The sequence below is a fragment of the Brassica napus genome, chromosome C3 (genome assembly GCF_020379485.1).
Source record: "Brassica napus cultivar Da-Ae chromosome C3, Da-Ae, whole genome shotgun sequence".
Taxonomy (NCBI): domain Eukaryota; kingdom Viridiplantae; phylum Streptophyta; class Magnoliopsida; order Brassicales; family Brassicaceae; genus Brassica; species Brassica napus.
In genome coordinates this window covers 35,753,116-35,825,204 of record NC_063446.1, presented here as the reverse complement: position 1 = coordinate 35,825,204, position 72,089 = coordinate 35,753,116, and the positions used below count along the sequence as shown (strand labels likewise).

The 72,089-nt window shown below is 34.5% G+C and overlaps 4 protein-coding genes and 1 pseudogene across 4 annotated transcripts; 1 reads left to right on the top strand and 4 right to left on the bottom strand.

Moving 5' to 3' along the window:
* Positions 1-16,373: 16,373 nt before the first annotated feature.
* LOC106383480 (glutathione S-transferase T3-like) lies at positions 16,374-17,790 on the bottom strand. Its single transcript, XM_048751170.1, has one exon. It carries the CDS (start codon positions 17,511-17,513, stop codon positions 16,602-16,604), a length of 912 nt encoding a protein of 303 aa, XP_048607127.1. The 5' UTR covers positions 17,514-17,790; the 3' UTR covers positions 16,374-16,601.
* A 2,253-nt stretch (positions 17,791-20,043) lies between these two features.
* On the bottom strand, positions 20,044-25,191 carry LOC106386655. The gene is made up of 9 exons (XM_022699720.2): positions 24,615-25,191; positions 24,490-24,542; positions 24,013-24,095; positions 23,849-23,929; positions 23,542-23,647; positions 23,330-23,389; positions 22,778-23,070; positions 21,933-22,462; positions 20,044-21,401 (listed from the first exon to the last, which is right to left on the bottom strand). Exons 7-9 carry the CDS (start codon positions 22,988-22,990, stop codon positions 21,314-21,316), a joined length of 831 nt encoding a protein of 276 aa, XP_022555441.2. The 5' UTR covers positions 22,991-23,070; positions 23,330-23,389; positions 23,542-23,647; positions 23,849-23,929; positions 24,013-24,095; positions 24,490-24,542; positions 24,615-25,191; the 3' UTR covers positions 20,044-21,313.
* Positions 25,192-29,693: 4,502 nt separating this feature from the next.
* LOC125583042 lies at positions 29,694-31,995 on the top strand (annotated as a pseudogene).
* Positions 31,996-42,566: 10,571 nt separating this feature from the next.
* Positions 42,567-44,324, bottom strand: LOC106386657 (iron-sulfur assembly protein IscA-like 1, mitochondrial). Its single transcript, XM_013826479.3, has 3 exons — positions 43,979-44,324; positions 43,009-43,126; positions 42,567-42,905 (listed from the first exon to the last, which is right to left on the bottom strand). Exons 1-3 carry the CDS (start codon positions 44,169-44,171, stop codon positions 42,806-42,808), a joined length of 411 nt encoding a protein of 136 aa, XP_013681933.1. The 5' UTR covers positions 44,172-44,324; the 3' UTR covers positions 42,567-42,805.
* Positions 44,325-48,194: 3,870 nt separating this feature from the next.
* LOC125583721 (actin-depolymerizing factor 5-like) lies at positions 48,195-50,541 on the bottom strand. Its single transcript, XM_048751169.1, has 3 exons — positions 49,502-50,541; positions 49,157-49,416; positions 48,195-48,597 (listed from the first exon to the last, which is right to left on the bottom strand). The coding sequence occupies exons 1-3, from the start codon at positions 49,520-49,522 to the stop codon at positions 48,447-48,449; spliced, it is 432 nt and encodes a 143-aa protein (XP_048607126.1). The 5' UTR covers positions 49,523-50,541; the 3' UTR covers positions 48,195-48,446.
* Positions 50,542-72,089: the final 21,548 nt, after the last annotated feature.

The following is a 72,089-nucleotide window of genomic DNA, read 5'->3' as shown; positions in this document are numbered from 1 at the left end:
CGAAGACGTTCGTCAAAATAACCGAACGTTTGAAAAACACTATGAAGTAGTGTAACCTCATGTCAAAACCGAAGTTGTTGTGAATGAGAAATGGAAGTCCAAATTTAGTGACTTACAAAACTCGTAAAGCTTTAAAATTTGGCTAAGTATAAAAATTATCAAATGTCACACATTGGATATTTGGGTTTGGATTTGAATTTGTTAGATGGATATTGCGTCCACTACTTATTCATATAAATTTTATTGATGACTATCTTTATGTTTGTAAAACATAAAATGAAAATCCAAATTAAAAAAAAAAAAATTTATGTTCGATTTGATCAAATAAATAATATATTTCTTATTGTTAAGTCATTAAAAAATCTAGTAAAGGGAATCAAATACCATAATGACAACATTGATTTTTGACTTAAAGTACTCCATTGTTCTCAACGTTTGGTTTTAAAAACCATAACGTAATGTCATTTCATTTCCTATAAATAAGGCTTGTTAGCGATAAAGAAAGTGACGAACACATTCATACGATCAACAACAACAAAACCAAGATCCTCTACTTGAATATTTATTTTTTTATTTTTTGAGTCTCAGAGTACATCACAGAAATAGGGTCCATAGATTCTGTTTTTCGCTGATGGTAAACATAAACAATGTTGCAGTTGTATCCTGGAAATCTGAGCGCCGTGAAACCGTCACACTACGGGGCGTTTAAAGATTTAAGGAAAGAGGTTAACTATCTCGACTCTGCAATTCTTCTTTATTTTTATATTTCGGTATTAAAATTTTAATTTATTTTCTTATTATTCTTTACAAATATCAGTTGTCTATGGTAGTAAAATAAAGTTCCTACACTCTTAAATCTTTAAATATTGTTTATGCTTTTTCACTAACAATACTGATATTTTGTCGAAAGTTTTTTCTAAGAACATGTTATATGAAATAAGGAATTAAATCATTCTTGGAACCGGGAAAAGCAAGATGATGGAAATCATTTTTTCATCAGAATTATCGTTTATTTACTATTATAGTTTTCAGTCAATTGTTTCTTTTGTTGAGCAGGTGTTCATCATCCTAACAATCAAACTGGAAAACAAATGCAGGGTTTGTTGAGTTATTTTATTGCAGTTTTTAATAGAATAAAAAAAAAGCTGTTGGTTTTTAATTTTGATTTTGGTTTGACATGTTCAAAGCACTGATTTGGTTTCCATTGTTTTTAACTCTTAAAACGTTTTACTGCCTCATAAAGGTGTTTAAAAGAAAAAGTTACTAGTCACAGTGTGTGTTAATGCTTTGACTTGTCTGATTTAATTATCAAGATTAACGTTTTTTGTTTCATTGTTACAGATTTTCTCCTTAAGCGTAATTTAATTTAGTTATTAAAAACATGTGTGACCAATGAGAAAAGAAAAGGATATTCAAGTTTTATGTATGGTGATACCATAGTTATATATATATATATATATATATATATATATATATAAACATTTTGATCTTTGAGAGATTAAGTTGCGTGGATGGAAATGGATTTTGTGAGTCGACGCCCCAAATTAAGTTTGGGAGAGGTCTGCCACATATAAATCATTTGCCATAGAAAATAAAATGTTTGTTGATAGCAATCAAAAACATTTATATTTCATCAATGCTTAAATGCAAGTTACAAGAAGATTGACCATGCAAAAACAATGAGAATTTTCAGACCAATGTGACTGAAACTGACATGTGTATTGTAGTTTCTAAAGTTAATATGGTTGAGAATAATCATATAAATTGTGTGGGTTTTGATAGCAAAAATAATATCTTGTAATGATATGTATATTTGGTAAAAAAAAATCAAAATATGTGTTTGGAAAAGATCCAAAACATACAAGTTAGATTTAAAAATCAACTTGAGAGAACTATGAAAATAGTTGTATGAAAAATGTCAATTTCTAAAAATGAAATACATTTTTTTAAGAAAATTGTAATAATTTTCAAAAATGCTTTTTATTTAAATCTAAAGGAGTTGTAGATTAATTTTCTAAACTCTTAAGAGATGTTAAATGTAAATGTGCATGTTTTTTGAGTTATCTCAAGAAATGTGGGGGAAACTTTGTTTACCATATAAAGTTGTTGGCAAGAGACCAAATGAACTTAGTGATAGTTATCACAATATAATTTAAAAAAAAGCTAATGTCATACACTGAGTTTGTGTATAATGATTAATTGTATCTTGAAAAAAGATGACAAAATTCATTAGACAATTGATCTCGACTAATCTCAAGAGATTATGTTGAATGTGATGACAACCTAGGATCCTTTTATTAAAGGTGTGTCATGAGATCAAGTTGTTATATCATCTAAAGGAATGGGTAGCCTGTGAATTAAGATGAGGTTTGGCGGTAACTCTACCTAACTGACTGGAGATCCCAAGAAATAGGTTCAAGGAAACAACTAAGTCAAACTAAATCTGCCTAAAGCACTGTAAGACTTCGGTCTATACCCAGTTCCTATGATGACTAAACAGTGCTACATGTAAGGATTATAGGATAAGCATTTGCTTTTAATGATTTGTGTCCATAGCTTTGAGATATGAATGGAGTAGTACATGATACTCCTCTAAACAAAGCTAATGGCAAATCACCTTGTGAGTGTGAAATGAGGCCGTTTCTAGGAGAATGAAGGAAAGACTATATTCTCCAAGTTCACTCATGATTAACCAGGACTGTTCACGGCCAAAATGAACACAATAGAGAACCTAGTTCTGTGAGAGAATGAAACTGTGTTATAGCTATTGTCTAGGTTTACACCAAAGCCCGGGAGGTTCAAGACATCATGGCCACCTCCTGGCCGAGTAAATCCGATAGCTATTAACAATGACTGGTTCAAGCTGAAAAATTGCTACCAACTCATCATGCAGTGGATTTTTTGTTTGTACTCTCAAAAGTCTTTAGGTCGAGTCTTGTCTAGGAAGTCAAGTATGTCGAGTCGTCTAGTGTCTAGAGTCATTTCTATTCATGTGGGGGATTGTTGGAACTCGTTTTTGACAAAAATTGTTTTGGACCATTTTCGGTAAGTTTCTGGGCGAAGACGTTCGTCGGAATAACTGAATGTTTGAAAAACACTATGAAGTAGTGTAACCTCATGTCAAAACCGAAGTTGTTGTGAATGAGAAATGGAAGTCCAAATTTAGTGACTTACAAAGCTTGTAAAACTTTAAAATTTGGCTAAGTATAAAAATTAGCAAATGTCACACATTGGATATTTGAGTTTGGATTTGAATTTGTTAGATGGATATTGTCACCACTACTTATTCATATAAATTTTATTGATGACTATCTTTATGTTTGTAAAACATAAAATGAAAATCCAAATTAAAAAAAAAAATTATTTATGTTTGATTTGATCAAATAAATTATATATTTCTTATTGTTAAGTCATTAAAAAATCAAGTCAAAGGGATCAAATACCATGATGACAACATTGATTTTTGACTTAAAGGACTCCATTGTTCTCAATGTTTGGTTTTAAAAACCATAACGTAATGTCATTTCATTTCCTATAAATAAGGCTTGTTAGCCATAAGGAAAGTGACGAATACATTCATACGATCAACAACAACAAAACCAAGATCCTCTACTTGAATATTTTTATTTTTATTTTTTGAGTCTGAGAGTACATCACAGAAATATGGTCGATAGATTCTGTTTTTCGGTGATGGTAAACAGAAACAATGCTGCAGTTGTATTCTGGTAATCTGAGCGCCCTGAAACCGTCACACTACGGGGCGTTTAAAGATTTAAGGAAAGAGATTAACTATCTCGACTCTGCAATTCTTCTTTATTTTTATATTTCGGTATTAAATTTTAATTTATGTTCTTATTATTCTTTACAAATATCAGTTGTCCTATGGTAGTAAAATAAAGTTCATACAAATCACACTATTCATCATAATTCCAGAAATTTGTCTCATAGTATTTCAGCGGCTTCATTGAATTTCATGTACAACTCGTTGGCAGCCTGGTCCCATACGTATACATTCATAAGAAGTCCCTTGCAAAAGGTCGTCGAGAGTGCGTTAAATTTTGACGTAAATACAGGGGAATCTCGGTAGTATATCCAATTTGAAACAGCATACTCTGTGGCTGTAGATTAACCAATACTCCCCGAGTGGAAGCTATCAACTTGATCAAGTACCGGGCCGTTAACGAGAGATTGTACAACATCTACATCATTCGATGGCGAAATTGTCTACGTAAAGGGGTGTTAAAACCTTAATGAAATTTGAAATAATTACGGAAGTAAGTCATCCAAGGTAGGAGAATATGAAGCTTACCATAGAGGTTTTCGAATAAATGGAACATGAACTTGTCTGTGTCAGTGAACAAACGCTTTTTTTCTCAATCTCTGAGAAGACATCGTTGTGTGTAAAAAAAATTGTTTGATGGTGATCAACAACTCAGTAAATGTCCTTACTTTTGGTTGCGAAGTAATTCAGTAGGTTGTAGGTGGTCCCATGCTTTAGTTTTGTGTGGAATCAATCATCACGGAGATGAGATGAACCCTGGTATAACAGTCCCGTCGTAAACAATATTAGACAGTCATCTGGAATGTTGAATTTAAATATCAGGGACGCAAATAATCTTATTTGAAATTAGATTGCATACCTGCTCACGGATGAGGAGCAATTTGAAATAAGCATGCCCCTTTCGCTTTGTTTCTTGCTTCCCATTGATGGATTAACCGGAAACGCAACTCCGATTCCGAGAAGCCAGGGTAGACATCGTTGAAAAATTGAGCCACCGCAGCCTTGCGGGTGGATTTCGCGGATATGGTCGCCATTTCTTGATGTGGTTTATCGCTTGCGTGATGTTTGTGTGGAACAAAGATACAAATACAGGTCCTTCTTTTGCAGAGTTTCTAGCCTCCCAGAAATGTATCAGACGAAATCGTAACTCGGATTCGTGTGGACCTGGTGAGATATCTTTGAAGAGCATACCTACGTGAGACTTGGCGGAGGATATAGGGGACTTGCTGTGTGGTTTCATCGCCATAGTTTCAACTTCTTGGGAGAAGATTTTCAGGATTCAATGAATGAATGTTTTCACGAAGTGGTTTATCAAGAAGGAGAAAGAGGAGGCGAAACAAATCCATTAAGAGGGTATTGAAGAGCACAATTGATTGATGCATATGAGGTTTAGTAATTGAGATTATATGGAGACTAATCGGAGAAGACGAAGTGGAATCATCGCGCCGTTAAGAGTTTTTTTTTTCTGGGGCGCAGATTAAGAGTAAGAGAAATAATCTGGACCTAGTCATCTAGGCCTTGTCATCTGGGCCATTAAAATCAACATAGAGCCCAAACGTAGCCTTTTGAATTTTTCTCTGGACAAATAGTGGTGACGTGGCAAAACGAATGACTGTTATTGGCCGATTTTCTTTGCAGACGTGGACACCCTAAACACGCATTATATTCTCCGTTTAGTATTGTAATATATATATATATATATATATATATATATAAAGCATCAATAAAATATGGCCTAAAGAATATGACCCACAAGAATTGCTGCGGAGAAACAAGCAAACAAAGCACAACACTTAAATCCATTATTCTTGAGATACTCCTCGAAGAACTATCAAATAATCATAGAAGCAAGAATCCAGCTGAGTACATAACTGCTTATGAGGGGCGAAGCCACCTTATGTACTATGTGTGCATGTGCACCCATGATAATATTTATCACTTAAATGTTGTGGGGCAAAACATTAAGAATTCGGTAGATCAGATGGTAAAACTTAGATTGTGCACCCCCAAATAATTCATATTCAAACCCTCTTTATGTCTTATTTTCTTTTTTAATTAATATTGCACCCACTATATAAACTTCCTAGCTTCTCCCCTGGTTATGATGAGTTAGGTTAAACTTTTGGTGGGTGTGTTCTTGAATCTGGAAAACAAGTCGAGAGTAAGAAGTTTTTGTTTGTTATGATACGAGAAGTATTTGATCTCTCTTCAGGAGCTGCTGATAGAAAAGTAAAATCTTAAGAAACAGCAAGGTCAAGATGATTCTGGTTGAAAGTGTTACCTGAACAATAGTCGTCACAATAAACAGAGTCAAGGGTTGTAAGGTTAACTGAGGATTTCAAAAGAACCGAGTCATAGGAGAAGACAGCATCGGATGGAGAGACAGCAACATGGAGAGAAACTAATCAGGCAGAAATTCCTGATTCCAAATTTCCAATAAAACAGAGAACCAAATTGTTATAAATGTTTCTTTTTTTAAACGGCTGTTTGCAGAGCCGTGCTTACTATGTTCCTAAAGAGGCAATTTCCTCATGCCCCCATCATATCAATCAAATTTAAGGGCCCCTTTTTTCCAAATTTTAGGACTTCATTACTCAAATCAATTGGTTAATTTGCTTAAATATCTGTGAATTATTTTACAATTTGAGCTATATCAAGGAACTTACAATAAAATTACATGAGTTATTATTGGTTATGATTTTCATGACTTGTTTCTTTTGCTGGTTTTCTTTAATGTTTTAGATTATAATTTTAATTTATTTTCATAATCTTATAAGGTATTTAATTTATCACATGATTTTGATTCTCTTATAAGTTTCTAACTTTTAAAAAATTTATTTGGCAAAATAATTCATCAGATATTTACAAAATTTTAATAGCATATTTTTTTAATATTGAATGTTTAATATCTTATTAACTTAGTTAATTCTATAAAGAATAAAACTTATATATAGTTTTTCATAACAATGCTAAATACTATATACGATTAATATCATCTATATAAGTTTTATAATAATAATTTTTACAGTTTTACATAGTAGTTATGATACATAGTTTATTTTAAGTTTTGCCTTAGAGCATCGGTATCGGGGGCCCTTAGGCCCGTCCCATACGTATTAATGGGTTGAATATAAATGAAAAAAAAATTAAAAGAGAGTGGGACGGGCCTTAAGTAAGGGCTGTTCGGGCTCGTCCCGTTGACGACGTGGCAGCACGGGAGTGGCCGATTCCATCTGTGTTGTTCGCGTGTTCTTCTCCTCGAGGAATCCGAAATCCAAAATTAAAAAAAAAATTCGAAAGCTCGAAGGCGATTGCGATGACGACGGCGAAGCCTTGATCTCCAAATCCATCTCTTCAAATCGAAAGGCAACCCTGCGTCTTCTCTCTTTCACTGGAGTTGGAGATCGGTATTATCTTCGCTGGCGAGGTCGCAGCTTCCGGCGTCGTTTGATCCCTCGATCCTTCTCCAAAGCTCAATCCACATCGGTTCGCTTCCGTTCCAAAACGACGAGAAGCAATCCTCCCCAAAACCATTGAGAATTGTCCCAATCTTAACAAGGTATGTTTTTCAAGTCCGATCTGATTTTGGAAATTTTTTTAGGGTTTTCTAGAAATTCGAAGAATAAAATGGTATTTATCCGAGTGTTTGTTAGATTCGATGGGAAAAAGATATAGATTCATTGGTTTGAGAACAATTGTATAGTTGCTAGGGTTCGGCAATTTATGATAGTTCGTATAGATATCCGCAGCTTTCTATGGTTCGATTGTATGATTGTTTCGTTGTAGCTTGTGTGATTGTTTCATGTTGATTGTATGGTTGTTCAAATTTCTAAGTTTGGAGCTTTAGTATAGATTTCTATGAACAAATGTATGATTGTTTCGTATAGATTTCTATGGTTTGAGATCAATTGTTTAAGTGGTTTAGAGTTTGATTTGTCTGCAAATTCGAACCCGTGAAAATAAGCTCATGTCATTTGTATAGATTTGATTCGTATAGACTAATAATTTAGAGTTTGATCCGTAAAGATTTAAATATCTCATGCCATTTGTCTTGATTAGCTTTTTTCATGAGACTTTGCATTTTCATAGTTTATAGAGTAATGTTTATTAAAATCTTGCAATAGTAATGCAGTGAACTGATTGTTTCTCTGTCTTCTGTTAGACATTTAAGCCACTGATGTTTTAAAAGAAAGTTGATAGCTTTTTAGTTGTGTATTAAGTTGGGATTAGACATTTCTTGTTCGGAGTTGGCCATTAAGGCGGTGATGTACTTTGTAGTCTTCACTTCCTCCTATTTAAATCTCTTCTCTTTTCTATCTTCTATCATCTCATTAGTCTTTTTCCAAGAAATCTCTTATATTTTGTTACTGTTATGGATCCAAACAATCTTCCTAGCAAGTCCTCTAGCTACGTAGGACTACTTCACAGTCAACAAGGTAGCGTGTTCCATGAAAACTTTCCTTATGAAAGTTTTCATTCTAGTGTTAACTTCGGAGAATCACAGCCTTTTCCGGCTTTCAGCTCACAACAATCTCAAGATGCACCATTAGAGCCACCAGTACAGACACCAGCTGCACGTGGTGTAAGGCGCAAATGGAATCCAGCAGATGATGAGGTGCTGATCAGTGCGTGGCTTAACACTTCGAAGGATGCGATTCGTCAATTGGCGTATGGTGGTGGGTCTGACACAGTTGACGAGTATGTCAGAATTGGAGAAACAACAGCTCGAAGAAGTTTGCACAATTTCGCCGCGGGAATAATCGACTTGTTTGGCGATGAATACCTAAGACGTCCCACACCGGAGGATCTGCAAAGACTACTATATATTGGAGAACAACGTGGGTTTCCAGGGATGATTGGAAGCATCGACTGTATGCATTGGGAGTGGAAGAATTGCCCCACGGCTTGGAAAGGAATGTATTCACGAGGAACCGATAAACCAACGATTGTCTTGGAGGCGGTAGCTTCATATGACCTCTGGATTTGGCACGCGTTTTTTGGAGCTCCAGGTACTATGAACGATCTTAATATTCTCGATCGATCACCCGTTTTTGATGACATTATTAACGGAATAGCGCCACAAGTTAACTTCCATGTTAATGGTAATCCATACAATTTGGCATATTATCTCACGGACGGTATTTATCCGAAATGGACTACTTTTATTCAATCTATCCGACTACCACAAGGTCAGAAGCATTCATTATTTGCTCAAACCCAAGAAGCTGTGCGAAAAGATGTCGAGCGTGCATTCGGAGTCCTACAAGCTAGGTTTGCCGTTGTTAGAAATCCATCTAATATTTGGGATAAAGAAAAAATAGGAAATATTATGAGAGCATGTATCATACTCCATAATATGATTGTCGAAGATGAACGATCATCAAGAAGGGATGAGAACGTTGATGAATTTGAAGAAGGAGATGTGGAAACATTTTCCGTCAATATGCCTTCAACTGTCGGGAGTACACTTGAACGTCGAACGAGCGTTCGGAATAGACAAGTCCATCAACATTTGAAAAATGATTTGATTGAAAATATATGGACTAAATTTGGACATCCTACAAATAATATATAATTTGTATTTTCTTTCAAAAATGTCATTTTCTTATGTTTTCTATTTTCTTTATTATGATGTTTGTATTTTCTTTCAAAAATGTAATTTTTTTATGTTTTCAATTTTAATATTACATTTTTCTTTTATATGTTTTATTTAAAAATTCTTTTTTATATATGTCATTAATTATTAATTAAAATAATAAATTAAATTAACTAAGGGACAACATAAGTCCCACCAATAATCAACTAATTTAGCCAAATCCCTTACTTTAGTCCTTAAGCCAAAAATAATAATAAAAATTAGTGAAGGGCCCTAAAACAAGTCCCACCTATAATGATGCTCTTAGGCCCCTACAAAGCTAGGCACCTCACTGGTTGTTTGCACTAATATAATTTTATGAGAAAGGCCAAAAAACATCGAAATTGTAGATGAAACGACTAAGGGGATAAAAGAAGGTGAAAAGTCTCTCACACCACCGGCGACCGTGGCAACGAAGCAGAATAAATAAGTGAAAGACGGCTAAGATAAAAAGAAATTTAAGATATAAGGTAGATAGTTCTCTTTCTACCCACTCCATCAATGTGTTTTAATTATAAACTATATCTCTATCTGCGCAACCACGCGGATTTTTGTTTTCATTTATTTTTATATAAATATTTTGTTTTCAATTTTAAATTGATATATATTATAATATGTATGTGTTTATCAATTTTTAAAACATAATAAGTTTACAGTATATTTTTTTCTTTGAATAGATTGTTTCAAACTTTCAAATGTATTTATATCTTCTTCTCCGAGCCGGCTCTTCCATAGGTCCAAATTTTTTTTATGTTATTTTACTAATTAAAAAGGTCTATTTTTGTTTGTTAAATATCAATTAGTTGGTGAAATTATAATAAAAAGTGTATGATTAACTAAATATAATTTAAATACAATAAGAACAAAAAATTAACTTACACCATTCTCAATTTTTCTATTAACAAAATCTAATTTATACACAAAAACTCATTTTTAATTTTTTTTCTTTGAATACCACAATTTTTTATTTAATTCATGGAAATAGAATAAATAAAAGTTGAGAAAAAACTTATAAAAAGGTCTTTATTTTATATTTCACCTTAGCTCATTAAATTTTTTTAAGACGGCACTGCTTCTTCTATATATATATATATTTTTGGATTATTATTTCATTATTAAAATCGTAATTATATATATAAGGATTAGTAAAATATTGTTTTATTGTCATATTCAAAGATATTGTAACATTTTACAAATTTAAAAAGTTTTAAAAAAATTAAACTTTTCGCTTCATAGATTTATATTATCGAGTAAATAATTAAACATTTAGTTTTTGTTTAATTTTTAAAATAAACTATATATTTTAAAATTTGTTTTCATTGATTTAAGGTAGTAAAGATTAATCATTGTTAGATAATATGATTTTTGTTATTTAAAAAACATCTTTATAATTTTAAAAGTTAACATCGACAAATATTTAAATATTTAGCATATAGATGTACAGTACTACAATATTAAATTATATTTATTTAATTTATACTATCTATAAATCCAATCGATCATTTATTGTTTAAATCAAATTATTGATAGCCCAATAAAAATTTCTTGTAGGCCCAAAATTTAAATGATAACATTAGATATTAAATGTAACATGACTTTCTAGGAATAGATCCATTAGGTCCATTTTTTAAAAAATCACACATGAATCAAGTTTGTGACTTCTTTTTTAATATATAAGATGCAATAATTGAGTGCGGTAAAGATATATCTTTTTGAACTTAAGAAGGTTAAACATAAGTCTATTAAAAACCCAGAGTTAGCCATTCGGTGGAGGTGTAGCCCACGACATGCCCTCTCTTGGGTATTTACATGGACGGATCCGCAGTCGTGGTAAACAGAACAATGTGATTTAGCTTCCACAACATAAAAATCGAACCCAGAATATTTTTGCATCCAGAGCCTGTCTGGTACCATTGGACCACAAGGTCCCACGATATATCTTTTCGGGTAATTTTTGAGAAACTTAAGAACCCGTATTACATAATCCAACAATTTATTATAACTTTCTGTTTAAAGAATACAAGAAATCTCAGTAAATCACAACATGAACCCTTCCACAAACAATACATATCTTTTGAAATACGTTCAAAAATCTAATTTACCATTTTTAATTTTATTTTCAGTGCATTTGAACTAATGGTATTTTCCTGACTAATAAACCTAAAATAACATAAGAATATCAGTACAAACATAATATAGTTAGAACTATTAATATAATATTATTTCAACATATTAACCATATTATATGCATACCACTACTATTTTTATTTATAATAAATAAATAATTATATATTATTATTCACAATTCATTAGTTTTAATAAACAATTTTTTTTAGCGATGTTATCATTTTGTTTATAATTTTAGGATGACACTAGATATTATAGTAAGCAGTTTTAATAAACATCATTGAAATTTTTCAGTACTATTATTTGATAAATTATTTTGCTGATTTGTCATATTTTCCATAAATTTAGTTTTAATCATAAGTCTTAACAATGAATATTTTTAAAAATACCCTAATTAAGTTTTTGAATTTCGGAGAATATATCGTCTTTATATAAATTTAAAAACTAATCTTGTTCATATGTGTTATGAAAATTTTAACCCAAATTTTAATAAATAAAATAAAATCCTAAATTATTAATATTCTTATTAATTTATTTTAGATAATGATTATTATTATTAAACATACTTAAATTTATAATTGCATAAGTTTTGCTAATTTTTTATATTTTCTATAAATTTAGTTTTAATCATTAGTTTTTATAAGCTATATATATATATATATTTAACATTAAATTTGGGATGATGCCTTTAATGTCATTGAGATTATTTTTAATCCACAATTAGAATAATTGATTGATTTTAAATCTTGCTTGCCTAATGATGGTTCGGTTATTATTAAAGAAGATTTTGATTCAAATTTATATCTCTTAAAGGACATAATTTAATACATTAATTGTCTATATTATGAAGTTAGATAATTTTAATATTAATTTTTTATCTAATAAAGTTTAGACTGAAACAAAAAGTAACATTTAAAGATATATATTACTTCGCAAAATGTACAGATCCTCACCTAATTAAAAATAAAAAATAAAAATAAACATGTTAATATTGGAAGACATTGATTTTTTGAAAATTTTAGAAAAACAGAATTCATATTTAATTTACAGGACAAATGATAGAAAAGAAATATCAAAAATCCTTGTTAATTTGTAGCAATCTACCAAAAAAAAGGTATGATCCAAATCTATAGACCAGAGTATATATATCTAGAGAATCAACATAATTTTAAGATCTATCAACTTTAAAAATCTTTAAAATCTACCTAAATCAATTTCACAATAACCGGAAAGATAATTTGGAAAAATAAATATATGAAAGACATATATATGCCCCTCAAGCGAGAAAATGTATATTCTTTAATCTATATTTTTATGTTTTATAGAACTTAAATGTAATTTTAGATATAATTTTACTAAATATTATCGAAATATATTGAAATGTAAAAAATATAGAAATTTTTTATTGTGAGTGTAAAACCAACAATATAATGTTAATTTTGTACTAATAAAAAATGTATATATTGTTATATTATTAATTTGTAATTTTAATGGGACCATGTATTTACATAGGATTTTATAAAAAAAATATTATCTTATTATTTTATTGATTTATGTCATATTTTGAACCGGTTCAACTTGAGACCGAGAAAATTTATTACTTTATAGTATTTATTAATTTATAAATATTAATTTATAGAGTTTCTACTGTATTACTTCGCAAAAGGAGCAGATCCTCGCCTAATTAAAAATAAAAATAGACATATTGGAAGACACTGATTTTTGGAAACTTTCAGAAAAACATAACTCATAATTTACAGAATACTGTAAATGATAGAAAAGAAATAGTACAAATCCTTGATAATTTGTAGTAATCGACCAAAAAAAGTATGATACAAATCTATAGACCAGAGTATATATATTTAGAGAATTAACATAATTTTGAAATGTATCAACTTTAACGATCCTCAAAAATAATTTAACACAAATAAATGAAAGACACTTGTCCCTCAAGCCAGCATATAAAGTCTATAAATACATTCTTCCTAAGCGTCTAGGGTTTTTACCGTTCTCAACTCTCTCTTTAACCTAAACTCGTTCGCGTCTCATATTCTCCATGGACAATAAGTCTGCCACCACTGTTGAAGCAGATCCTGCTGTGATCGAGAAGAAAACATCTGATGTGATGCAGATATTGCAAGGATTGGCTGATCGTCTTCAGAAGATTGAAGAAAGGATGGATAGTTGTCTTCAAAAGATGGAAGAAAAGATCGATTTGTTGATCTCATCGATTAGTGTAAAAGCGGAGGCAGATAACATGTCTATCGATCAATTCTATTTTGGGCAGGAATCTGATGAAAGGTATAGTGATGACCGTTTTGGTCGTTTTTCAGATGGTCTTGGTCAGAGGCGTTATGATCGTCTTTTATATGGTCCCGGTCGTGCATGGTCAGGAGACCTTTGACCGTTTTGGTCGTGTTTCCGGTGGTCCTGGTCGCGGTCAGGAGACCGATAACCATTTTGGTCCTTTCTTCAACGGACGTGGTCGTGGTCTTAATGTTGGTGGTCCTTTTGCCGGGGGACGCTGTGGCGGTCAAGGCTTCTGTGGCTATTGTTGAGGTTATGGTGAGCGAGGAGAAGAAACCTATTTTTCTTTCTCAGATACGACGACTATCTTCGACGTTTTAGAGCATGTCCATCCATTAGAACCTCTAATGGGTTCTAATGATTAAATTAGTGGTTAATAAGATCGATTTGATTAGTTAAGAACTTTTGTTAGTGGTAATTAATTTTTCCTCCTCCAATGGGAGAATCTCATAGGGATTCTTAAAATTAATTTTTTTTTAAAAGTAGAATGATTTAAAATAAAATCATAAATTAAAATTTAATTAAAATGACATAAAAGCATATTAAAAATACAAATTAAAAATTGAGAACGAAAATGACGCCGATTAGTTGAAATCTTGATTTGTTCCAAATTTTTGCCATATATTCTCTACCAAATTAGCTTTCAATTGTTGATGTATTGTTCTATCACGAACTCGATTCCGAATGCTCATCATATTGCCGAGATTTGAAGGCATATCTGTAGAATACGTGAAATCCACTTGTGAACTTTGGTTTGATTCCGGTTGTGCGAAAACTGATACATCAAACTGAGTGTACCCATCTCGTTCGTCTTCTACGATCATATTATGTATAATGATACATTCTCTCATTATCTTTCCAATTTTTATTTTATCCCACAAAAGAGCTGGATTTTTGACTATGGCAAATCGAGCTTGCAAAACCCCAAAAGCACGCTCGACATCTTTACGTACAACTTCTTGATGGGTAGCGAATAAGGATGCTTTCAGACCTTGCGGAAGTGGAACAGATTGGACAAAAGTAGCCCATTTTGGATAAATATCATCTGTGAGGTAGTAAGCCAAATGGTACTCATGTCCGTTGACAATGTACTTAACTTTTGGAGCTCGACCTTGTAATATATCATAAAAAACCGGTGATCTATCAAGAATAATGATATCGTTTAATGTACCTGGAGGTCCAAAAAACGCATGCCATATTCAGAGATCTTGTGAAGCGACCGCTTCTAAAACGATGGTTGGCTTTCCTGATCCACGTGTATATTGACCTTTCCATGCGGTCGGACAATTCTTCCACTCCCAATGCATACAGTCAATGCTTCCTATCATCCCGGGAAATCCACGTATCTCTCCAATATCGAGTAGTTGTTGAAGATCTTCTGGCGTGGGTCTTCTTAGATACTCATCTCCAAATAAATTTATGATTCCTTCAACAAAATTTTTCAAGCATAAAAGCGCAGTGCTCTCACGAAGTCGGAGGTATTCGTCGACCGCATCTGTTGGGCAACCATATGCCATCATACGAATTGCTGCCGTCGCCTTTTGTAACGGAGAGTGACCGAACCTTCCAGTAGCATCTCTTCTTTGTTGAAAGTATGGGATTTCAGCGGAGAGTCGATCAACAATATGCATGAACAAGGGCTTGTTCATTCGATACCTGCGTCGAAACATGTGAGAATGATCTGTTGCATCTTCACTAAAATAATTCTTCCATAACTGCATGTGTCCTTGTTCCCGTTGTCTTTCAATGTAGGCTTGTTTTTTTTTTGACCTTGATGCTTCTTGGCGATTTTCATTATGAATGAGGAGATTTTCGAAATGTTGATCGGAAATTTTCATCCATCATTTCTTCAATATTATTATTAGAAGAAGAAGCCATTTAGAAGAGATATGGCAAAAGAAATGGTATTTGAGCTTGGGAAGAGAAATGATAAGAGAAATTAAATTTGCTTTAAGAGAAATGGTAATGGTATTTGACCTTGGGAGAAATGGTATTTGAGCTTGGGAGAAATGGTAATGGAGCTTGAGATAAATGGTATTGGAGCTTGGGAGAAAGGGTAAAGCAGTTTGGGAGAAATGATATTGGCGTTTCGGAGACAATTGAATTTGCTTTAGAAATGTGTAGAGACAAAGTCACAAAAAGAAACGTAACTTGAGAAATGTTTAGAGACAAAGTCACAAAAAGAAAGCCAACTTCTTCTATTACAAAAGGAAACACAACATTTCATATTACACTCGGCAAGGTTTATAAAGAGTACACAACTTCTTCTATTACATGCTCTTGTCTTTTTTGTTGTCACATGTTGGCTCCACCTGCGAAAGCAAGTCACGAGTGTGAGTTAAGCTGTGTTTTCTCATAAGCCGAACACTATACCAATATCATGACAGAACATACCAGCGAAGTCACATGTGTGCATAAAGTTGGCGCTTCTTCTGTCACATGTATTCACATGTCTTGGCTTCTTCTGTCACATATATTCACATGTCTTGGCTTTTTCTTCTGTGACAACCTGCTGTATACACAACCAAGAGAAAAACAAGGCATTAACACAGAGAGAGTCGAGAGTCATATTAAACATACTAACAGAACCAATATTATACATTAAGATTCAACATTAAGAGTCTAGAGTCATATTTCACACATTACAAAGAGTCGATACAAGTTCAGAGAAACAAGAAGCATAAAGACAGATAAGCAAATGCATAAAGACATAGAAGAAAATGCTTAAAGACACACAACTTAACACTCAAACTAACTTGTCAACATATCCTTAATAAGCTTATTTTGTAAGGCACTTTCGAGTTCACTTAAAGGCTCAGTCTTGGTAATTAGGCTGTCAAGCAATTTTTGCTTGTTTAGAGCATCCTTGAGAGCAAAGTCCTTCTGCCTAAGCTCCCACATGCTCTGAATCTCTTTTCCTTCCTCTTCCAAGTTCGTTTGCTTGCTCACTGACCTTTTTCCTTTCACCTTGGCTGCCTTCACACCAATAGGCCGTTGCTCATCCTCTCCTGGCACACACGTTGATGAATGTGCGCTTTGATCATCTAACTTCCTTCTTTTAGAATGAACTTTATCCTTAGTTGAAGAAGCTCCACACCATTTCTGATCATGGCGGAGTTCCAACCACGCATGTTCCAATGTGAATTTTACCTTGTAGTCATTGTAGAAAATCTCGTGGGCCATCTTCAAAACGTCATTCTCATTTTGTCCACTCGATCTCTGTTTTGTTGCAGCTTCATAACATCCAACAAACTTACATATGCCTTCATTAATCTTCCCCCACCTTTGTTTACAGTGCGTTGCCTCCCTCTTTTGAGAACCATCCACCTTTGGACTCGCAGCAAAATAAGAAACAATTCGTTTCCAAAACGCAATTGCTTTCTGCTCATTCCCAACCACTGCGTCTTTGGAGGTGTTCAACCAAACGCTTATTAGCACACCATCTTCTGTTGGTGACCATTTACGTCTCTCTTTACGGTCAGACACAGTCTCTGCATCTTCATGGCCATCTTCAGTCCATTGTGAACCGAACACAGAGGCATCAGACGCAGAGAGGTCAACACTAGGCTCAAGAGGGACAGACTGATAAGGGTGTTGAGTGATGTTCGGGTTTTGACTGTTTAAGAGGTTTTGAAAGCTAGAATGTTGGCTATATGGATCCATTAGCTTTGGCGAAGGCAATAGCTTAGGAGTCCAGTTTTATAGTTCTTAAAGTTTTAGTTGTTAAAGTTTTAAAGGCAAGTTTAAATGTTGTTAAAGTTTTTTAGTTGTTGAAGTTTTAAGTTTTTAAATGTATGTTGTTGTTAATGGCAATCAATATCCACACCTAAAACTAAAACAACCACGCAAACTACATCACTTCAAACCTAAAGTCCATTTAATTCCCTACCTAATCAATATCCAACAACCATTAAAGAAAATCTACTTACAGAGAAGAAGCTTTTTATTACCTCTTCCCATCTGTGAAGTGAAAGACATAAGCTTTGATGACGTTGAATCCGTTGCCTTTTTCTGAAAGTGGTTCCGTAATAACTCATCAACTTGCTTCCACGCACATCCTCAACCCTCAGACAACCAACAAAGAAAGTAAAATTAAAAGCTTGTTCTCTGTAAAGAGATAAACGAAAACCAATAACCAACAACAATAGACATGGAGACTCTGTTTCTATAACAATACGAAAACAAAAACAATAATCTCATCATCATCACTTATTAAAATCAACCAACCCAAACTGTGTTTCTATGCCAAAAGACTCCATTTTTCAACAGTCACACGAAGCTTAAGCATCATCATTAGTTAAAATCAACCAAGAAACCCAAGATCATCATCATCACTAGTTAAAATCAACCAACAATAACTCGGTTTCTATGCAAAGGATTCGAGTTTTTTCAACATCATCATGCAAAATCATCATCAACACTAACTCGGTTTCCTCAACATCATCATGCAAAATCATCATCGACATCAGTTTTTACAACTTATTTTTCTACAAAGAAGGGATGTTCGTACTTATCTCGCCTCTTGTATGACTTCAATCCTTCCCTCGAACAAGCCTTTCACTTCAAACTGAGTCATCCGAAGAAGTTCCTTCTCTCTTCTGATCTTCATCACAGCCTCACACCATGGGATAGAAACGAGATCGACAGCGCGGTGAGGAAAACGCCAAATCGAGCGGCGATCGACTTCAAAATCAACAGAGATTCGAGTGAGAAGGAGATCGATGGAGAAGATGGAGAGATCGTCCTTTCGAGGAGGAAGAGAAACCAAAATGATTTCGGGAGAGAAGCCGACAAAGGAGAGAGAGATTGAGTTGCGGTCCAATAATAATGTGCCACGTAGGGATCCTTACCAGTTCTTAAAATGCCCATTTAAATACCGGTTCTCTCATTTCTTTTCATTTTCTATTTAATTTTTTCCTCTTTTTTGTAGGACCCGGGCTTTGGAATCTCCGATGGACTTGGTCTTAGGAGTGGAAAGCTTTTTTCTTAAAAATTGTTTGGTATTTTTTGCTTTTGATACAGTGCCACCTTTTCAATAGTTCCTTTTTTCTTCTTAAATTAAAGTAGTTCGGCTTCTTGTTATGCGAATAATATGTTTTTGACAGATTTGTAATTTGTAAAGCAACCTTAATTTTTGTGTTAAAGATATTAAAATATATAAAAGATTTCAACTGTGAGTTTGGTAGAGCATAATGCACATGTTAAAGTCAGTAATCACAGAACTAACTAATCCTTTAATTACCCAAATCCATATTAACTAATGCACCTTCATTAGTCCCTCTACGCAATAACATACCTGTAGTAGAAGATGACCTATCTAGAGACAAGAATTGTTGCGGAAGAAACAAACTAACTAACAAAGCATTTTCAACACTTAGAGATTCATTGTTCTTGAGAGAAGACAATAACTGGGTCCAAAAATCTGCCTTAACCTTCACTAGTGGGATATTGTCTCTAAAAGAGATGAAACACTTTCAGAATGGTTTATTAATGGGTTTCAGGAGAAACCAGAAAAGGCCGTACATTATGTAAACAATTTACATAATCCAAACACTTTATTATAACTTCGTGTTCTAAAGAATACATGAATTGATCTCCAGAAATCAAAAGAACAAGTACTGTACATAGCTTTAGAAGTATCTTTAAGCAACCAGACTGTTTCTAATGTACATGCACCAAAGTGACCAATAAAAACTCAATTTTCATTGGCAAAAGCATTATGTTTCTCAATGATTCTATAGTAGCCTTGTTCGTTTGGTTGCCGCGGTTTTCAGCGTCAACGGCAGCGTCGGCGTCGGCGTCATTTGATTGTTGTTCGTTTTGCCGACCCTGCCGCTGACGCAGATTGTTGTTCGTTTTGCTGACGCTGCCGCTGACGCAGATTGTTGTTTGTTTCTAAACCGCATGAAGTTGACGCTTACGCTGACGCTGACGCAGGAAGCAGGTTTTGGGTTGTTCGTTTGACAGACGCTGCGGCTATTTTCACTTCTTCATTTTTTATTTTTAAAAAATTGTAAAATTATATTTTAAATAAATAAAATGTAGCTTAAATATATTTACATCCATAAAAATATTATATTTACTTGAAAATAAATTTTTGGTCAAATATACAAGTATAACATTATTTTTTGGTCAAATATACAAGTATAACATTATTTTTTGTCATAAATCATAAGATAAACTAAAACAAAAATAATACTTCAAAATATTTATCACGAACAAAAGCTAAATAATACATCAAGTTGGTTGATAAAAAAAAATACATAAAGTCTTAATAAGTATCACATATAAATGATAATCAAACTTATAAGCAAAGAAAAAACAAGTCATTAACTAAAACATTTAATACGGTAAATGACCTCTACTATACTCATTTGTGATGTTATCACGCAAAGCTTCCATCGCTCTATCACCGGTCGGCTCATATACAAAATGTCCACCACCGCAACCACCATCATCATCATCATCATCACCGTCACTATCAGCTTCTTCTCCTTCTCCATCTCCATCATCATCACTTTGCCATTGTACAAAATCATGATCTTCCCGATGTGAATCACGTATGAAGTTGTGTAGCGCCATCGTTGCTGTCACCAGCTTAATCCACTTGACCAGACCATACTTTGGATGCTTACGATCCAAAATCTTCCATTTTGCTTTCCATACTCCAAATGTCCTCTCAATCACTGATCGCAAACCTGAATGTTTTCGGTTAAACAACTCCCGTGCACTAACTGGTGGTCCTCCTGTAGCAAATTGGCCAAGATGATATCGCATATTACGATGCGGACCAAGATAACCTGTCCTCGTCGGATATCCGGAGTCAACTAGATAATACTTTCCGGGAGGAGGATGTGGGAAAGAAGCCTCATTCCTCGCACAATGAGTCAAGACCTTTGAATCATGTGCTCTACCAGGTACACCGATATATGCATATATGAACTTCATATCGAAGTTACATATAGCAAGAACATTCATTGTAGGTCCTTGCTTTCTGCCATTATATGCTTCTGCATTCTAACTTGGAGGGCGAACCGAGACATGTGTTCCATCAAGTGCTCCAATACAATCTCTAAAATGAGGCCAATACCGATCATCATTCCTCAAAACAGGACTTACTCTTCCAAACTCGCCTTCCTGTGGTCTTAATGTATCCACTGCAAACATGAGAATAGCACTCAAGACATCATCAAGCTTCCTTTGCACTGTATCCAATGACCTTTGATACCTTGCAGCAATATCCCGCTTCGTCTTATCTTGACCAACAGTCTCGAGAAACATCGCCACAGATTCTTCAAGGTAGATATGGTGAGTCTCTTTCAATCCATATCGCTCAGCTAGCATCTTGCACAAAGCTTCAAAAGTCCTTTGATTCATTCGAAGAATGTCATAACATTGCTGATCAGATTCATACATAAGTTGTTGAACATGTCGCCATCCTACTCCTCGATCTGTTCTATGACTCAATCTCTCAGTAATAGGCACATCAAACAAACCAAGTTCATCATCATAATCACCATCCTCATCTTCCAACATCCATCTTTCAAGCATCTACAAAACCATATTGAATAAATCATCATCAGTCCAAGGCAGAAGTTCAAGTAAATAAATGCTCAAGATATAAATAAGAAACAAGACATGTGATCTGTTGCAAACCGACCAAGACCAATATGAAACAATACACGTGATCTTGGAATATAAGAAACAATACACGTGAGGTTTAAAGACTCAAGATCAGACAACACATGTTTCATAGTTGCCTCCAACCAAGACAGGAAAGAAACTATTCAATCAAAATTATAAAAATCAGACCAACAAGATCACATAACTGATTATAAGACTATAAAGCAATACTAAGATTAGATAACTGATTATAAAAATTATAAAGCCACAAAAGGCAGAGTTTCATACAAAGATCAGACCAACAAGATCACAAAAAAGACTAGTCCTAAGCTCCATACTAGTTCCAGCAAGATCACAAAAAAAAGACTACTCCTAAGTTCCATACTAGTTCCAGCAAGATCACCAAACTCACAAACTACTCAATCATCACATTTTATCTTGATCCTAAGCTCAAGAAACCTAATCTTAGCTTCATCTGTCTTCATTGTTATAAAGGCTTTTCGGTTCCCTTCACTATCTATAAGAAGTTCCATTGCTGCTTCATATAATGGAGACCACTCTCTCACTTCAGGCAATGCAGACAGTATCTCTAACACATTCTCAACACTAGAAGCTTCTTGACGCTCCAACATCCGTTCCGCTATCATGTTCTTCACCTCAAGAGCTTCAGTCCGTTTCACACAAGCCTCTACAACCATATCTTTTTCCTTACGCTTTCTTTTTCCTCTTGAACTCTCAGAATGAGTCTGAGCTGCTGGCTGTGTTTGGCGCTGAGCTTGGCGTTGGGTTTCTGTCTCCAATGCTTGAGTCTCTGCTGCTGGCTGAGAATCAGCTTCATCATCTCCACCCACTCTAGAATCCAAACTTGCTTCTCCATGTTGAGTGCTCCATCCTTCAGCTCCAGTTACTACTACACCACCAAATTCCGCTTCAAACATATCCATATTATCAATCTCTTTGCATACGGATTTTCTAATCCCAGGACACTCCTATATAACAAAAAAGAAAGAGTAAGTCAGTACCATCAATGAGTTCTGAATCTGAATCTTAGTTAGGACATATGAGATAGACAGACAACAGATGGTTCTATAACAGTTGGGACACATAAGACAGACAGATACAAGACTATATAACAAACAGATACAGATACAAGACTAGACTTTTTCATTTCGGACACATGAGACAGACAGACACTAGACTTTTTCATTTCTGAATATCAGTTGGGACACATAAGACTGACAGATACAAGACTATATAACAAACATATACAGCTAAGTTCACAAAAGAGAGAATGTGAAACTGACCTTTTCGCGTTCATTCCACCAATCATCTGACATGTCAATCCTTCCCATGTTATCAAACCCAAGCCCTGTCCTATTTTGAGTCAGCGTCCTAATCTTGATGTATTTCTTCCTACTAGTGTCGTATTTGTTCTTGAAGGGCTTCCAATCCGGATAATTCTTCTTAAACCGCTGTTCAAACGCCTCCATGATGTTCTTTTTCCCCACTTTATTCATTGATATACCAACTTTATTTCCTTTTTTTCTCTCTTCCGCATAGAGTTGAAAAAATACCTAATTTCCTCAGGAGGCCAAGTCTAAACACACACCAAAATTAATCATAAAGCATAAACAAACAAAGCAAGACATTTATTGAATAAAATAATCGTTCAAGGATCCCAGTCAAGTTAAAAGTGCACTACTAGACTAATTAAGATATGCACGGAAGGAATGAGAGCAACAAGTGCTAAAGTCTAAACACACACCAAAATTAATCATAAAGCATAAACAAACAAAGCAAGACATTTAACTTGACAGTTCCATATATATAACAAGACTAATGTGAGAGAGCCTTACATCTTTTGTCATCTTAAGAAGTGAGAGGAACTTTAGAGTGTGAGCTTGAGACGAGAGAGCCTGCATAAAAGATAGAAAATAAAACAGACAAGCTCTTATTAGAACAAAAAAAATAAAACATACACAGAAAGGATCAGACTAGTATTTCGATAAAGCATATGCTCTCATTCAATTCAATAACCAAGCAGCGCATAGAAGATGGAGATGATTACCTTAAAGACTGACCGCGAGTGGAGCTAGATTCAAGGCTGCTTTATCTGGTGAAGAAGGCTAGCTGCAAACAAAGTATGTCTCCTTGAATTTGAGAGGGTCTGAGACCTGCAAAAAAAAAATAACAGACCTTTAGAACCAGAACATCAGACTCAAATGTACAAGCAAGGACGTATTGGTGATGTAATTCGGCTAATTAATCACAGACTCACTGATGAGAGTAAAACAAATGCATCACAAAAACACCTATACACAGAACGTCACATTGTGTAGTCACAGAACAGAACTAATCAATCAAAAACATCATACCTTGAGAGAGTGAGCTTGAGAGGGTCTCGAGAGAGTGAGAGACAGACAAAGCTTAGGAGAGATTGAGACACACAGACACAGCTGGAAAAAAAAAATACTCAAACGATTAAGAACAGAGATGATTTAGAACAGAGAAAATGTGCAAAAAGTATTTTAAATTGTACCTTCAACAACAAAGTATGTCTCCTTTATAGCTCTCTTTTCCACTTAACTCAGTAGCAAGTAGCAACCTCTTCAACTTCAGATTCTATACGAGGAAAGGTCAATCATGAAGAAAGGTTTTCAAAGAAATGAGTGATGATATGTACTGCCCAAAGGTTTGTACGAGAGAAGCTAGCCAAAAAAAAAATGACTTAAAGAAAATGACCATTCAATACACTAACAAAAGGTTTGATCACTAGTTCTTATACTAATGATAAGAGGCAACACTCAATATTACAGTGGTAATGCAACAAGCTCTCGGAAGACAAACATCAGTAATACACGAAAAGATTTCAAACACTAAAACTAATGTGAAACAAAAACACTTACCACTCAGAACAATATTACAGTGGTAATGCAACAAGCTCTCGGAAGACAAACATCAGTAATACACGAAAAGATTTCAAACACTAAAACTAATGTGAAACAAAAACACTTACCACTCAGAACAATCCTCACACTGCACCATCAACTCATCTCACACTTGAAGAATCTGCAACATACCATCAATGCTTTAGAACAGAGACCATCACTATCAGTATCAAACAGAGAATGCGACTATTACCTCGAAGAGAGAGAACTCGAGATGGGTTTGTCGGAGAACAGAGAGATGCGTTGGAGATGGAGAGAGAGCTTGAGATGGGTTTGTGTGGGAGAGCTCGTGATGGAGAGAGCACCTGAGATCGAGAGAGATGGAGAGAGATGGAGAGAGAGCTTTAGATGGGGAGAGAGCTCGAGATCAAGAGATATGGAGGAGCTCGAGATCGAGAGAGATGGGTTTACGTTGGAGAGAGAGCTCGTGACGGAGAGAGATGGAGAGAGAGAGCTCGTGACGGAGAAAGAGCTCGTGACGGAGAGAGACGGAGAGAGAGAGCTCGTGACGGAGAGAGGCTCGTGACGGAGAGACGTGGAGAGAGAGAGCTCGTGACGGAGAGAGGCTTGTGACGGAGAAAGATGGAGAGAGAGAGCTGGTGACGGAGAGAGAGCTTTAGATGGAGACAGCTCGAGATGGAGAGAGCTGGTGACAGAGAGAGAGCTTTAGATGGAGAGAGATGAGATGGAGATCGAAGCAAGGTTGCGAGAAGAGATCGAGCAAGGTTGCGTCAATGGAAAAGAAGGTGCGGCTGCGTCAATTTAGGGTTAAGTATTTTTGTAAATAATTAAATATATAAGGGCAAAAGAGTAAATTGCGTTACTGGCTGCATAATTTACGTCGCGACCGCAGGTTTTATTGGCGTCAGCCGCAAGACGCGGCGTTCAGACGCGGCGTCAGACGCAGCTTCCGGCGTCAACCAAACGAACACGATTTCTTCAAAAAATTGCCGCAGACTCAGACGGAGGTAGCTGCGGCAACCAAACGAACAGCAGCTATTACAGAGAAGAAGCTTTTAATTACCTCTTCCCCTCTGTGAAGTGAAAGACAGAAGCTTTGATGACGTTGAATCCATTACCTTTTTCTGAGAGTGGTTCCGTAATAACTCATCAACTTGCTTCCACGCACATCCTCAACCCTCAGACAACCAACAAAGAAAGTAAAATTAAAAGTTTGTTCTCTGTAAAGAGATAAACGAAAACCAATAACCAACAACAATAGACATGGAGACTCTGTTTGTATAACAATATGAAAACAAAAACAATAATCTCATCATCATCACTTGTTAAAATCAACCAACCCAAACTGTGTTTCTATGCCAAAAGACTCCATTTTTCAATAGTCACACGAAGCTTAAGCATCATCATTAGTTAAAATCAACCAAGAAACCCAAGATCATCATCATCACTAGTTAAAATCAACCAACAATAACTCGGTTTCTATGCAAAGGATTCGAGTTTTTTCAACATCATCATGCAAAATTATCATCAACACTAACTCGGTTTCCTCAACATCATCATGCAAAATCATCATCGACATCAGTTTTTACAACTTATTTTTCTACGGAGAAGGGATGTTCGTACTTATCTCGCCTCTTGTATGACTTCAATCTTTCCCTCGAACAAGCCTTTCACTTCAAACTGATTCATCCGAAGAAGTTCCTTCTCTCTTCTGTTCTTCATCACAGCCTCACACCATGGGATAGAAACGAAATCGACAGCGCGGTGAGGAAAACGCCAAATCGAGCGGCGATCGAGTTCAAAATCAACAGAGATTCGAGTGAGAAGGAGATCGATGGAGAGATCGTCCTTTCGAGGAGGAAGAGAAACCAAAATGATTTCGGGAGAGAAGCCGACGAAGGAGAGAGAGAGATTGAGTTGCGGTCCAATAATAATGTGCCACGTAGGGATCCTTACCAGTTCTTAAAATGCCCATTTAAATACCGGTTCTCTCATTTCTTTTCATTTTCTATTTAATTTTTTCCTCTTTTTTTGTAGGACCCGGGCTTTGGAACCCCCGATGGACTTGGTCTTAGGAGTGGAAAGTTTTTTTCTTAAAAACTGTTTGGTATTTTTTGCTTTTGATACAGTGCCACCTTTTCAATAGTTCCTTTTTTCTTCTTAAACTAAAGTAGTTCGGCTTCTTGTTATGCGAATAATATGTTTTTGACAGATTTGTAATTTGTAAAGCAACCTTAATTTTCGTGTTAAAGATATTAAAATATATAAAAGATTTCAACTGTGAGTTTGGTAGAGCATAATGCACATGTAAAAGTCAGTCATCACAGAACTAACTAATCCTTTAATTACCCAAATCCATATTAACTAATGCACCTTCATTAGTCCCTCTAAGCAATAACATACCTGTAGTAGAAGATGACCTATCTAGAGACAAGAATTGTTGCGGAAAAAAACAAACTAACTAACAAAGCATTTTCAACACTTAGAGATTCATTGTTCTTGAGAGAAGACAACTGGGTCCAAAAATCTGCCTTAACCTTCACTAGTGGGATATTGTCTCTAAAAGAGATGAAACACTTTCAGAATGGTTTATTAATGGGTTTCAGGAGAAAACAGAAAAGGCCGTACATTATGTAAACAATTTACATAATCCAAACACTTTATTATAACTTCGTGTTCTAAAGAATACATGAATTGATCTCCAGAAATCAAAAGAACAAGTACTGTACATAGCTTTAGAAGTATCTTTAAGCAACCAGACTGTTTCTAATGTACATGCACCAAAGTGACCAATAAAAACTCAATTTTCATTGGCAAAAGCATTATGTTTCTCAATGATCCTATAGTAACAAACTAACAATGTAATATATGATAGTGCGGCAACAATTTCCACTCTGTTTAGCAGTCGAGGAGGTGGATGTTGTCATGAACGATTCACCACACCCGCATTGACCTTGGTGGTTAGGATTGATGAACACAAACTCTCATCTGCAATTAAACACAAAATTAAAGTTAATAACGTTTCAAAATCTGTCAAGAGAGATATACAAAACAGACATAAGGTTTTTAATGTGACAGGGTTTGCATACCTTAGTTTATCATCTATAAAGTCCATCTTTGTTCCTATCACATGCATCAAGCTCTTCGGCTCCACAAGTATCCTCACAACTTTCTCTTCCACCAGCTCATCAAATTTTCCCTTTTCATCTAAAACAATAGTTTCAGAGATCAGTCTATAAACAACGGCTCAAAGACACGCGAACAACAGCGTATAACATAGCTAGAAAATTCTTGTTCTGGAACAACGAAGCAAAAAGGTAAAGCATCTATAAACTTAAAAGGTGGAACTATGTATTCAACTACTCTTCCCTCAAGAAACAAGAAATAGTCATTGGAGGTTTCTTCACTGATGAGCCGAATTATCAAATTTGAGAACACAAAATGTAACGGATGTACTCAGTTTGAATGTCCTACTCTAATCTAAGACACTTCAAGACTAGAGACATCCGCCAAAACGTTTCACTCTAAAACTAGATAGCTCTCTTTAATGGAACATAGCAACATATGGTTTTCACATGGACGAGCTAAGAACCAAAGTAAGCGAACATACAGAGACATGACAAAGCAAATCAATATAATTGTTTATTAAAATTAATGATTTGTTCTTAAAATTATAGATAACATGACAAATCAGCAAATCAGCAAATCAGCAAAATTAGTTCTTAAGCAATATTATAGATAGATAGATGACATAAAATAAATAGTAGAAACCCTTGATAATCTATACTATTATTTAAGAAGTGAATTTGCGCACTTGTCAATATTCTCAATAATTTTAGGATAAGTCATTAGTTTAATTGATATCTATACTATTATTTAAAATTAAAATTTTAATATCTATATTTATCATGTTATTTAAGATCTATACTATTATTTAAGAAGTGAATTTGCGCACTTGTCAATCTTCTGAATAATTTTAGGATAAGTTATTAGTTTAATTAATATATACTATTATTTAAAATTAAATTTTAATATCTATATTTATCATGTTATTTAAGATAATTAGTAAACATTAACATATTCTAATGATATATATATATACTATTATTTTTTAATAAATATATTTAATATACAAAATTATTATGATATTTAGGATATTTAATAAATAAATAGATATTAATCGTTTATATTAACATTATATATCGATAATATCATAATTATGTTTATCTTATATTTATTTTATTATTTTAATGAATAATATTATAGACAATTTCTCTGATTCTTATTGAAAATATTAATCCAAATACATATTGTTACAATATTAAAGTTGAGATTAAAGGTAAATCATCATTGAAAATATGTCGTAAAATATAAATTATATTATGTACATGACGAACATCAAAATCACAAATGTATTTATTCTAATAATGAATTTTCCGTAAAATCACAAATATTATCAAAATAATATATTTAAAACCAAAATAGTAAATATTCTATAACTACAAAATTAAAATTAACTAAAAATATTTAAAATATATATGGAAGCATGAAAACTAGGATTAAAACATTAAATAACACTAAAAATTTGACAAATAAAAAAGAATATAAATATAATATAAGAGAATACAAAGATAATGTTGTGTAATTATTATTTCTATGTTTTTGTCTCACTATTTTAAACATCTAAATTATAGAGAATAAATAATGTTTGTTGGATATTGTTACTTTGTTGATTTTTTTTATGAGTTTTGATTGTTTAAATCCTTTCAGTTTCAATAGATTTCTTTTCAGTCCAAAAATATAATAATTATTTAATTTCAAATCCAAGTTTCCTTATTTAATTATTACTATATAAAAGATTTTGATTTAAAATCTACATCCCATAAATAAAACTATGAAACAAAAAGAACATAATTTAATACATAGATTACCAATATAAATATTTTTTTTTTATAATTTATAATAATAATTTAAAATTTGTTCCTCATTTAATAATTTTTTTGTTTTATAAAATAAACATTATAGTTAAAAACTGGTTGGTATATATATATATATATTAATCCGCATAATGTGCGGATGATCAACTAGTTTGTAGTAATTAACCAAAGTATGATAAAAAATATATATAAAAATATGATATCAATAGACTGTAATTTTGAAATGTGGAAGCACCGTAGCCTAGTGGATAAGGTTTAAAGGCTTCTACATCCAGGTCTGGGGTTCAAATCCCAGACTATGCAATTTCTTGCAGATTGCGCATTATAGGAGGTTTAGGTTTCAATTTCCGGAGAAATCGATTTATTAAACAATTATGGAGACTATGGAAGAAAGACTTACAAGGGATGTTCAACATGGTGCAAGTAAAATCCGGCCAGGCGTAGGTCTTCGTAGGATGGCTCAGGTGATACAGTTAGGTGTAGATCCTCATAAAGCAGGTAGTATTGTCGGTTGTCGAATCTTCTATGTAATCTTTCTCATAATTGTAATATCATAATAAATCAGCGTTCTTCACCTTTTCTCATTAACCTAGACGCTTTCTTCCCTTCTTCTCCGTGGACAATAAATCCGCTACCACAGCTGAAGCAGCTCCTGTTGTGATTAAGGCCACAACACATCTAGAGGAAGTTAGAGAGCCGAAAGATGACGTAGAGAAACATAAAGATGACGTAGAGAAACATAAGAACGATACGAATGATGAGAAAATATCTGATGTGATGGAAATATTGCAAGGTATGGCTGATCATCTTCTGAAGATCGAAGAAACGATGGATTGTCGTCTTCAAAAGATGGAAGAAAAGGTGGATTTGTTGTTCGCATCGATTAGTTTAAATAATAAAGCTGCTGCAACTTTTAAAACTTCCTCTGCGAAAGCCGAGGCAAAGAATATGTCTATAGATGAATCATCTTCTGATGAGGAACCGTTCCAGAAAAAGTCTAGAGCAAATACAAAGATTCCTAAAGAGGAGGGCTCGGGTGATCATGTTGCCGAGAAATCTGACGAAAAGTATAATGATGACCGTTTTGGTCTTTTCGGTGGTCGTGGTCGTGGGCAAGCTAGTGATAAGCGTTTTGGTCTTTTCGGTGGCCGTGGTCGTGGTCAAGAGGGTGATGAGCGTTTTGATATTTTTTCCTTTGGGCCTGGTCGTGGCCAGGAGACCGTTGACCCTTTTTGTCGCTTCTTCGATGATGGTCGGGAGAATTACGACCGTTTTTGGCGTTTTCCTGGTGATTACGGTCAGGACAGTTATGACAGTTATGGTCGTTTTTCCGGTGGTCGTGGCCGTGGTCTTCTTGTTGGTGGTCGCTTTAGAGGTGGTCGTTGTGGCGGTCAAGGCTACTGTGGCACTTGTTGAGCTAATATGGGGGAGAAGAAACCTAGTTTACTACTCAGCGACGAGCCTACGACGACTATCTTCGACGATTAGGAGTGGAAAGCTTTTTTTCTTAGAATGAGAGGAATCTCTTTGGTATTTTAGCTTGTGATACATTCCCGCCTTTTATATAATTCGTTTTCGTTTCTTTTATTTAATCGACATAGTTCGGCTCTTTGTTTCATAGGTTTATGTTAGTAGTTACGCTTTTCGCGTTAGATAAATAGATAATATAAACGATTTCAATTGTTTGTCTTGTAGACCACTTGTTAAAGTTAGTTGTACGTATGATTGTGAAGCAAACATCACAGAACTAACCAATCCTTTAATTACACAAATCCAAATCAACCAAGGCAATTTCAATAGTTCCTCTATATATATATATATGTAAAGCATCAATGAAAATATGGCCTAAGGAACATGATCTACAAGAATTGTTGCGGAGAAACAAACAAACAAAGCATTTTTAAACACTTAAATCCATTATTCTTGAGATACTCCATGAAGAAAAAGAGATGAAGAACTATCAAATAATCATAGAAGCAAGAATCCAGCTGAGTTAGGTTATGATGAGTTAGGTTAAACTTTTGGTGGGTGTGTTCTTGAATCTGGAAAACAAGTCGAGGGTAAGAATTTTTGTTTGTTATGATACAAGAAGTATTTGATCTATCGTCAGGAGCTGCTGATAGAAAAGTAAAATCTTAAGAAACAGCAAGGTCGAGATGATTCTGGTTGAAAGTGTTACGTGAACAATAGTCGTCACAGTAAAGAAAGTCAGGGTTCAAATGTTAACTGAGAATTTCAAAAGAACCTGAGTCATACGCAGGCCGTCCCTGCCATAAGGCAAGTAAAGCATATGTTTTAGGCCACAATATATAGAAGAAAAATTAAGGCCACATATCACCAAATATTAGCTAGGTCTAATCGTTAACAAGTTTGAATTGAGTTAGGATACCGATCCCCCTTTTGTCCAATATAGTTTTTATTTTAACCATTTGATTACTTTTTACACTTTTGTACTTGATGTTAGTGTATTGCTATATATTGTTGGTATTTATATAATAGGCCACACAATTTTTTTTTGTGCTTTAGGCCACCCCAAATTATGGGACGGCATTGGTCATAGGACTAGGAGAATACTGCATGGGATGGAGCATGGAGAGAAACTAATCGGGTAGAAATTCCTGATACCAAATTTTCAATAAAATAGAGAACTCTTATAAAAGTAATGGAAAAGTCTATCTTTATTCATAACATATAGGTTCTTTATATAGGAGATTACACCGTCATAGATAAATGGAAAGATTATAAATCATAATCTCTTAGTTATGAGCCATCCACAATCTGGTTCATAACACTCCCCCTTGGATGCCATAACCATTTAGAGCTTGTAATGTGCTTTAATGTTGTCTCATTAAAACCTTACCAGGAAAACCCAATTGGGACAAAACCATGGTGAAGGAAAAAGAGTACAACACACATTACTCCCCCTGATTTGGACATTACTGAAGGTCCCTTGGACCTCTCCAATTTTCTGCAATCCGTGGGTGATGAAGATCTTGGGCAGAATATGCTCCGTCCTTGAACATGATAGTTGGTTCTTCTTTACCATCAGCCATGCCACAATCTGATCGAACATATTGAGTCATCGACCTCAAATACACACACACGAAATCTTGGATGATGTTGTTGTGATATGCGTGTACCACCATGTGTAAAACATAACATGTCTGAAAACAAATCAACAAAACCAAATAACCCCTCTTTGGGCTGGTTAGTATAAAATAAACCAAAATCAAAGGCTTCTTCATCGTCCTTGTTATAGACCAATCAGATCAGTGTCTAAAACGAGACTTCTGCATCGTCCATCTCAGGACTAAATGGACTTCTTTATCGTCCACCTTTGGACTGAATGGATCAGTGTCCAAAACAAGTGATCTCACGCCCATGTACTAGATAATGGGTGAGACTGGTCCATATTAAATCTCTTGAGTACCCTTTTCTGTATATACTATTTGATGCACAAGGATTTCATTGTTAATGTACTCAAGCTGTAATCCCAAACAAAACTTTGTTTTCCAAGATCTTTTATCTCAAACTCTTTCTTGAGATATTCAACTGTTTGGGAAATTGTATCCAGAGGTTCCTAGGATATTCAGATCATATACTTTGATGATTATCAATATTGTTCTTGAGAACTTGCTGTACTTTCAGCTCAATACCCTCTAGTACTTTCATTATCCAGTGGACCATATAAATATGCAGTCACTACATCAACTTGCTGCAAGTCTAATTTTCTCTCTTATATAGCCAGAGTTATGAGAAATCTAAAAGTAGTTGCATCCACCACATGGGAGTATGTCTCCTCATAATCTATTACTGGTCTTTGTGAGAATCCTTGTGCAACACCAGCTTTATATCTCACGGTTTCTATTCCTCACAAGACCCATTTATATCCACTGGTTTTAACATCATATGGCGTCTTAATCATATGGCCAAATACGTCTTTCTTCCTTAAACTATTTAACCCCACGTTTCCATTCAATCCAATATGTTCTACGAGTGTGCACTCTTATATTGACGTGGGTTCATGATCCTCGCTTATATTCATAAATTCAAGTTCCACCTTGTATGCAAATAAATCATCTTATGTCGACATTCCTTATTGGTTCCATTATGTTCCAGACATGATATAATCGATTGAGATTCATTATTATCAGGACCTTTAATACTTTGCATCTTGGCGTCCCAAGCTACATTGTTTGGTACATGTACCTTAGAGCCGGCCGGCCTTATCTCCATGTCTGGGATGGTTTCCTTAGTAACCTCGGATTTGGATTTTGATTATCATTCTCTGCACCTTTCTTTTGTTTCCGAGGATTCTTATCTTCTGGAACCTATTTGGTCTACCACGTTTCATACGTTGTCTAGATTCTATAGCAACTTGACTGTGTCTCTTCTTGGACATCAAATTCGTTGGTGCTTTACAAGCTGGTTTATATATGACTTAGTCATTCTTTTTCGTGTCAGCAAATGTGTCTAGCATTTGATTAGATAGCTTTGTAAATGTATAATCTTTGGACGTCTATTTCACATTCTTTAGTCCGAGGATCGTGCCAAGACATTGATGGTTGATTCCATTCTATTTCTTTTACCATTCTTTTACCAGCTTTATTATTTTTTTTTCTCCTCCTGGTCTTAAAATAATCTGTGTACCTGGCCTCAAATATAACACCCATAGTTGGCTCAAAGTACTTTATTATTGTGGGAGAATCATATCCAACATATATCCCCATCCTCCTTTTGAGGTCCCATCTTAGTTCTCCGTGGTGGAGCAATTAGTACATAGACAGCACATCCAAATGTCTTATGATGGGGTATGTCTGGCTCTTGACCCGTTAATAATTGTGATAGGGGATATCTATGCTCACTAAATGGCCTGATGCGTATTAACTTAGGTTCATGTAAATTTCGTGTGGCCCAAGCTGTGAATGGGAGTTTTGACTTCATAAGTTATGGTCTATCAATCAGCTATTTGCGTTTTAAAAGATTTCGGCCAAGCCGTTCTTGGTATGGACATGTATCACAGATCTGTCCACACTTACCCCCATGGACATACCATAATCATTTAAACGCTTGGGACATGTATTCACCAGTATTATCTAGACATATGGTCTTTATTTATGAAAAATGGGCTCATAGTCGTTTTAATGGTGATGGCCTAATGAGTTTCCCTTGTGTACATGCTACACACGTGAGATTCTTTGGGATAACTCTTCTTATCTTTTAATGTGTACCTTTTGAATATCATACTGATCATATTGATCTATTCATAGTCTAGGTCAGTAGAGAATGCAGGTATAGTCTTTAGGACTTATTATGGCCTTGGGCGATTTTATACATATATCTGAAGGAACTCTTTGTTTCCTTCGCCCATTGTTTCAATATGGAAACCATTCATTCTTATATCTTTAAAACACAATAGGCTACTCTTGCTCTTAGAGTTGAGTGAATATAAGGCATCACTGATTTCTAGATGCATACCCTTAGGCAATAATATATTAGCCTAGCCAAAGTCTTCTTTCAGACTGGCGATACCTGCTTTAGTACTTATATTGGCGTTTTTCAGTGTACTCATATAGAAAAATCATTCATTCATTTAATCTAAGCAGACAATGTAATAGAAATAAATTCAAGGTGATAAAAATCAGAGAAAGCATACAAGCAAAGCAATCACACAAGTTTGATGTCGAAATCAGATTACCAACTTGATTCTTTTAGGCAATCATAAGTCTCATATTCCATATGATCATCTTGATCATGTTCTAAATTATTTTCACCATCTTTATAGACTAAGTGGGTTTCAGGATTCTTCCCTTTCAGACTCTCTTTGATAGAGGTCACAAAAATATTTGGGAGTCCTTCATATCTTAGCCCAATGGTTTCCCATTCCACATCTATGGCACACTGATTTGGTCGAGCTTTGTGGTTTATAGGATATACCACGACCACTGCCTTGACCATGGCTCAAATTGGGTTGATACCCACGGCCTCTGCCATAGTGATTCCCACGGCCAAATGTGTTATAGTGGCCATGGCCACGTCCTTTCCACCCTCCACGGCCATGACCGTGTGGTCTATCATTCTGGACGTGGTTACCCTTTTTTTTTTCTTCCCGCAGCCTTATTGGTATCAGGTAATGGGGTTAATCCAGGAGGTCTCAATTCACTGTTTCTCATCAGTAATCCATTATTTTGCCCAGCTAGCAATAGACTCATCCACGGACTTATAGTCTTGGATTCTTGGATTCCTCCAATCAAATAGGGCATTTGGTAATAACACCGTTCTTTGGTGATCATATCTCAATTTTATTCTGTCCAAAGGTCTAGAGGATTCTCTATAGTTAGATACTGATCTTTGAGACTCTTAATAAGATGATGGCTAATAATTAATATTGTCATGTATCAATCTTTCTCATTGGCATTATTGCCTTCTATGATACATTCACCAAGTCTTTTTTACTTTAGGATAAGCTTTGTATCCAATGCCCACCGTAAATAATTATCTCCAGAGAGATTTAGGGAAGCAAAATCCAGGTTGATTTTCGACATCTCAAATCATATATCACTCAATATTTAGGTATAATTTTCATGCGGTCTTACTCTTAAAAACAATCAATTCGGATTTCAATCTTGTGAGGACAATGAGACTATCAATCTTAAAGGCATTTAATCAATCAGTCAATTTCTAGCAAGTCTCAGCAATACTATTTCTATGTGCTCATAATATTATGGTTTATCAAGACAAGCAAAAACGGATTCAATAATCATGCAATTAGGGTTTAACAATCAATTAATCATGCAATTAGGGTTTACAAAACTATCAATCCTAGCAGATGATATTAAACCTCAAGAATCATGCAATCAGATCATTCAGATTTTAAACAAGTAAACCTCAATCAATCTATCAACCTATCGGATTATATAAGCAAAGCAATCTAGCAACCTATCGGATTCAATCAATGTTTTAACGGGATGGTCGGTTTAAACAATTTTAAATCAGATGAACAATTAACCAAGCAGGATGAGAAAATAAATCTGTCAATTTAACGGTCAAACAATTCTAGCAACATAGCATCAGATTCAATCAGATTTAAAACCTCAATGATCAAAACCGAAAACAGTTTTGATTTCAAAATATTCGATTAGGGTTTTAATATGTGATTTGATAATTATTGTATAATTAATTCTGATACTTATATTATTTAGGGTTTATAGATATAGGGTTAGGGTTTATCGGATTTTAACTTGTAAAAATCGATTTGGGGTTTTAATCATGTAGGAACATGATTTAGGGTTTGGGGTATCGAACTTTTAGAGCTTCGATTTACTCAATTATGATTTTTGATCTATTACCCTATGGTTTTGATTCATAAAGATTAGGGTATTAGGGTTTCATTCGTTATCAATCAATCCATGTTCGATTATGGGTTCTTAGGTTTTGAATTACCTTTTAACCTTAGATGATTGTTGAATCGGACCACCAAAGGAGTTGAGCCGCGAGCTGGACATGAACGGGACGCGAGCTGGAATGGATCGAGTCGCTTCTATCGGGTCGCGGACGTCCTTTGTTGCTTGATCGGGAACGCTTTGATCGTCGGATGTGAGCTGTCTGATGCTGTCGCGAACGAGGAAGAGGTTGCATGCTGGAGCTGCTCTCGGGTCGCGAACGTCTGAGCTAGGATCAGGAACGCCTTGGGCTGAAGCTGATCGGGGACGCGAGCTGGAACAGATGCGGGAACAAGAGACGCGATCGGGGTTTAGGGTTCGTCGGATCGCCGGCTAGGGTTAGGGTTTTAGGGGTTTTCGATTTGAGTATTAGCTTAGGGATTTAGAGTTTCGTGCTGATAACGTGTTATAAAAGTAATGGAAAAGTCTATCTTTATTCATAACATAGAAGTTTCTTATATATGAGATTACACCGTCATAGATAAATGGAAAGATTACAAATCATAATCTCTTGGTTATAAGCCATCCACAATCTGGTTCATAACAAGAACCAAATTGTTATAGATGTTTCTTTTTCTAAACGGTTGTTTGCATTAATATAATTTTTTTGAGAAAGGCCAAAAAACCTCTAAATTATTGTTGATGAAACAACTAAGGGGATAAAAGAATGTGAATAGTCTCTCACACCACCGGCGGTGGTAACGAAGCAGAAGAAATTAGTGAAAGATGGCTAAGATAAAGAGATATTTTAGATAGAAGGTATTCTCTCCAACTGTGTCTTTTATTTACAAATGCACTAGCTGAGTGTCGTAAAGATATACTAGATTTTGACATGCGCTTAGAAAGCGTGGATTTATTTTTGAAATTAAATAAATTCTTTTTATATAACTTTTATATAAGATAATGTATGGCTTGAGTACATTTATCCGGGTGCATTGAACCGTACCAAACAGAAAAAAAAAACTAAAATTAAGCTGAATTTCATAAATAGACGAATATATCCTATATCTGTGGAACCGAAAAATAGAAACTGAACTGAGAATCAAATGAGTACTTAAATTTTTAAAATACAAATTATATACCTACAAATAGTAATTATATTTAATTTATTAATAACAAAATATCCTAAAAATACTATTTATAAGCCAAATTATGCAAAAATAATAATTAATGACTCGAATATGTTTTATTCAAATAATTAATAGTTAATTATTTATCCTATATTTTTTTCCAAACAACCTAAACTACCCGATTTAAATCGCAAGATATTTTACATTTGTGAAAATTCAATAAAATGTATCATATGCATTGTTAGAATTTGTAAAGTAAATAAACATGTTCAATTTAAACCAGTCTTTTTTTCTTACTAATTTCATTTAAATCTCCGACCTGTTTAGATTCATTTGATTTTTTTCTATGATAGGATTAATCATTTAATTCATATATAAGAACGTAAGATCAAATATTAATAATTGATTGCATGTAATTAATTAAATTAATGTTACATAGTTGAATAGTTGTTATTAAGGCTTTTATTTTTCAATTCACGTAAAAATGAAGAAAAAAATATTCTACACCAGAAGATTCTCCATTACAACATATATTAAACATAACTTAACCATTGAAAATTTTATACTATTAATGGAACTATATGTGGTAGTGATCATCATCTGTAACCATATTTGAATAATTTGTCCTATATTCATGGGGATTTATTGTTAGAGTAATTATATAATAGATTATGAGAAAATAATAAATTAGTTTATTTAAATTATATAAAATATTTATATAGTTAAAGAAATATAAGGTAAGACAAAAAAAAAATAGTTAAGTCGAATGAAATGGTGCAACAACCTTGTTTAAGTAGATTTTTTTAAGAATTTTTTTTTTTAATAGTATAGATTTTTTCGGGTATTTTTTGAGAAACTTAAAAACCCGTATTACACAATCCAACAATTTATTATAATTAACTTTCTGTTTAAAGAATACAAGAAATCTCAGTAAATCACAAGCACATGACCCCTTCCGCAAACAATACATAGCTTTAGAAATACGTTCGAAAAGTCATTTTTTGTCGATTGTATTATTAAACCTTCTAGGCAAAGAATTCTAAACAATGAAAACTAGCAAAACAAATATAGAAAAAAGATACACCAGTAGGGATCCAAAGTAAACTAATACACATCTATCTTGCGTGTGGATGACTAAAGATTTTTCATATAAAAGCTCCATATTTGCTTTTGGAATAGTTGAATTTCGAAGGAGATAATCTTTGTATTAATTCAAAAACACCACGCTTCAAACTGAATTGGGAACGATTGTCACTCTCTTTTTAATACTCCAGTAGAAGTTACCGAGACAAGACAACTCTTTATATTGTTCTATTGAAAATAATAGAATCAAAGAGATTCTCATTCCTTAGAATTTTATGTTGTCTTTCGAAATACCATAGTTTGCAGCAAGAACTCCATCACCATCAAATGAAGAATCATCAACAATTGAAGTCGGTAAGACCCGTCGCCACCATCCGCAGTAGATCTGTCTATTACTTTTTCTAAACGGTTCAATTGAATCGAAGTTTTTGTCTTACCAAATCCAATGGAAGAAACATACAAAAGAACAATAAAATGTTTTGCCAGATTTAAAATAAATTGACAATTAAACAAACTAAGTGATAGAAAGTAAAACAAATCAAAGAAAAAGAAGCAAAACGAATAATACAAGCCGATGTCGGAACTATAGAAGCCTCCGACCATTGACTTGAAACTAAAAAAAATCTTTCTTTTTCTCTCTTGACGGCTAGGGTTTTTGACTTGAAGGATCCAATCGTGCTGTAAGCTTTTTTATTTCTTCTAATTTAAGTTTTTGAAAAGTCTAATTCACCATTTTTAATTTTGTTTTCAGTGCTTTTTAACTAATTGTATTTTCATGACTAATAAACCTAAAATAACATAAGAATATCAATACACACATAATATAGTTAGAACTATTAATATAATATTCATTTAAAATATTAACCAAATTATATGCATACCACTACTATTTTTCCTTACAACAAATAAATAATATATAATATTAATCACAATTCATTAGTTTTGATATAAAAACAAATTAGCGATTTAGATGGTTGTTATCATTTTCTTTATAATTTTAGGATGACACTAGATATTAAAGTAAGCAGTTTTAATAAACGTCATATGTTTGAAATTTTCAATACTATTATTTGATAAATTATTTGGCTGATTTGTCATATTTGTCATAAATTTAATTTTAATCATAAGTTTTAATGAGGGTATTTTTACAAAAATCCCTATTTAAGTTTTGAAATTTGGAGAATATAATGTCTTTACATAAATTTGAAAACTAATCTTGTTCATATGTGATAAAACAATTTTAACCCACATTTTAATAAATAAAATAAAATCCTAAATTATTAATATTATTATTAATTTATTTGAAATAATAATTATTATCATTAAACATACTTTATTTTATAATTGCATAAGTTTTGCTGATTTGTCATATTTTCTATAAATTTAGTTTTAACCATTAGTTTAAATAAGCTATATATATTTATCATTAAATTTGGGATTAAGCTTTTAATGTCACTGAGATTATTTTTAATCCACAATTAGAATAATTGATTGATTTTAAATCTAGATTGTCTAATGATGGTTTGGTTATTATTAAAGAATATTTCGATTAAATATTTTTATATCTCTTAAAGAACAGAATTTAATACATTAATTGTCAATATTATGAAGTTAGGTAATTTTTAATATTAATTTAATTTTTTATCTGATAAAATTTAGATTTAAAAGAAAGTAAAATTTAAAGATGTATACATATATATATATATATATATATATATATATATTACTTCGCAAAAGGTGTAGATCCCCACCTAATTGAAAATAAAATAAACATGATATTATTGGAAGACCTTGCTTTTTGGAAAATTTTAGAAAAACATAATTCATATCTAGTTTACAGAATAAATGATAGAAAATAAATATAACAAATCCTTGATAATTTATACCTCTTAAAGAACAGAATTTTTAGTATTAATATTAAAGAAGATTTCGATTAAAATTTTATACCTCTTAAAGAACATAATTTAATACATTAATTGTCAATATTATGAAGTTAGGTAATTTTTAATATTAATTTAATTTTAGAAAAACATAATTCATATCTAGTTTACAGAATAAATGATAGAAAAGAAATATAACAAATCCTTGATAATTTGCAGCAATCTACCAAAAGAAAGTATGATCCAAATCTATAGACTAGAGTATATATATTTAGAGAATTAACATAATTTTAAAATGTATCAACTTTAAAAATCCTTAGAATCTACCCAAATCAACTTCACAATAACCGGAAAAATAATTTGGAAAACAAATAAATGAAAGGCACCTGTCCCTCAAGCCAGAAAATAAAGTCTATAAATACGTTCTTCCTAAGCGTCTAGGGTTTTCACCGTTCTCCATTTCTCATTTTTAACTCGTTAGTCTCATATCCTCCATGGACAATAAGTCGGCCACCCCTGCTGAAGCAGATCCTACTGTGATCGAGGCAACAACGCATCTAGAGGAAGTTGGTAGAGAGCAGAAAGATGATTTGGAGAAACATAAGAAAGACATGGATGAGAAGAAAATATCTGATGTGATGGAGATATTGCAAGGATTGTCCGATCGTCTGAAGACGATCGAAGAAAAGATGGATTGTCGTCGTCAGGAGATGGAAGAAAAGATGGATTTGTTGATATAATCGATTAGTGTAAAAGCCGAGGCAGATAACATGTCTATCGATGAATCCTCTTTTGGCCAGGAATCTGATGAAAGGTATAGTAATGACCGTTTTGGTCGTTTTTCAGATGGTCCTGGTCAGGAGCGTTATGATCGGTTTTTATTTGGTCCTGGTCTTGGTCAGGAGACCTTTGACCGTTTTGGTCGTGTTTCCGGTGGTCCTGGTCGTGGTCAGGAGACCGATGACCGTTTTGGTCGTTTCTTCAATGATGGTGGTCAGTATACCGATGACCGTCTACTTCGTTTCTTCAACGGACGTGGTCGTGGTCTTAATGTTGGTGGTCGTTTTGCCGGCGGGCGTTGTGGCGGCCAAGGCTACTGTGGCACTTGTTGAGGTTATGGTGAGGGAGGAGAAGAAACCTATTTTTCCTGCTCAGATACGACGACTATCTTCGATGTTTTAGGAGTGGAAAGCTTTTTTTCTTCAAATATGTTTGGTATCTTTAGCTTTTGATACATTGCCACCTTTTCAATAGTTCATTTTCTTCTTAAATTAAAGTATGCGAATATTTATGTTTTTTGTAAGATTTGTAAAGCAACCTCAGTTTTTGTGTTAAAGATGTTAAAATATATAAAATTCAATTCGTGAGTTTGGTAACTTCATTAGTCCCTCTAAGCAATAACATCTGACCTCTAGAAGAATTGTTGGGGAAGAAACAAACTAACTAACAAAGCATTTTCAACACTTAGAGATTCATTAATGTTCTTGAGAAACTTCATTAGTGGGATGGATCTCTATATGAGATGAAACACTTTAAAAAATTCAGACAAGCAGAGCCAACAATCCAGCTGAGTTCGTAACTGAAGTTTTGTCTGCGCAAAAGTTAAACTTTGCTGCGAGCTTCTAAACCGCAGGTAACTCCATTATCGAAATTATACTCTCGCAGGAAGAACAAAGAAACGTGTTAAATTTCAAAGACTCTTCTTATGTCGATAAGTGAAAACCAGATTGGTTAATTAATGGGTTTAAGGAGACAACAGAAAAGGCCGTACATTAATTTACATAATCCATACATTTTATTATAACTTGGTGTTCTAAAGAATACATGAATTGATATCGAGAAAATCACAAGCACAAGTTACATAGCTTACGAAATATCTTTAAGCAACCACACTGTTTATAATGTACATGTGATGAAGTGACCAATAAAAGCACAATTCTCACTGGCAAAAGCATTGTGTTTCTCAAAGACTCTGGTAACAATGTAATTATATGATAGTGCAGCAACACTATCAACTTTGTTTAGCACTCGAGGAAGTAGATGTTGTCATGAACGATTCACCACACCCGCATTGACCTTGCGAGTTAGGATTGATGAACACGAACTCTGATCTGCATTTAAACACAAAACAAAAGTTAACACCGCTCTAAAATTTGTAAAGAGAAATATATAAATAGACATTGGATTTGTCAAATGTGACAAGAGTTTGCAAACCTTAGTTTATCATCTATAAAGTCCATCTTGGTGCCAATCACATGCATCAATGCCTTGGGCTCCACAAGGATCCTCACACCTTTTTCTTCCACCAGCTCATCAAATTTCCCTTTCTCATCTGAAGCAATTCAATACTCACGGAGATCAGTCTATAAACAACGGCTCAAAGACACACAATCAACAGCATGTAACATAGCTAGAAAATTCTTGTTCTGGAACAACGAAAAGCAAAGAGGCAAGCATCTATAAATTAACTTAAAAGGTGAAACTATGTATTCAACTACTTTCCCCTCAGGGAACAAGAAACAGCCATTGGAGGTTTTCTTCACTGATCAAATTTGAGAACACAAAATGTAACGGATGTACTACTAAACTTGAATGTTGTACTCTAATCTAGACACTTGAAGACTAGAAACTAGATAGCTCTCTTTAATGGAACATAGCAACATATGGCTTTCGCATGGACAGAGCGAAGAACCAAAGGAGGCGAACATATAGAGACTTTAACGGAACCTATGGTCTTATATGCATTCAGATAATGTCCCTGAATTTGTATGATGAGGCAAGAATCATCCACATGATACATATAGCTTCATCATCAGACATAAATCATTCTCAAGTCTCAAACTTATATACCAAGGTATGGAATAAAACGAGATGAATAGCCAAGGTAACATCTCATAAGCACAAGATTAAATATACAAAGCAATGCATATGGGTTCTTCATAGATGAGCTTAACACACATAAGCAATTCACTAAATCTCAATTTGACCAAGCCTCCTAGTGTCTATATCTCTTGTTATCAAAGACATGGATAAGAACAAAACATAGCAAGGCTGGGTTTTTCAGCAACCAAGATTGAAACTTGGTAAATAAAACAAAAAAAAAAGATTGAAACTTGGTAATAAGTTTGGTTCCACCAAAAATCAGACAAAAAAAAAACAAGAAAATCAAGAAGAGTTTGTTTACCGGCGTAATTAAGGGTGTATGATAAACCGTTGCACCCTCTGGCTTTAACGCCCAATCGGAGGAAAGGTTTCTGCCTCTGCTGCAAGAGATGATGAACCCTAGATGCTGCTTCGTCCGTCAACGTTAACACCTGCTTCCTCATCGCCGGTCCCACCCTCGCTGCTGCAGCCGCTAAAACTCGAGAAGCCTTCATCGAATCGAACACTTCGAAGAAATTATAGGTTCACGGGTGGTTGGATGATTTATGAAGAAGAATAAAATCTCAGAGCTAGAAAATGTCTCCTTTCGTTAGAAAATGGACAGACAAGACTAGTAAATAAAGGGGAAATTTGGGTTTCGAGATAGTAGTTCGGTTATTGGAAAAGGAAACTAAATTTAAAATCAAAAAGCTGGTTCGGTTCGGGTACTTGAAAATTTAGTTTGGTTAGCGAGGAGTGCATCTAGGTGTGCCCGTTTTAGATTTAACTTTATAGGTCCCACTCAAGTTTTATAGAATTTCAAGTCGGGTTTACTTTACAATAGCGGTGTCAAAATCCTTTATAAGCACAAATCGCTTGTTGAATCAAATTCTGCCATGTGTACAAAACAAAATTATAATAAATAAATTGAACCAAATATAGCTTAGAAAAAAACATAAAACGTATCAAAATTTTTAGAAAAGGCCCATGATCTACGTACACTATTGTCCACGATCTTCTTCTTTTTATACTCCTGAGTCTCTCATATTCGATTCATAAACAACAGAAAAACTCCAAATCAATCAATAACAAAAATATGCTCCATCTTCCTAATTCGATTTCTGAGTAAATGGATCTCTCAGCAACCACATATCTCAGTGACTTTATCTTACAGTTTCACCATCTTGGGCGGAGAACCATATTGCTTCGGTGGAACGAGTTTAAGGCCAAGAAGATTTGAGAAAGAGTGGATATGGTGGCTCTGAATGATATGGATTGCTGGATATTTATCTGAGTAAAGAGACTTGCGGGTAAGACATGCCAGAAAGAGAGGAGGAAGATAGACATGGTCAAGTTACAGAAAAAAAATAATAGACATGGTCAAATCATAGGAAGATTTTTTTGATAAAAGGTAAAAGCGTAAAATATAGCATGATACAGATTGATGACACCGTTGAAATACGAATACTTTGACATTTTCCCCTATTTTCGGTGTTTTTTTTTATTTTTGGTAAATAAGTGGTTTATGTTTGGTTCTAGGGACGAGAGAAGCAATAAGTGTTGAAGAAGGCAAAATCGGTGCTTCACAAGAACAATGACTAAATTCTAAACAAATAAAGGTATGATGCAAGGACAAGAGTAACAATAAGGTATGCCGCCTCCTTTCTTACACAAATTCTAAAACAAAAGTATGAACTATTCAAAACAACATGTTAAACAGAAAGGCAAAACAAAAAGAAGTAAAACAGAAAATCTTTAATCTAATATTTGTACTCAAAGAGCTAATTTAGATAAATGTGAATTTTTATAAACAGATTAAACTATTTTTATATGTTTGTGATTAGTCAATGATATGTGTGATACGTTTTTTATGTAGACTAATCTCTTTGTGATGAGCCAAAGTTATCTTATATAAGTTTAATTATTTTTGGATAGAGTTTCTTATATAAGTTGTTATATAACAAAATTATTACCGTGCGTACGCACGGGGTATATACTAGTTAGCTATAATTCATGAGCTTAGCTCATCACAATTTTTTTATGAGCATAAATTCTACTCTCTCCCTCAGTTCCTGAAAGTAGAATTTTTTAGATTTATTTTTTGTTCTAAAATAATAGATTTTCTATAATTTTAAAGTATTTTTAGTAGTTAATGTTGAAAAATTGTATACTTTTAAAAAACATTAATTGAAAATATTTAAATTGGTTGAATACTATTGGTTGATATTTATTGGAAAATGTATAGTAAAATAAATAATAAATTCAATTGTAAACATTTATTATATTCTTAATATGCGTGAATACTCTAGAAAGTCATTCTTTCGGGAACAGAGGGAATATTTTTTAGGCTTATTTAATAAATGAGTTTAATGAGCGAGCTTAAATTAGATCACGAATTATATGAATAATCTTTAATGAACATGAGCCAACAACTCATGATCTTAGTAATATTTATACTTAAAATTATATATATATATATATATCATATGTAAATAAGATAATTTCTATATTATCATATTTATCTTCTAAAATTCAAATGTAAAACCAAAAAAATTTAGATATATATATAGAAAATGTAAAATAAATTTTTACATACTCATCATCTATCTTTAAATTTAGATGTAAAAAAAATATTCCTAAGAGACAATTTAGAAATTACTCGTAGTTATCTTACTTAATATTTTGTTTTACATTAAAATTTTATAAAACACAGATAAGTAATATAGAAATCATACTTTTAATATCATAAAACTTAATAAAATTTATTTTAATATTTTATTTTATGCTAATTAATTTTTTATATTCGATTGCGAGATAGTTCATTTAGCTCATGATCTTGATGATCTGAGTTTGAATTTACATATCGAAGCTCATCTGATAAGAGTTGAGCTGAGCTAACTCATGAAAGATCCAAACTCACTATGAGCTGATCTAATTTGAGCGAGTTAACTCATTTTGACACTCCTACTTTAGAACACTTAAGGTTCGGTCCAGTTCTAGTAATCTCAATGAAGATTCATTCTAGAATCGAAAACTTTTGGGTTCGGTTCCAAACCGAAATAACTGTAACAATCCAAAACTAGATAATGAAACAAAATTGCATATCAAACCTCAGTCTTACGAAATTTAAATTCTCATAAAAGATTCACCAACCAACTCTAGAAAGTAAGATTCAAACTGCTTAAAATAATCTTGTTAACGTTTCTTTATATGATTCTTCGAACCATTATATATGGTTGAGTGATAAGGCATTGAACATAATAAACGGGAACACACTAGGTCCTCCTTCTATGCAAGTGTGTGAATCCCATATATAATGATAATTTAAATCCCCATGCTGTAACAAAAATAACAATCATCAAAGTAATTTTCAATCACAGACACATGATAAATCGATTAGAAAGTTTTTTTTTTTTGAAAAATAAATCGATTAGAAAGTTGCTTGTGTGAAACGAACAAAAAAAGAAGTAAAGCAAATAAACATGAGTGGACATGACATAAAAGGAAACAACGATTCAAAGGCTTTATCTGCGAATGGTTTCTTAGTCTCAGACGGAGGAAACTGTAAGAAATCAAGATCTAGAGTATCTAGTTTGGCGTTGACAAAAAAAAAAGAGTATCCAGTTTGTAAAGTAACGTAGGCTTGATGTTTTATGTGGAGGTTTGATATATGGTTCTTATACAATTACAAACATAGTTACTTGTTACATTGACTAAAACAGATGCTGCCTGGGAAAAATCCACGAATCGGTCTTGGCTGGCATATCAGCTCCATCCCGCCCATGACAAGCAAAGATGGACTACAAATAATATAAGAAACTTGAACCACTCCACTTACTGACAGTTTTAAATTAGAAATCCATAAAACTTAGCAATATGTTAAGAACATGTTTGGGCCTGAACTTATCATTAGTTCACAATTTCCTTAACAACTTTGACCATCTGAGTTAACTCATCCCCAACAGATTGGCCTTAAATTGTTTGTAAATGTACCGACTTCAAGTTGATGTCTGATTAATTTCTACCGAGAATCTCTGAGTACACCATTGGGAATAATTTCTATCTTGATATTTGATTAATTAGCCCAACGTCTAAATTTTTGAAACGTCATTAAAAAGAAAACTCACATTTTGTTTGAGTACCACGAACGTCATCAAAGGGATTATACCTTAGATGCCAAACAAAAAAGAAAAACAAAAGAAAGAAGTTGACTAATGTCAACGCCATTAAAGGTAGACAATCTAATCTCTTCATAAATCACTGTTCTATAATTATCAGCTTTGCCAACTGTACGGTTGTCTATTTCTGCTTTCAACATCCCAATAATTATTCCCTTCACATTATAAAAAAAGTCACGTACGTATTTTGTCTTTTTTTAAAAGGAGACTAATCTATGGATCATCTAATAATATTAGACTAATATGGCCATGATTTGGTCTTGAACCAGCTATTGAAATTTTTTTATTGTAGATCTATGAAAAAGACTCCTCATCTCACTGATGTAAACGTAATTTTTTTTTGGTCAGCAAACGTAATTATATTATGATATATCGTTTCTATTAAGATTTGGAAGAGATTCACTCCTTTTCATGTGTGCTTAACCGACAAAAGGAGATAACAATGAAACATAAAAAAGCAACATCAGTACATACATAATTAAAGGGTGCTGTTGGTGAGACTGAAAGTAAGCACTAACCACCAATAATTAACATTAATTGATACCTGATCAATGATAATTATCGACAAAGTGGGTCAGTCAGATCATATTATATTATACTCTTTTGATTAACTTATTTGGCACGGTCTTGGATAATATCGAATCCCATCTCAGTCGGATCGGTAGCTTGAAGCTCATAGTGAATCCCTTCCAAAACCCTCCTTAGCCCAGCCTTCGACGTTGCGTATAAGATCTTTGCCCTTATTCTTGATGCCTCCGGCGACCTAATACGGTTAACAAGTGTAATTACAATTTCACCCTTGCAGCACATGAATGTTTTCTGCCGGTGCATGTTAATATATATTACGAAATATCTATTTTTCCATTGCCAGTGACTGGGCCTAACCAAATCCTGCCGAACTCAATCAGCCGATTCTTGAGGTTTACTGTTAGAGTTTGGTTAAGAGTTCGGCTCAATTCGATAGATTTTTATAAGTTCTGATTAGGTTTTGTGGTCAAAAAGTTCAATTTAAAAATAATAATAATGAAATTATACCGGTTTATACTAAACCAGACTACAATCATACTGTATTAAAATTTTGAATCGAACTAGCGGAAATAACAAAATAATCTGAATTTTTAACCAAATTAAACCAAAATCTAATTAAAAATTCGAACTGGCCAACTAGCCAACCAAACTAATTCAGTTGAGCAAAACTTTGTGCAAACCGTATTTACCCGAGCTGAATCAACCGTTCAAACCGACCTGTAGGACTAAATAGTGATTATAACTGGAGGGGTATAAAGGTAAATATTGTAGTTCTGGGAGGTAAGACGACTAACCAGTAGATAAAGAAGATCTTGCTCTTGCGGCAGTTATCGACCGTGACAAAGTCGAAATCAAATACGGCATAGCGACAGTCGTCCACGGGTAAGGAAGCGGTGAGATCTTGATAGTTTTCTCCGGCGCCGCCGACTTTGTCGACGGTGACTTTACGGGAATTCTCATCGATCTTGAACACGATGTATCTGTGCACTTTCTTCCATTTCATCTCCAAGAATGAGCTCGTGCACTCTTCCGTCACTCGCATCCCCGTCGTCGCCTGCAAAATCAGATGATATTTAGTTTCAAATTCAGATGAAAAATCTTACGAGGAGATGCAAGAAAAAACAAATATATTCTTCTACCATCTTGAAAGCCATCGCCATTGTTGCTAAGATTCCTGGGTCTCTTTTTTTTCTCTGGCGTGGAGAGCTTTTCCGTTAAAACGGAATGACTTTGAGGTCTTTATATAATAAAGTTACCTCTATGCAGATGCGATCATTAGTTTTCTAGTATTACAAAATTACCCTTCAACTTTTTAATTAGAAGCGAATAATTTTTCTCGTGGGCAATGGGCATATAAGAGGATGGTTAAAGATAGAATTTTAGCGTGGATTTTTAGTTAAAAATTAAGAGACAGTTTCTTATATTCTGCTTAGAACACCATCTAAAAACCCTGTGTTAATCATGCTCAGTGCAAATATATATGAAAAAAAAGTTTGATAAAAATATATATGATCCAGTGTCGTGCGAAGATTTACAGAGGCTTGAGACAAATATAAAAATACAGTCTTTTAACGAAAAAATTTTTTGATAAAAATATATCATATAATTAAAGAAAAATTAGCACAACTATAAAACAATCAGCACTACTATGATTTAAGTTAGCAAAGATTACTTAAGAGAAGCTCGCAAGTCTATAATTTATAATTAGCTATACAATAAAACAAAAATAATCTTTTCTGATAAAAGAAAATAAATGCAACTTTTGGGCTTCCAACTTCAGATGATAATACAGTGTGTTTAGTAAAACCACTAACCTAACCCAAACTTTTAATAAGAGCCATAAAATGTCTATATATTTTGGAGGCCCAAGGCAAAAACCTTTTTGGTAACACATTAAGCACGCTTCTGGGTTGACCAAAAACAAAAGATGGCAAGTAAGAATTTAGGAGAATTATTTTTAAACGTGGTATTTCAAATGGCTGGTTCGGATATATGCCGAAAGAAAATTATGGAAAACGAAACAGAAATAGTCAAAAATTTCACTTTTGTTATGCATGTGAAACAATATATCATATATTATTCATTTATTTTTCTTTTTTTTTGGATAAAGAGCTATATCTATCTTATTAAAACTCAAGTACAAATTAGATTTATTTGGAAACATGTATAGCAATTTTTTAAAAAAATTTGTTTGGAAACATAGATTGTAGTTTAAAAAAAGTTTGTTTGAAAATATGGATTGCAGTTTTAAAAAGGAGGTTTGTTTGGAAACATAGATTGTAGTTTTAAAAATATGTTTGTTTGGAAACATGGATAATATTATATTAAGAGAAAAAAAAGTAGTGGACTTATATTTTTAAGAAAATTTGGAAGTCTATTATATTATGAGAAACTATCTATCTGCTACCTAATCGGGTTCGGTTCAGGTCTGTTTGGGTTTCGGGTTTCCGGGGTCAAAGATTTTAGCCTTATTCTAATATTTCTAAATTTCAGTTCGGGTTCACTTCGGATTTTTGCGGGTTTCGTTCGAGTTCGGATAACCCATTTAAATTACTTTTAAAATTTTAAAATTCATTATATATTTATATACTTTAAATTTCTCAAAAACTATAAACAAAATAATATATTAAATATAAATTTGAATAACGTATGTCAGAATACCTAAACTTAACATATAAATTATCTTAGTTCAAATATTTGGATAGAGAATCAATAATTATTTTAAATATTTTGGTGTTTTAAGTATACTTTTAATATTTTATATATTTACTATTGGTTATTTGTATATATTTTCAAGTATTTAAACCAGCTTAAAAGTATCATATATATATTCTAGATGTTTTTATATATATTAAATATAAAAATAGTTAATATATATAAATCTATAAATCTATTTCGGATACATCCGGGTACTCGGAATACTTCGCTTCAGATCGGATTTGGTTCTCCAAATACAAAATTTTGAATAATTCAGATATTTAATCAATTTCGGTTTGGGTTTGGTACTACTTTTTCGGATCGAGATCGGTTTGGTTCTTTAGATTCGGGTATTTTATCTAGCCCTTATATGATTTGAAAAACAAATAGAAACATATTTTTTTAAAATACATCCGCGCGGACGCGCTGGTCAAATTCTAGTTATACATTTATGATCGGTGTAAAACATTCTTTCTTTAAAGCTATACTTTAGAAAACATTCTCGTCGGTAGTGTCTTCACCACTATGATTAGGGTTGAGCAACGACGAAACGCATCATGTTAATAGAAAGAAACAAAAAGTATAGGGATCAGGGAAATGGGTCAAAATGCCTATATGCAATTAATATATACAGAAAAATAGTTGTGGCGCTAGGAATGGAGAGAGTGGTCCCAAAGAATAGTAGTAGTGGATAAAGTAACCCAACACCCACAATTTCTTCGATCTCTGCAGTTTCGTGTTACTCAAAACTCAAGTGACCCTTTACGTGTAAGCTAAGGATTGAGACTAGATCTCATATTAAAGTTTTCTAAAAGATCGATTCAAAAGTAAATATGTTGTTATTTACATATTATCAGTCTTATTCTATTTTTGGATCACAGTATCGAAAGTTAATTTTAAATCAATATTTTTATTGTTTACAATTCTATCCTTTGAATGTTATGTTAATCAAAATTATTATGTTATAAATTTTGTAGATACCATCTCAAGATCTATCGGTACGTAGGCACGTGTGTAGCCCAGGGCATAAAGAGTTAAATATTTGATATTAATACATCCCAAGGATACGTTGAAGGCCACTATACCAATTCCAGTATCTTTTTTTCCTGAAAATGTTCGAGTCTTCCCATGGAATTGTCCAATGCATGTATGGTACAACGTGTGGGAAACTTCACAACATTCGTATTTCTTCATATGTGTGTGTGTGTGTGTGTGGTAATTTCATACATAAATATATATAATTCTGTGTATATTGGTATGCCAGTGTGCGTATACTCTGAACTAATGTTCGGCTGTGTGTGTGGGTTCAATCAAACGTACCATATGTGGGGACGTAACAGATCATTCCAAAATACCAAACACTAAATTCCAACGTTAGGTGTGAAGGAAATATATGGCCACGTGAGGTCGGCTTGCCTTTGCCTCTCCAGTGTTTAGACTTTGTTGGTTTCAGAAAGTTCTAATCAAATTGATAAGAAAGTCTACTACGATTTCGGTTGAAAATGGTATTTAATTTTGTTTTCTGTTAAGAGTGATTTGGGTAGAACAAGTTTATAATATGTATATATATAATTGTTTTTCTGTATATAACACTACAAAAAAACGTTTCCATAACAACGACCATTTACGACGAAAATCTTTCCTCGTAAATTTACATGGTGTTTACAACGCAGTTACGAGGAGACCAAATTTTGTCGTAAAATCAATGTACGTTTAAGACGAAAGTACGTGGAATGAGAAATACGTCGTAACCGTTATATCGACATTACAACGAAACATGTTACCGTTATATTTAGGTGAAAACGTGTATTCAATGTGCTTTAATTTACCTAATTTCGTCGTAAAGTCATTTTAAATATCATGTTAAAACCATGTAAAATCCATGTAAAAGATTCCTTGTAAAATCGTTGTTATATTTCAACTACCCAACTCAAAAATTTCTCTATATATATGTCATTTCCCACAACTCTCTTCCTCACAACACACAAACGGAAAAATAAAATCAGAAAAAAAAGATTTCAAAAAAAAATCTAAGAAAAAAATGGCCGGTGGCGGTAGTATTTACGAGTTACGGAGTTGGATGTATTTGCACAAAGATTCCGACGGGAGGGTGACGAACGCATTTCTGAGTCGGGTAGAGACATTCATGCACCAGGCGGGCTGCACACCGATCACGCAGGAAAGCGGTAAGATGTTCTGCCCCTGTCGGAAATGCAAGAATTCAAAATATGCACGTAGTGAAACTGTATGGAAGCATTTAGTAAACAGAAGATTTACACCACAGTACTACATTTGGTATCAACATGGAGAGAGTTATGGGGAAAATGAAGCTAGTAGTAGTAATAATAATTTTGAGGATGCTCATCATAGTGAAGAACCGAATCATTTGCATAATGAATATAATTATCATCAAGATCAGGAGCAGATGGTAGATCATGATAGGGTTCAAGATATGATTAGTGATGCATTTTTAGAAACAACTACAACAATAGCTGATGAAACTGGAAATGTAGAAGAACCTAATTTGGATGCAAAAAGGTTTTATAAAATACTAGATGCTGCAAATCAACCAATCTACACTAGTTGTAGAGAAGGTCTCTCTAAATTGTCTCTAGTAGCTAGAATGATGAATATTAAAACGGATCATAATTTACCTGAGAATTGCATGGATGCATGGGCGGAGTTCTTTAAAGAGTATTTGCCAGAAGACAACGTGTCTGCTGAATCTTATTATGAGATTCAGAAATTGGTTTATAGTCCTGGGTTACCTTCGGAGATGATTGATGTTTGCATCGACAACTACATGATCTACTGGAAAGAAGATGACAAGTTAGAAGAGTGTCGATTCTGCAAAAAACCACGATTCAAACCGCAAGGCCGTGGGAGGAATAGCGTACCGTACCAAAGGATGTGGTACCCTTTCCTCTTCTATTTTTTTTAAAGTTAGTTTAGGTGATTAATTAGTTAGGTAATTAGTTTAGGTGATTAGTTAGGTAATTAGTTTAAGTGATTAGTTAGATGACGGATACTATAGTTTAGGTGATTAGTTAGGTAACGGAATAATTTTTTTAATTATGTCGTCGTAATTGATTAAATTTTTTTTTTTTTTTAGATGGCTCCTAGAAGGAAACCAGCAGCACCTACTTATGCCCAGTTGTTTGGCGATGGTTCCGGTACATCTTTTTCCGGTCCATTGCCTTCCGATGCAGTTCCAGACTCTCAGACTTCTCAGAGAATTTTTTCGAGTCCTCCTCTTCCATCGCAGATGCCTCCACCTCCTCCTCCAGCGGCTGCACCTCAGCCTGTCCCAGAAGGTGCAGTTCATCCGGATTTGCGTGTGCCTTCATATGCTCCATTCGCGAGATATACGGTGGAGGATTTGCTTGCCCAGCCTGGACGAGAGGGTTTGGATGTTCTAGACCCCGATAGACCCCGAGGAACTTATTGGTAAGTTATTAATTTTTATTACATTAAAATTTAAATTATTTTTATTTTCTAACGGTTAAATTGTTTTTTTCAGGTTTGGGGCTAACAATCGTGTTAGCCGGAGCGTTTTAGCGACGAATAAGGGTTACTACGACGGGGCATATCCGAACTGGAGCAAGACACCAAATCACGTTAAGATCACGTGGTTTAAATGTTTTGCGGTAAGATTTTTAAATTTAATTAAATTTTCACTTTTAAATATATATATATATATTTAATATTTTTAATTAATTGTAATTTTTTCAAAATTTTTGTGTTTCAGCAAAAGTGGCATTGGTCTTTGGGAATCACCAAAAGGGTGAAGGCGGAATTCATTGCAAAGGCAAAGATCCACCTCTGCAACACAGTCTCCGATTGGAAGGACAAGTGAGAGATCTACGGGTATGAGGGAAAGCCCACTGAGCTCACGAAGGATGTGTGGGATGGCCTCATCGCCTATTGGGAGCACCCATCTTCGATCAAAAGGCCAATTCGTGCTCGGCTTCTCGAAGGACGAAGGATAAAGATGGTCATTTGCCCATGCTTTACAGAACCGGACAAAAACCTCACGAAGGAGTCCGTCTAGAAGCTGTAAGTTTTGTTTTAAATATATATTTTAAAATATTCAATTAATATAATTTTTAATATTTAATTTAATTTTTTTTTGTAGTTCCAGAAGACGGGAGTCTTACCATCTCTGTTTGACCTATTCAAGATGACTCACGCCACATCCGATGGAGTTTTTGTGGATCCTGCATCTGAGAAACTCTTCCAAGCAGTGGCTGCTTGGATTGAAGAACGGGAGACGCAACTAACCCATGAGTCTCCCGATGGATTACCCGTCACATTATCCACCGAAGAGGCCGACAGAATCTTCGAAGAAGTACAACTTAAAATTTTTGTTTACATTATTTTTAATATTTTAACATAATTAACTATATTAATATATGTTTTGATTTTATAGGTGGCTCCTAAAAAGAAAAGACGGATAGTCGGTATAAGCTCTGTTAACAAAGTTGCAAGGACAACTTCGTCATACACTTCGAGACGGGATGAAGAGACTGCTCAGATGAAAGCTCGAATGGATAGCCAGCAGGTTCGTTTAGACTCTCTTGAGGATTTGCTAGACGTGATGGCCGTGGGAAGCCCGATTATGCAGAGAATGTTGAGTGAGAGACGAGCCGCTCTTGGGTTGCCAGTACAAGATCCCCAAGAGTCTGATCCAATCCGTCAACAGCCGAGCAACCCCACCGACTACTTCGAGAATATGTAGTTTTTTTTTATATTTCTATTTGTATTATGAATTTAAATATTATTGTATGACTTTTAAATGCTTTTTTTTTTAAATATGTTTTTCATTTTCATATTTCGTTTTAAAATTTAAATTATTTTAAATTCTGAATATTAAATAAATTCAAAATAACTTCAATATATATATTAATAATAAGAATCGATGTAAACTTCATGTAAATTTTTACAAGTGATTAACGTCGAAAGATTTACGAGGGTTTTACATCGAAAGGTTTACGTGTTCTTTACAACGAAAATATTTACGTCTGCTTTACATCGAAAGAGTTACGTGGAGTTTACCACGAAAAGTTACGTCTCGTTTACGACGAAACCTTGTCCTGCGCTTTACGAGGAATTATTTTCGTCGTAAATATAACAAGTCGTTTACGACGAAATCTCTGTTACGATGGACGTTTTACAACAAAACGTATTTCGATGTTAATTCGTCGTAAAACCCCGTTTACGACGAATTTGCAACGAATATTACCCTCGTAAAAAATATGTTTTCTTGTAGTGTAAAAAGATAGGCAGTAAGTATATTTAGAAATGATCTCAAATATCCTCCACACATATTTGTATTTTCAAACTAGTCGGCAAGAAATTTTTTTGTCATCAAAATGCAGACTCAATTAAGAGTTTAAGACTCTGAAAACCACATTAGCAATTCTGTGTCTATAGAAGTCGGCAAGAGTTAAAATGACCAATTTTACGAATATGGAGGAATCAATTAATGAGGAAGTGGCTGGTGAGGGGAATAAGGAGAATCAAAATACAAATATTCAGCAGAAGCAGGGTAAGGGAACCTTGCTGGAGAAGGAAACATTAATCTTTGGAGGAAAAAAGAGTGAACTAACCATCTCGACAGGGGTGAGGAAGGAGAGATGGGGGGGTCATAATAAGAAGTTGAGCGAAGGAGTAAGAGGAAGGCCTAAGCAGTTACCTAATAGGCCCGTTAGAGGTTTGGTTTTTGGTCCAACGAAGGGGGAGATTAGCCTCTCAGAGTCGGGGAAGAGGTTGCGAGTGGAAAGCTCGGTTGCGGGAAGATCGAATGGTGAGTTCCGAGACAATATGGAGGTTGCCAGAGTTATAGAAAAACCGTTGAGGTTAAGAGATGAGGAGGTGGAGGACCAGATGGAAAGTAATATCAGTGCGACGGACCAGGGAGAGGCTGATGTACAGACGGACTTGCAAGGAGATGGTAGGATTCTGTCTCTTGCATGACAGATTGCCCCGGTAATTCGTGGTTACCTTGAGCTTACAAGAATGATGAATTGTTTATTTTGGAATTGCCGGGGGGCGAATAAACCCAACTTCAGAAGATCTATTCGTTACATTTTAAAGAAATTTGATACGGACTTTCTTGCGCTATTTGAGACCCATGCTGGAGGGAATAGAGCGATGAGAATTTGTCAGAATTTGGGGTTTGATCACTCATATCGTGTTGATGCTATTGGGCAGAGTGGTGGTATTTGGATCTTGTGGAGGGAGCAAGCTGGTGTGATTACGGTGGTGGAAGCGTCAGACCAGTTCGTGCATGCTAAGGTAGTAATTGGGATGGAGGTTATGCATATTGTTGCGGTTTATGCTGCACCTACAGTCAGTCGCAGGAGTGGCCTGTGGGGACAGTTAAAACGGGTGTTGGAAAATATCGATGAGCCAGTGTTGATTGGTGGAGACTTTAATACGATTTTGAGGTTAGATGAGAGAACAGGAGGGAATGGTAGACTCTCACCAGACTCACTGGCTTTTGGGAATTGGATAAATGAGTTAGCTTTGGTGGATATGGGTTTTAAAGGGAACACATTCACATGGAGAAGAGGAAAGGAGTCGCAGAATTTTGTGGCCAAGCGGTTAGATAGGATTCTATGCAACGCTCAGGCGCGTGTAAGATGGCAGGAAGCGGTGGTGTCGCATCTTCCGTTCCTAGCATCGGATCATACACCCATCTATGTGCAGCTGGAACCAGAGAAAAGGGGAGACCCGAGAAGAAGGCCCTTTAGATTTGAGGCTGCGTGGCTTAAGCACGAAGGGTTCAAAGAGCTACTTTCTGCATCTTGGAATGGGGAGTTAAGCACGCCGGCTGCTTTGGAGATCTTGAGAGAGAAGCTAAGGAAGTGGAACAAGGAGATTTTTGGGAATGTTGCGCAACGTAAGGAGACGCTCCTAGGAGAGATCAAGGAGATTCAGGAGAAGTTGGAACAGACACCGAGGACTGATCTATTACTAAGGGAGTCGGTTCTTCAAAAGGAACTTGATATTGTCCTTGAGCAAGAGGAAGTTTTATGGTACCAGAAGTCACGTGAGAAATGGGTGGTACTTGGGGACCGTAATACAAAGTACTATCATACGAGTACAATTGTAAGGCGTAAGAGGAATAAGATTGAGATGTTGAAAGATGAGAATGGCCAATGGATAGATCAACCGGAACAGCTAGAGAAGCTAGCAATAAGTTACTACAAGAGATTGTACTCAACGGAGGACCTGAACCTTGATACGACGAAGCTTCCTCAGCAAGGCTTTGCTGGATTTTCACGGGAAGAAGTGAAGATATTAGAGGAACCGTTCTCTAAAGGGGAGATTAAGGCTTCAACATGTTCTATGGGGAAGTATAAGGCTCCAGGGCCTGATGGGTTTCAGCCTGTATTCTATCAGGAATCTTGGGATGTGGTTGGGACGTCAGTAACCAGATGTGGACTGGAATTCTTTGAGACAGGGGTTCTCACGGAAGGTATGAATGATGCGATGTTGGTTCTTATACCAAAAGTCCTCAAGCCAGAAAGAATTATGCAGTTCAGACCGATTAGCTTGTGTAATGTTCTTTTCAAGATCATAACAAAGACAATGGTTCTGCGACTGAAAAAACTTATGCCGAAGCTCATTAGTCCATCACAGGCTAGCTTTATTCCCGGCCGGTTGAGCTCTGACAACATTGTTATTGTTCAAGAGGCTGTGCATTCAATGAGAAGGAAGAAGGGACGAAGAGGATGGATGCTTCTTAAGCTAGATCTGGAGAAAGCTTATGATCGTATCAGATGGGACTTCCTGGAAGATACTCTGTATGCAGCGAAGTTACCGCTAAATTGGATTAAATGGATCATGGAGTGTGTGACGAATCCTGGGATGAGTTTATTATGGAATGGGGAAAGAACAGAAGCGTTTAAACCTCAACGTGGTCTTAGACAAGGTGACCCCTTGTCACCATACTTATTTGTTTTATGTATGGAGAGATTGTGCCATCAAATCGAATTTGCGGTGGCTAAGAAGGATTGGAAACCAATCAGGTTGTCGAGGGGTGGACCGTGCTTATCACACATATGCTTTGCGGATGACCTGATATTATTTGCAGAGGCCTCAGTTTCGCAAATTCGAGTAATCAGGAAGGTTTTGGAGAGTTTTTGTGAAGCTTCCGGACAGAAAGTGAGTTTGGAAAAATCTGTCATCTTTTTCTCTGAGAATGTGCATAGAGATTTAGCTGCTCTAATCAGTAATGAGAGCGGTATTAAAGGTACTAAAGAGTTGGGAAAATACTTGGGAATGCCAGTGTTGCAGAAGAGAATTAATAAAGAGACCTTTGGTGAAGTGGTGGAGAAAATCTCATCCAGGCTTGCGGGTTGGAAGAGTAAATTTCTGAGTCTGGCGGGAAGAATAACTCTCACCAAATCCGTTATTTCATCAATACCAGTTCACATTATGAGCACCATTGCTTTACCGACATCCACTCTTGACCAACTGGATAAAATTGCTCGATCATTTATATGGGGAAGCAGTGAAGGGAACAGAAAACAACACTTGATCTCTTGGGAGAAGGTGTGCGCACCAAAGAGAGATGGTGGACTTGGGATACGATCAGCAAGGGAAATGAATGTGGCTTTGTTAGGTAAGCTCGGGTGGCGTCTGTTAACCACACAAGACGCTTTATGGACCATGATCCTGCGAAAAAAATACAGAGTAGGTGAATTGTATGACTCGCAATGGATGATAGTTAAAGGTAACTGGTCACCGACTTGGAGGAGCTTGGTGTTGGGGATTAGGGAGGTGGTCGTTCCAGGTACGGGTTGGATTCTGGGAGATGGGCGTCGAGTCCGTTTCTGGAAGGACAAGTGGCTACTGGATCAACCTCTACAGGAGTTAAGTACAGCAGATATACCTGTCGAGCTTCTAGAGGTAACGACCCGAGATCTTTGGCAACAAGGAACGGGGTGGCGAATACGAGAGATGGAGCCGTACTTGACAGCCCAGAACCTCTTAAAACTGGCTTCAATGGTGATTGACGAGCTCACTGGTGCGAAAGATCGGATGACGTGGAGCGGAAGCAAAGATGGTAGATTTTCAGTCAAATCAGCGTATGCTTTCTTGACACGAAATACTGCACCGCGACATAATATGGAGGCTCTGTATAACAGAGTATGGCGAGTTCTAGTCCCGGAACGCACCCGTGTCTTCTTATGGTTGGTCACCCACCAAGTTATCATGACGAACGCGGAACGTAAGCGCCGCCACCTAAGTGATAATAGTGTGTGTCAGCTGTGCAAGAATGGTGAAGAAACAATACTTCATGCTCTGAGAGACTGTCCAGCAGCTGCGGGTCTGTGGGAAAGAATGGTAACACCGGGTAGACGGCAACGTTTCTTTGAACTACCCTTACTTGAATGGATTTATGTAAACCTTGTGAGCGATAAGGGAGTCGGTGGTGACCAATGGCCGACGTTGTTCGCTCTCACGGTGTGGTGGTGTTGGAAATGGCGTTGTGGTTATGTGTTTGGTGAAGTAGGTAAATGTCGAGACAGAGTACAATTTGTTAAGGAGAAGGCTAAAGAAGTTCTGGTAGCGAATAACAAACTGCGGTCTCGAGTGGCTGGTGGAAGAAGAGTGGAGAAACAGATCGTATGGACTAGACCTCGGAGTAGTTGGGTAAAGTTGAACACGGACGGAGCGGCAAGAGGTAATCCAGGACTGTCAGCTGCAGGTGGAGTTGTAAGGGATGAACATGGCTTGTGGAGAGGGGGATTTGCGGTCAACATTGGCATTTGCTCAGCTCCACTGGCGGAATTATGGGGTGTTTACTACGGTTTATGTATTGCATGGGACTGTGGATTTCGACGAGTGGAGGTGGAGGTGGATTCTGAGTGTGTGGTGGGATTTTTTCAGACAGGGATACATGAGTCTCATCCCTTGTCCTTCCTAGTACGTCTGTGCTATGGCTTCATATCAAGAGACTGGATAGTCAAATTTTCGCATGTGTATAGGGAGGCTAATCATCTCGCAGATGGATTAGCTAACTATGCTTTTTCTTTATCGTTTGGTTTGCATTATTTTGATATTGTTCCAGAGCCTGTTGCTCATGTGTTGTTGGACGATTGTAATGGTGTGACTAGGCCTCGGCGAGTTGCCTCTGACTGATGTTTTTTCTTATTTGAATAAATAGTAGGAGACATTGTCTCCTGCCCCCTACCAAAAAAAAAAAAAAAATGACCAATTTAGATTTCATTTAAAAAAATGCTAGTTATATAACTTTCTTACATATATAAACATAAATAAATATTTAGATAAAAAATTATGAAATATTTTTTCCAAATAGTTTTTCTGGGAAACTATTTTTCTTAAGAAGACGTTTTAGGAAGACGTTCTTGAATATGGATAGTATTTTTATGTATTTGTGTTATATGCATAATTAGGAAAATATTACGGAATGTGTATAATATCTTCCTAAATTTAGGGAAGATATTATATATGTATAACATTTAGGGAAACCTTCATAATGGGTATTTAAGAATATATTTTTTAAATGTGTACTTAGGAAGACCTTCTTGAATATATATTTATGAATACCTTATTGAATTTGAATTATATGTATATTAAGTAAATCAAATTTGAATATGTATAAAATCTTTCAAAAGTTCAAGAAGACCTTCGTGAATGTGTAAGATATCTTCTTAAATTTGATTTATATGCATATTTAAGAAAATTTTATTAAAATTATAAAATATTTCTTAAATTTACAAAGATATTTTTGAATATGTATAATATCTTTATTAAATATTGGAAAACATTCATAAATGTTGTATAAATGAATATTAAAGTTTGTTAATATATACTTTAGAAAGGATTTTATAACATTTCTAAATATGCCATACACATCCAAGAAGAAGCTCCTAAATATAAATATAAGTTACATTCATAAATTCCAATTAAACGTTTATGAAGGCATCTTCAGTTCACAAAAAAAAATTGAAAAGTTTTTCTTTTTGCAAAAAAAGTTTAAATTAATTCTGATCTTAATATTTTTTTAATTTTAATATTTACTATATTTATTAATAATTAAGTAAAATTATACATAAAGATAGAATTGTCCTTTTACCCATTAATGAATGATAATTTGGGGAATTTTATCCTTGGAAGTTATTTGGTAAAAAAAAATTAAAAAGGACTAATATGAAGGATTGCTCAAATATAATAGATTTACTCTCTTTTTCTGTAGAAATAAAAAATCCCTTATAAAAATATTTGGTTTAGCAAAAAAAAATAAAAAAATATTTGAAGTCTATTATATTTGTATCTTTTTCCTTTTCAAACTCTTTATATTGTTTCTCTAATCGATATATTTCATTCATCGATATATTTCATTCACACTAGGATTCTACATGGTAAACGGAAAGTATAATTTACATGGTAAATATAAATTTCTCTCTGTCTTACCTAACATAACGAAACCAAAAATCATGAATACGTTCATTATGAATCTCACACACACATCACATTTCATTCACAATTACCAAAGACGACTTAGACCAGGGTCGGGCATAATACCCAAAACCCGAAACCGAACCGAAGTGGGTCGTATAGCTTTGGTTTTGGATCCCTTAATTATCCCAATTAAAATACCAGAACTGGGCTAGTGTCAAATACATTGGACTTTGGATTCCGCTTCAGATAAATCTGAAAACCGAAGATGGATCCGAACTTAACTGAAGTACACTGTGAGGTTATTGTCTCTAAACCTCCGTGTGGGCTCCGACAAGTTTGACATAAGGCCCATTCTGTGGTGTACACTTATTGGGTCAGCTGATATGTTTGGATCAGAAGGCCTGTTTCGTCTAAGGCTTTCAGGAGTTATCTGCATATATAAGGAAAACTTGAAGGTTACGTGAGAAGAATAAAAAGATAATCAGATTGCAGAGGTTCAGGTTTCAGAGCTACTTCACGGTTAAGAGATAGCGAGAGAGTTACATGTTGCGTTGCAGACAAAAAGAACTAGGTTGATAGTTCTTAGCTCTTAGCTTTGGTGTAGAAGTTGCTAGAGCTATTATCTCTTTGTATTAACTCCTTTATACTTGAGATAGTGAATTGGAAGCACAGATCTTCCCCCAGACGTACCTCAACGGGAACTGGGTTAACAAAGTCTTGTGTCTTTGTCTCTTACACAATCTAACAAACATCAAACATAAATCGTATCAAGGTTAATTGGTCAAGTTAGTGAACAAACTAGCTAAAGGATTAAGGTCTAAGTTAAGCAATCCTATAACTAAACCTTACAAGTGGTATCAGAGCCCTCAGGTTAGGTTTATAAAGGAACGGTTTCAGTGGTCTTAGCTGCGTTCTGGTGGTTATTAAACCTAGACTCTAGCTGGTGTTGATTTCACGATTGTTGGTGAGATCATGAAGAAGTCTAAAGTCAAGATTGAGGTGGAAAAGTTTGATGGAAAAGGGGATTTTGGTATGTGGAAATTCAAGATGCAGATGCAACTTGAAAATGCTGATCTTGACAGTGTGCTTAATGAAGAAGACACTAGTTCTACATCAGAGACAGACAAGGATGGTGATAAGGAGACTAAACCCGGTACAGGGGGTCTTACTCGGAAGGAGATGGACAAGCGTGCTAAGAACATGATTTGTGCTAGTCTTGGTAACCTGGTACTACGAAAGGTTATGAAACAGACTACTGCACTAGGGGTATGGAAAGCACTAGAGAAGGATTACCAAACTAAGACATTACCTAACAGAATCTACCTAAAGCAACGGTTCGCTAGTTACAAGATGGAAGAGCATCGAAGTGTAGAAGAGAACCTGGATGTTTTCTTGAGGTTGGTAGATGATCTGGAGAGCTTGAACATTACAATCAGTGATGAAGATCAAGCAATACAGGTTCTATCGAGCTTGCCCAAGCAGTTTGATTCCTTAGTACATACGCTCAAGTACGGGAACAGCAAGGAAACTCTGACACTGCAAGAAGTTACCACATCTGCATATGCAAAAGAAGTTGAGCTAAAAGAAGCTGGACTTATTGGCAAAACAAGATCAAATGCAGAAGGTCTAATAGCAGAAAGAGGGAGATCAGAGTCTAAATCTCAAGGTAAATGGAAAGGTAGATCTAAAAGCAGAAACAACAGATCAAAGTCGAGACCAAGAGGTCCAGGAAAACCCAGAGAATGCTGGTCATGCGGCAAAGAGGGTCATTACAAGAAAGATTGTCCAGACAAAAAGAACTGGAAATCGAATGAAGCTGCTAATGTTGCTCATGACAAAGAGAAACCTATGATCCTAACTGCAAGCACTCACAATCCTATGAAGGAATGGGTAATGGATTCTGGCTGCACTTTCCATATCACACCTGAAAGGGAAGTATTATTTGACTTCAAGGAACTAGACGGTGGAAAAGTCTTATTAGGAAACAACACCCATTGTGAAGTCAAAGGTATTGGAAAAATAAAAATTATAAATTCTGAAGGAGCTCAAGTCATTCTAAGCGATGTGAGATACATGCCATCAATGGGCAGAAATCTTATCTCCTATGGTCAATTGGAGAAAAATGGATGCAAGTATGAAGGGGAGAATTTTACAGTCACTTTCTATCGAGAAGGTAAGAAAGTACTATCTGGAAAATATCAAGATGGCTTATACTATCTACAAGGATCTGTCATAAAAGGAGAAGTATCAGTGGCTAGAGCAGAGACAAACCTAACGAACAGATGGCATTCCAGACTAGGGCATATGAGTTTGAAGAACATGAATCTCTTGGTCAAGGGAGGGTATTTGAATCCTAAAGAAGTGCACACTTTGGATTTATGTGAAAAATGTGTCTTTGGCAAAGCTCATAAGCAAAGTTTCCCGGAGGGCAGACACACATCAAAGGAGAGGCTTGATTATGTACACAGTGATCTTTGGGGATCAGTCTCTAATGAACCAAGCTTATCACGCTGCAGATATTTCCTAACTTTCATTGATGACTATTCTAGAAAGGTTTGGATAAGGTTTCTAAGAAACAAAGATGAAGTATACGAGAATTTCTCAGAATGGAAGGTACTTGTTGAAAAAACAACCAAGAGAAGGTTGAATTATCTACGAACAGACAACGGTCTAGAGTTCTGTAATGTCAGAATGGATAAGCTGTGCAGTGATTCTGGAGTTCCAAAGGCACAAAACGTGCACTTACACCCCACAACAGAATGGGGTGGCAGAGAGAATGAATCGGACTATAGCTGAGAAGATTCGATGTATGCTAGCAGAGTCAGGATTGGAAAAATTGTTTTGGGCTGAAGCTGCTTGTACTGCAGTATATCTAATAAACCGGTCTCCAAATGCAGCATTGAATTTTAAAATCCCAGAAGAGTTATGGACAGAGTCGAAAGTTGATTACAGTCACCTTAGAAGGTTTGGATGTGTGGCGTATGTTCACATAACACAGGACACGATGAGTCCTAGGGCTGTTAAAGGGGTTTTCGTAGGATATCCTCAAGGAGTCAAAGGTTATAGAGTATGGATACCAGAAGATGGAAAATGCTCTAACAGCAGAAACGTTGTATTTGATGAGGATAAGTTGTATCATGATTCAGAGAAGAAGATTGAGAAACCTAAGAAACCTAAGAAAGTGACTTTCAGAACCGAATTGATACAAGGTCCATCAACTCAAGGTTGCACCAGTCAAGGTGGAGCTGATTCAGAAATTGCAAGGTCTACTGGTCAAGGTGGAGCAGATTCAGAACAAGAAAGCTCAAAGTCTTCAAGTGAAACTGATGAAGATTCTGAGGGAGAAGATTTGGAACAGACTGAACGTCTAGACTTAGATGACTATGTATTATCAAGAGATAGAGAACGAAGAGTGATCAGACCACCATCAAGGTACGAGGATGGGGATTCTGTCATTGCATATGCACTGGCTTGTGCTACGACCATCGAGCTGGATGAGCCAAGAACAGCTGCTGAGGCTAAGCGTAGCAAACACTGGAAGAAGTGGAAAGAAGCCATGACAGAAGAGAAAGTATCTCTTGACAAGAATGATACATTTGTTCTAGTTCCAAGACCAGAGAAACAAAGGGTGATTGGCTGTAAGTGGATTTATAAGTACAAAGAAGGGATTCCAGGGATCGAGGATCCTAGATTCAAAGCACGTCTAGTAGGGAAAGGCTTCACTCAAGTTGAAGGGATAGACTATAATGAAATATTTGCACCTGTGGTTAAACATGTGTCGATAAGAATCATGCTATCGATAGTGGTTAACTATGATTTGGAAAACAGCTTTTCTACATGGAGTTCTTGAAGAGAAAATCTACATGGAGCAACCTGAGGAGTTTATAGAAAAGGGAAAAGAAGAAATGGTGTGCCTTCTAAAGAAATCCCTATACGGACTTAAACAGTCCCCTAGACAATGGAATCAGAAGTTTAATGAGTTCATGATATCTCAAGGATTCACACGCTGTTATAAGGATCCGTGTGTCTACACTAAAGGCACGACTGTGGAGAATTTGATCTATCTATTACTCTATGTTGATGATATGCTCGTAGCAGCTAGAGACATTGGTAAGATAAATTGTCTTCAGAAGAATTTAAACAAGATGTTTGAGATGAAAGATCTTGGACCAGCATCCAGAATTCTTGGAATGGATATCAAAAGAGATCGAAAAAATGGAGTGCTAAAGCTTTCACAAGAAAGATATATCAAGCAAGTTCTAAGGACATTCAACATGGAAGAGAGTAAAGCAGTTGTGACTCCTAGCAATTCTCTGTTTAAACTAAGAAGCCTAAGACCTGAAGAAATAGAAGCAGAGAGAGATGCTATGGATACAGTTCCTTATGCAAGCGCAGTAGGGAGTTTAATGTATGCGATGGTCGGCTCAAGACCAGATTTGGGATATGCTATTGGAGTGGTGAGTAGATTCATGGCAAATACAGGAAGAAGTCACTGGGAAGCAGTTAAATGGATCCTAAGATATTTAAATGGTGCATCTAACGTTTGCCTAACGTTCACTAAGTCAAAGGAGTTTGACATAGAAGGGTTCTCAGATTCAGATTATTCTGCGGACTTAGATAAAAGGAGATCGGTATCAGCCTATGTGTTCATAGTGGGTGGCAATACGGTAAGTTGGAGATCATGTCTACAGCAAGTAGTTGCACTATCTACTACAGAAGCAGAGTACATGGCACTAGCAGAAGCTACTAAAGAAGGCATATGGTTACTAGCTATGTGTGAAGAGCTAGGATTTAAAACGGATTCATTCAAGCTAAACTGCGACTCACAAAGTGCAATCTGCCTAGCAAAGAATAGTGTGCATCATGACAGAACCAAACACATTGCGAGGAAATATCATTTCATACGCGACGTTATTGAGCAGGGTTCAGTCAAGGTTCAGAAGGTTCACACTACAGAGAATGCAGCAGATATGTTGACAAAGAGCTTACCTGGAAAAAGCTTCGAGAAGTGTCTAGGACTTCTCAAGGTAATCAGGTAGTCAGCTTGAAGCATCCCGAGGTTCCTGGTTAGTAGATTGAAGGACCTCGCAAAAGGGATATAAACAGATATGGAGGTTAATCAGTATCGGTAACAGGAAATCAACACAAAATTCATCTGAATGGTTAAATTTGGAAAAAGGTTTAGTCTACGGTTTCAGAAGATTAAACAAGTATCAGAGGCGATTACAGATTCAGACAGAGAAGTCAGAGTCTAAGTGCTTTAAGCGGTCGAGCTCAAAGCGTAAAAGTTTTTGCTACGAAGGTGTTTACCTTATTGGTTGGGAATGCGTTTTTGGCTCTATCAAACTGCAGTTGAACAAAAAACAAAGTGAGATTCCAGCGTGAGCTACAAACGCAGATTAGGAAACTAAAAGGGTTAGCAAATTACCAAGGAGCTGCAGATCGATTGTGGTATGGGACTTGAACGTCTCTGTAAAGGCTTCCAAAAGTTTTAGAACCCCTAGAGAATGAGATTAGTCGACGAATCTCACCTCAACTCAGAGTTTTAAAATAAAATGAATAAATAAAAAAAAAAAAGGAAGTGAAAGATCGGTCATGAAGAAGAGCTAGCTATGGTGGAGTATCTTGCGGTGAAGCGAGAAATGAAAATCGATGGTAATGTGAAGAGTTTCTTGAAAGAGAGAGGCTCGAGTATCACCGGTGCATGTGTGATTGAGAGATAGACTAAGAAGAAAGGAGAACCAAGGCTTGAATATGCTAAGGGAGGAGAGTCGGCGATGACATCCGGTGAGTGTGAGAGAGAGATGTCAGTGTCGGTGGAATTTTCATCGATGTCGGGTAGAGACAAAGGTGGAGATTGTGAGGTTATTGTCTCTAAACCTCCGTGTGGGCTCCGACAAGTTTGACATAAGGCCCATTCTGTGGTGTACACTTATTGGGTCAGCTGATATGTTTGGATCAGAAGGCCTGTTTCGTCTAGGGCTTTCAGAAGTTATCTGCATATATAAGGAAAGCTTGAAGGTTACGTGAGAAGAATAAAAAGATAATCAGATTGAAGAGGTTCAGGTTTCAGAGCTACTTCACGGTTAAGAGATAGCGAGAGAGTTACCTGTTGTGTTGCAGACAAAAAGAACTAGGTTGATAGTTCTTAGCTCTTAGCTTTGGTGTAGAAGTTGCTAGAGCTATTATCTCTTTGTATTAACTCCTTTATACTTGAGATAGTGAATTGGAAGCACAGATCTTCCCCCAGACGTACCTCAACGGGAACTGGGTTAACAAAGTCTTATGTCTTTGTCTCTTACACAATCTAACAAACATCAAACATAAATCGTATCAAGGTTAATTGGTCAAGTTAGTGAACAAACTAGCTAAAGGATTAAGGTCTAAGTTAAGCAATCCTATAACTAAACCTTACATACACACGTATACATATCTAGTATGTCATTTTCTGTTCAAAAATATATAAGTATTATTTTATGCTACTTAACAATCGTTTTTATATTCTTTTCTTGTAGAGTTTGAAGCAAAAGATTAAAAGCCAAAAAAAGTCTAAGTTTGTTGCTCGTCTGAGACTCGGCTACGATGTATTTTTAATGCTTTAACAGTATATGATTGATTGCCTTTGGTATTTAACAGTTAACAATCCCTTTTTGTTTCTTTTGTTATAGATTTTGGGAGTCCAATCCAAATCAAATGATAAAAAATATTAAGCTTGTTGATAGGCTCAGCCATGAGTTGTTTTCAATTTCAAATTGTGGATGTTGTTCGTTCTCCTTTTTAGTAGTCTCAAAACTTCTATTAAATTCCACATTGTTGGTTTGTCACATTGAAACCAAGTTTAATTACTATGCTTTTAGATTCGATATGCAACATTGTTTCATTATACTTTTTCAAAAAAAAAAAGCATTGTTTCATTATTTGGTTTTGGATTGTAACGGTTACTCTGTAAAAATGTGGATTAAGATTTGTTAAAAAAAAAATGAAAGTATCAATTATATTTAAATAGTTCTAATTAGATATGGCCTTAATTTTAAGCAAAAAATAATCAATATAAATAATCAATATTTATATTAGTTATTTCAACAATAAATAAAAAATGGTTAGCATAATTATTTTTTGAAATCTATGAGTCAAGTATGGTTAGATTTGGGTATATTAAATAATCGATATAAATGCTGATTGACCCGCAAGTTAAGGGGCCAAAAATAATATGATAAGCGATCTCCTACATATTAATTGAGAAATATTACAACTTCTTTTTGTAGTCACGTGTCATCACTAGGATGATTCTTAAAATCTTTAGAAAAATAAGTTTGTCCATCTAATTATATAATAAACTTTTTATTAAATTAACCATAAATTTATTATTAGTTTTCTTTATTTTTCCTTAAACAAAAGTTATGGAATTGCTTAATGTGGCTAAAGTATATATGATAATTAATGATTTTGAATAATAAAGATTTGATAAAAATTAGTGTATCCTCTATCATATTTATTTAATTTTAAAATATTAAAATAAAATAAACAACCACATTAACCATATAATAAAAACTTATATTTTGCTGTATATGTTATATTTTAATTTTTTTAAATGAGTATAAATTACTAAAACTATTAAAATTCTCATATTCAGATTTTGTGATCCATGGTTTAATTTTTTTGTTATGACAAGATACAAATGATTACAAAATAATATAAGTAAAAAGTCTAATTTAAATAATTATTAAGATTAAAAGATATATATATATATATATATATATATATCATTTTTAAATTAAACTATATACCATATAAAATACATAAATATTTTAATTTTAAAATTTACTTTGAACAATTTCTTTTGATAAAAACTTTGAACAAATATTGACAACTTCATTTAAAAAAAAAATATAAATTACTAAAATTATTAATCCTACAATGAAAATTTTGTTATTAGTAGTTGTTTTTTGCTATAAAAAATACAAATGATCAAAAAAATCATATGAGTAGAAAACATCATTTAATAGACATTAATATTAAAAAATATACTATATATGTTAATATTATTTAAATTTAATTATATATTCTATCAAATAGAAAAAAAATATTGTTTGGATTAATAAAATTATTTATATGTTTGCACAAATTTAATTATATATGTAATAGTTACTGAATTTTTAATTATTTAATATATATTTATTATTTCATAATATGTAACAAAACATAAAATAATTTATATATATAATGTTCATCCTGGGCAAGGCGCGGGTCATAACCTAGTTTTTATATATTGTTGAAATAACTAATATAAATATTGTTACCAAAAATAATAAGTAATATAAATATTGTTGGATTTAAAGGATTTAATTTACGTATATTTTGGTATATTTTGGTTTCTAAATCTGTTAGTTACCTGATATGTATTGATGTGGAAAAAGTTGAGGATTTATAACAGCCTTTTAAATAGTAGTAGTTGTTTATTTTGAAATATATTTTTTGATTATATTTGGAAATCTATATTATTAAAAAATGAGGATCTAAAAAAGATGTATATTGATAATCATTAAATCATACTAATATTGATTGCAAGTAGCTATCGTGTTGAACTTTTGTTTGTACTAAATGTGAGGATGAGGGTCTAATAAAGATGTATATTTTTAAGGATTGTACAAATTATAATTACAAATTTTTTGTTGATTGACCTGCAAGGTATGACATTGGGTTATTAGTGAAAATCGTTGTTTATCATGATAATTAAGGTGTATCTGATAGTCAAAGTATGAAGGAAGTATTTTATATAGCAATTGTTAAGTTGTTTATCCTTAAATTTGAGACATGGATATGTCTGGTTTGTATGAAATTAACGAAAACCTAATATATAAGTATGAAGATTGACCTTTTGCGTTTTGATGTATACCGTGAATTTTTTTTGTATGGAAATGACAAAGATAATAAGCAATGGAATAACTATAAAAGAGAAAGTATATATAAAGGTGATGTCGATTGTTTTTGTTTGGCAAGTATAAATTTAATTTCAGATAAATCAATTAATAATCCGTTAAAGGCCAAGGATCCATAAATATAGCTTCAGTTAATACATCAGTGGTATGAAAGTGTAAATATATTAAAAACTAAGGAGTTATCTAATTTTGTACTTCTCTTTTGATAGATTAGATATCTCATATTAATTCATATATTGATGATTTATAAAAAATTAATAAATTACTAAATTGACTTCTTGAGAAGTCTCTACTTTGTAGAGTTCTTGAGAAGTCTCCACCTAGTAGAGTTCTTTGTTAAGTGCATACTTCAGAATGATAGAATCGTAAAATGACTTTTTGTTGTTAAGTCATAAAAGATAAATGATAATTTTACTAACCATTTATGTTACTTTTGCATTTGATTGAATATGACATTTACTTTTACATTTCTATCGAAAATTTAGGTAATTTTTGGTGAATACCCCACAATTTTACGCACATATCCATAATGAATACATGAAGAATTATGTGCAAAGGTTCAAATATTGATTAGTATTTAACTAAATAAAAATACTAAACACATTATTTCGACTTGGATTGAGAGTGTGGTTCTTCATGTAATGGAACACTC

Coding starts and splice junctions, on each gene's coding strand:
- LOC106383480 (XM_048751170.1), bottom strand. CDS start 17,513: ATGGATCCATATAGCCAACATTCTAGCTTTCAAAACCTCTTAAACAGT.
- LOC106386655 (XM_022699720.2), bottom strand. CDS start 22,990: ATGAATAAAGTGGGGAAAAAGAACATCATGGAGGCGTTTGAACAGCGG. Junction 22,463..22,777: donor GGTGGAATGAACGCGAAAAG/GTCAGTTTCACA, acceptor TTTGTTATATAG/GAGTGTCCTGGGATTAGAAA. Junction 21,402..21,932: donor ACAGATGAAGCTAAGATTAG/GTTTCTTGAGCT, acceptor ATGGTTTTGTAG/ATGCTTGAAAGATGGATGTT.
- LOC106386657 (XM_013826479.3), bottom strand. CDS start 44,171: ATGAAGGCTTCTCGAGTTTTAGCGGCTGCAGCAGCGAGGGTGGGACCG. Junction 43,127..43,978: donor ATACACCCTTAATTACGCCG/GTAAACAAACTC, acceptor GAATTGCTTCAG/ATGAGAAAGGGAAATTTGAT. Junction 42,906..43,008: donor TTTATAGATGATAAACTAAG/GTTTGCAAACTC, acceptor GTTTAAATGCAG/ATCAGAGTTCGTGTTCATCA.
- LOC125583721 (XM_048751169.1), bottom strand. CDS start 49,522: ATGGCGATGGCTTTCAAGATG. Junction 49,417..49,501: donor TGGCGATGGCTTTCAAGATG/GTAGAAGAATAT, acceptor CTGATTTTGCAG/GCGACGACGGGGATGCGAGT. Junction 48,598..49,156: donor AAGATCTTCTTTATCTACTG/GTTAGTCGTCTT, acceptor TAACCGTATTAG/GTCGCCGGAGGCATCAAGAA.